General features: G+C 40.5%; 2 protein-coding genes across 4 annotated transcripts; one reads left to right on the top strand and one right to left on the bottom strand.

Annotated features, from left to right (window-relative positions):
- The first annotated feature begins 31,354 nt into the window (after positions 1-31,354).
- Positions 31,355-39,536, top strand: LECT2 (leukocyte cell derived chemotaxin 2). Its single transcript, XM_026508036.4, has 4 exons — positions 31,355-31,638; positions 33,113-33,209; positions 34,290-34,435; positions 39,252-39,536. Exons 1-4 carry the CDS (start codon positions 31,593-31,595, stop codon positions 39,416-39,418), a joined length of 456 nt encoding a protein of 151 aa, XP_026363821.2. The 5' UTR covers positions 31,355-31,592; the 3' UTR covers positions 39,419-39,536.
- Positions 39,537-42,231: 2,695 nt separating this feature from the next.
- Positions 42,232-53,709, bottom strand: LOC113261758 (F-box/LRR-repeat protein 21). 3 transcript variants are annotated; one of them, XM_044387423.3, is made up of 6 exons: positions 51,861-53,709; positions 49,444-49,810; positions 48,850-48,972; positions 45,659-45,830; positions 44,769-44,902; positions 42,232-42,736 (listed from the first exon to the last, which is right to left on the bottom strand). In XM_044387423.3, the coding sequence occupies exons 1-6, from the start codon at positions 51,932-51,934 to the stop codon at positions 42,683-42,685; spliced, it is 924 nt and encodes a 307-aa protein (XP_044243358.3). In that variant the 5' UTR covers positions 51,935-53,709; the 3' UTR covers positions 42,232-42,682. The 3 variants fall into 3 exon arrangements, with proteins under 3 accessions (XP_044243358.3, XP_044243357.1, XP_026363820.1); XM_044387422.3 differs by lacking the exon at positions 42,232-42,736 and having other exon boundaries at positions 43,931-44,902; XM_026508035.4 differs by lacking the exons at positions 42,232-42,736; positions 51,861-53,709 and having other exon boundaries at positions 43,931-44,902; positions 49,444-51,605.
- Positions 53,710-72,089: the final 18,380 nt, after the last annotated feature.

The following is a 72,089-nucleotide window of genomic DNA, read 5'->3' as shown; positions in this document are numbered from 1 at the left end:
TGGCCAGATTCTCTCTGTCTTATTTCCCTCCTCTTTACACCATAGCATAATACACCCTGGCAGGCTTTGGGGCCTTATTTCTTCTCATAGTAGCAACTGTATTCAGTCTTTGTGGGGGGAGGGTCCCTGCCTCTGTACCCCACGTGGCTCTCCACCTGTAGTCACCCATGATTTATGTTGTTTTGGGGATGAGTCCAGATCATCATATGTGATCCCTGTGTAACCACCCAACAGCCTTGAGTTTTCCCCCATCAGGCAGTTGTGCAGTAGGGACAACAGTCTTGAGAGCCAAGGAGTGGCTTGAAGGTAGTCCCGGTAGAGGGGTGTCCCCTGAAGCCCTAAAATATGGGAGAGCAGGAGAAGAAAGCCCAGGGCAGAGGGCTGCAGAAGCAGGTCTAGGAAGAAAAGGGAGAAATGGTCCCCAGAGGAAGGGGAGCACGCAGGAAGCATTTGAGGAGACGAATGCAATCTGAGAAGACATCAGAGAAGGCATAGAGTTTCAAAACATTCAGGAAGGAGAGACAGTTCAATGGCCTTTTGGAGGTGGTGGCAGGAAAGAGAGACTTAAGAGAGAGACATCATCAACATCAAAATCTGTAAAAACAAGAATCGTAAAGATGCCAGCATGATGCACAAACAATTCCCAGGCTCAGGGAAAGAAAGGAGCAAGGCTCTGCATAGACGGCATGGCAACTGAGCCTTTCAGAAAGGGATGACAAGTGAACTGCATCAAGTGTGTCCAAATCAGGTGAGGGTGCATCTGACTGGCAGCTTTCCCTGGATGTGCTGATTACACTTATTTGTTCTCAAACAAAAATAGCTAATTTGTCGTGAGGGCTGAGGTCCCAGAGTGTGAGAGAACACCCTCTCTCAGTGAGTTCTGTTTGAATGATGAAAAAACACGACTATGCAGTAATACAGTCACTTTTCATGCAGACTTTTGGGTTGGGTCCTACAGCTTTATCGCACAGAAATAAATGGATCAGGGGGCCTGGTTAAGATAAGTCCCAGAGAAAACAACTTAAATGTCCATTGACAGGTGAATGAATAAGGAAAATGTGGTAATATCCGGATACAATGGAATACTGCTCAGCCATAAAGAAGAAGGACATCCTGCCATTTGGAACAACATGGATGAACCCTGAGGGCACCACACGAAATGCAATGAGTCAGACAAAGACAAATACCATATGATTGCTCTGCCATGAGGAATCTTAAGAGAAACAAAAAACAAAACCAAGCTCATGGATACACAAAACAGACCGGTGGTTGCCAGAGGCGAGGCTGGGGGGGCGGTGGGCAAAATGGGTAAAGTGCACCAAAAGGTACAAACTCCCAGTTATAAAATAAATAAATCATGGGGATGTAATATACAGCATGGCGACTAGAGTTAATAACATCGCATTGCATATTTGAAAGGGGCTAAGAGAGTAGATCTTAAAAGTTCTCATCACAAGAAAAAAATTGGTAACCATGAACGGGGACAAATGTTAAGTAGACTCATTGTAGTCATAATTCTACAATATATGCAATTATTGAATTATTATGTTGTAATGAAACTAATATAATATTGCATATTAATTACACTTCAATTAAAAAAGAGAGAGGGCGGCAGCAAGATTAACAGTCACACTGTCCTTTGTATCAGCCAGGGACAGGCTAGGTTATGCTGCAGTAACAACCCCAACTCTCAGGGTCTTTAAACAACAAAGGTTTATTTTTCATTTAAGCCACAGTCCACTGTGGGTTGGCTGGCACTTTGCTCTGCATACCCTCACTTAGGGACCCAGGCCAATGGGGCGGCCACTATCCCAAATCATGTTAGTCCCTGTGGCAGAGGAAAAAAAGAGTGAGACAAAACACACACACTGGCCCTTACAGCTTCTGCTCAGAATGATATACATCACAGATGCTCACATTCTACTGGCCAATTTAATCACATGGCCAAGGTGACTCACAAAGGGGCTGGGAGGTAGAGTCCTTCCATGTGCTGCTCAGGAGAGGGAAAAGGAGTATGTGTGGACAGCCCTAACAACTCCACCAACCACCCATTCCACGACATACCCACAGTCAACCAGCTGTCCCTTCCCTCAGCATGCACCCCTCTCAACGACCATCAGCCATCTCTGCCCAGCAGGTCGCCATAATCTCTAAGTCACATTTTGGAGGCCATGAATGGTGACCGTGCTTCCACCTTGACTTCATCATCATGAAAAAAGGGAAAACTCAGAGCAGAACCTCTGAGAGGACCTAGCCCAGAACTCCTCTCTCTAGAAGTGGGGAAACAGGCAGTCAAAGAGAAACCAAACCATGTGTGGTAGGCAGAATTCTAAGACGGCTCCAAGATACACACACACCGGTGTACATCCTGCCTCATCTCCTCCCTTTGAACATAAGTGGGACCTATAAATATGAGATATCACTCCAATGATTATGTTAATTTATATGGCAAAAGGGATTCTGCAGATGTATGAAGTTCCCTGGAGTCAACTGAAAAGGAGGTTATCCTGGGTGGGCCTGACTTAACCCGGAGCGCCCTTCACAGAGATGAAGCAGGAGCAGGCTCTCTCCTGCTTGTCTGAAGAAAGCAAACAGCCATGTTGTCATGACCTATGGAGGGAGCCCCCATGACTAGAACCGGAGTGCAGTCTCTGGGTCAGCAAGGAAATGGGGACCTCGGTCCTACAAGTGCAGGATTTGAACGGTGCCAATACACTGAAGGAGCTTGGAAGAGGATCCTGAGCTCCAAATGAGGACTCAGCCTCAGCCACCACCTTGATTTCAGCCTGGTGAGACCGTGAGCTGACAACCCAACTAACCTATGTACCAACTCCGGATTCAAAGAAACTGTGAGATTTTTTTTTTTAAAAATGTGTTGTCTTAGCCACTGAATCTGAAGTCATTGTCATACAGCAACAGAAAACAAATCCACCATGACCGTGGAACGTTCTGCAACTTCCAGCCCCCATGCATCTCTGCTCCACTCTATCACCGGGCATGCTTCTGCAGCTGGGGAGGCCACCCTTGAAGCTGGCAAGAAAACAAGCTCAAATAAATACCTACTGTTTGTTATCTCTTTTCTTGCTTTCTTTGCTCTATTCAAGCCAACCTGCACACCAATGATGGGAATCTTGCACAACACTGGTTTTGCCCATGCCCTTCCCTGCTCAAACACTTGCAGCAACTTCACTGTTTTTTGTTTGGGACATCAATTCTGAGCTTCTAATCCCAGCATTGAAGGCCTTCCAGCCCGTTCTCACCCTCTCACTGAACACAAGTTCTCTATTCCAGGTCTGATGGTACCTGCATGGCCCTTCGCATCTGCCAGGATTACTCCCTTCTGTATTCCCCTCCAGGCTGCTCCCAGGGGCACCTCCCCCTGCCCCTTGGCCCCAGGTCCCCATTCATCAGACGGAGCTTTAACATGCCACCCCCCAAATCAAAGAACCCCCTCACAGCGACTCCCACCCACTCTACTCTGGCACTCTCTGACTGTTCCATCACCCCTGGCACAACTCTTAAGCATTTCTGCATTGATTACAACCAATAATAAACCACCACGAGTATCAGTTCACTCAAACCTCTTCTCCACAAGGTTCCAACCTCTCTCAGGGCAACAACCATGGTCACTCCAGGTGCTACATGCGGATCAGAAAAGGCATTTGTAGTCATAATACCCCCAAACTGGAAACGCAGATGTCTACCATCAGGTGAAGAGATGAGTACATTGTGGGATTTCCATACAGCGGAATGCTGCTCAGCTAAAACAAGGATAATTTACTAATGACATGCTACCGCACGGATGAACAACGACATTATGTCGAACCTAAGAGAGGAAAGTGTACACACTATGAGATTTATGTATATAAAAGTCGGCAAAAAGCAAAACTAATTTATGACAGAATGTAGATAAGTGGCTGCCGGGGCCTGGGGGCCAGGGGCATCACTGGCAAGGGGCACAGGGAACTATTTGGGGTGATGGAAACGTTCTGTATCTTGATTGTGGTGCTGGCTACATGGAAGTACACATCTGTCAAAACTCATCAAATTGTATATTTAAAACGGATGCATTTTACGATATGTAAATTATGCCTCGAGGTTGACTTAACATGAAAAAGCTCTTTGCATATTCTGAGTCAACTATGACTTTGTTGGAAATGTCATAGGCCCTTCTTTTCTGAAAGGGAGACGTGCACAGGATTTGTAAAGGGTGAGCCCAGGGGAATGCCTGCAGACTCCTGTTCAGGCAGCCAACCCCCAGAACGCCGGGAGAGCCATCTCCCCCAGACAGATGAGCTCCCAGGCTGGGACCAAAGACATGGCTTATAAGGCGAATCAACAGAAGCCCAGAGAAAGGAGCGAGAGGAATGTAAAGAGTGGCCCTGTATTCTGGAAGAGAGGTTCAAAGATGGTCTGGCCACTCACAAGCTCTTCCCGTGCTGTGCAGTGAGGTGGGGCTCCCGCAGAGGCCTCAGAAAGGCCCAGAGGAAGAGCTTTTGGGCCACCGCATGTTGCTCTGAACCCACACATCCCAGCCACCAGCCTGGTTATAGTCTGAACAGGGGGCATGTGGCTTCCCACCAACGAAAGGCATCCTCATCTGGATCAAGTGCCAGAGGGCCATGGCCCAGGTTGTGCTGTCTTGTGTGGCCTGTGGCTAGCCAACCATTATCCCACTTCCCAGGACACTGCCCAGGAGGGGAGGCTGAGACAAGGGCAGTGACTGGAAAGCAAGGAGAAAGCAGCAGGGTTCCAGGCATGGAAAGAGCCAGATAAGAAGAAAACATTCCCATCTTTGGAAGAAAGGCACTCATACCTAAGCAACTGGCACCCCTGACTGTAAAGAGGCAGCAACCAAATCCTGAGGTCGGAAAAGAAAGAGTATGCACATGGGCCAGGGCCTTGGGAGAAGCAGGGAGCCTTGGGAGCTTGGGAGCACTGCGGCAGGAAGAGGAAGGAGGAGGCCGGGCGCTGAGCTGTGGTTAGGAACAGCAGCAGAGACTGAAAGGGGAAGAGTGGGTGCTGATGAGGAAAGGCGAGTGGAGAGCAGCTCCGTGGTCTAGTGGGGACACAGGGCCTGTTTACACAAATGGCTGCCAGATGGCCCCTCCACCTAAGTCCCAAATGCTCCCTGCTCCTCTTCTCTCCCTGAACCCCTGAACACAATCAACAGCACCACCTTGCATTGGGGCCCCCAGCCCCACACTCATCAGTCTGGCTCTGACCCACCCGCCCCATAACGCGGCAGTCTGGGCCCTGCCCACCCCTCCCTGGGGAGACTGCTGGAATTAATCTCCGGCCACCCCACTTGCTGATCTGTGCTAACAGGTGCTCAGTAGCAGAGAGGGGAACCAACACATACGAAGTATTTATTATCCTAGACATTTTAATTACAATTCTCATAACAATCCTGTGAGGAAGGCAGTCCCATTTCCACTTTGCTGACAAAGAACCTGGGGCTCAGAGGGTTTGGTTAATTTGCCCAAATCTAAACAGCTGGTGAGGGCCCCCTGCCACAATTCAAACCTCTTCCCTCTCGTCTCTCCCGCTCTGAGGTAGACATAAATACAAATCTATTCAATTCATTTCCGATTGAAATCCTTTGGCGGTTCCCCATTGCCTACTGCACTTTTTCAGTATTTTCTGTGGTTACAGACTATTTTCTCCAAGAACTGTTTACACAGAACACTAATCTATCACATGGACGGGAACAGGTTGGGGGGGGTGGGGCCCAACCCCAGCCCACTTTCCCAGTGGCCTCTACGTGTGAAGCCTCAACCTCATGCCAGTCTGTTAAGCACTGAACTCCTGATCAGGCCCCTGGCCTCTCCCTGAACTTCCCATCTTAATGAATGGTCAGTCGAGCACCACCCTTCTCACCAACCTCTGGTTCCCTCATCTTTCATACGTAATCAGAAAGTCCACTTGATTGGCCTTCCACGTCACTCTAGAACTAGCCTCCTGCTCTTTGTTCCCAGGGCAAACACCCAAGCACCTGAGGCCAAGCCATTATGGTCTCTCACCTGGAGTAGCGGTACAGCCTCCCCACTTCTCCCCTTGCACCCCGCAAGCACAGTCCACTCCCCATCCAACAGCCAGAGGAAGCGAACACAAAATTCCCAAAGAAGGGGGTCACTCTGACACAGGAACTTGCTGACATTTGAGGGGCACTGTCATTCCCCTCCATCAAATATGGTCAGCTATTTCTTCTTACTTTTATTTAAAACACTTTTATAACCATGAGAGGAGACTATCAACCAAAAGGTAAGCGGAGAGTCAGAAGAATGGGGTGCTGGTTACTTGATGTGTTATGTGACCATCGAGTTTCACCAGCTGTAGAGCAGAGTTGATAAAATCTGCTGCTTCTCTGGACTGCAGCTGTCGTGGAAATAACTTATGTAAAATACTCAGAATTAATTACAAGGAACATCTACATCTACAGCCCTCTTATGTTTCCCTGACATGAAATGATAAATGTGGTTGACAATATGGTGTTCTAAGATTTAAAACAAATTTGATGATGTAATGAAGTACCTATCTTTCCACTTTTACTCATATTTGGAACAAGATCCCTCTCTATCTATATATGTGGAATTGGCCACATGGTCATATGAATCATGTGAAGATGTGGAGATGGGATTGGGTAGCTGGAATTCTGTTAGGACTGCATTTTAATGGAAAAATGACACATAGCAGACATCCTTCATGCTTCACCAATAGAGTAATATAGCTACTTGAAAGGAATATTTACATTCTAGATAGGCCGATTTGTAATCAACGAACGTGATTGCTTATTGTCTGCTCTTGGATGAGTCGGACAGCAGGGTGTGCAGGCATTTCTGGGCAGGAGGGGAATGGGCCACTGGGGAGAAGCCTTCCAGTATCTTCTCGGTCGGTGTGGTCTCCTGCCCTTTCTCCTCTTGCTGGCTGACAGAGTGCTCTCCCAGGGCATGTTCACGGCAACCCTCCATGGGCTTGCAGCTTGAGAGGGAAGTGGTAAATGGGAGCTAAAGCTGAACCCCACCAACGACAGAAAAGAGACCTTTGGCTATGTGCATTTTACAGATTTTGAAATCATCTGTTTTGTTGGTGTGGACTTCTTAGAGCCTGTTTCATCCGAAGTCTTTGTTTGGAATGGTTCTCTCGAAATGATTTTCTAGGGAGACAGAATGTCCTTCTGAAGGCCACTGTGCTTCTAAGACAAAGTAGGTGGCGTTATGTTTCATGTGGACTCTGGCTTTCTGTGTTTTTTCCCACCCTTTCAAGTTACCAAGTGGAGCATCACAGAGCCATAATCCAGATCATCATTATCTTCTTCTTCTTCTTCTTCTTTTCTCTCTCATAACAATGGAAGATGAAGAAGCTACAACATTCAACGTGGGAGGTCTGGTGGATAAATGGATTGGACAATGACTTAATCCAAACAATGACTCAGTTAGACCCTCTGAGACAGGATAAGGTTGCTTAACTCTGCTGATCTCACCTTAGGTTAGGTGTTCTGAATAACTTAACACACCATCATCAGCCGGGTGGTTATCTGTGACTTCAGGAGAGAGTTGGGGTGGGTGGGCAGAAGAAACAGGACTATACCAAGGGCTCCCTGAGTGCAAGCTGGGGTTGGAGGATGGGGGGATGCTGACAGGCTTTCCACCCCGCACTGAGCACCTGGGTGCAGACGCCCCACGGTCAGGGTTCTTCCACGGGTAGACTCTGGGGTTGGAAAGGCAGCCCCAGCACCTGGTTTGTGTCATGTCAGAGTAGCCTGGGTTCAGTCTGGCAGAGGGAATGACAGACAAAAAAAAATGACAAGAATGCCATGAATCCGAAAATCACTTTTCTGGCTGAGGTAATTACGAGGATCACCGAAAACAGAGTAGATGTTATCAACCTATTTTCTAGACAGACCTGTGCATGCCTATTAAATAAAACTCAGTACCAAAGCTAGACCACACTGCCCTCGTCATTTTATTGTTTCAAAAATGTACTGAATGCTTACTATGTACTAAGCCCTGTGCAAAGCTCAGTGATCACGTGACATCCCAACAAAACAGATTTCTGGGTTTTTATCAGCATAGGGTATTACTCATAATATATCGCTAGTCTTAAAAGTAGTTTGAATCACAAAAAAGACACACAGACTGTAAGAACATATGACAAAATATTAGCTACGGCTCTTAGGGTAATTGGATAACGGGCAATTTTTGGGGTTTATACAGCATTTTTAAAAATATATATACCACTACCTAGGAAATGTCTAGCTCAGGCTACCAGAGAAAAGTCCTCTCAACAGGGACTCATCCACCATTAGCAAGGGCAGCATGATATTTGTTGCTATAACTACACAAATTGTTCCCCACTGGTCACATGCTGTATTTGCCAGTGGAAGCTGGTTTAACCTAAGTTTCTACTCCTTAGAAAGCCCCCGAACTTAGATCCTCTCAGATTTTTGCATACCTTTGCAGTACATAGTCCCTTGGTGGACGAGTTCAATTTAAGTCCCAGAGAAACCCTATGTCAGTGCCTAATGTGTTTCGATGCATTTTATGTGCAAGAAAACAGAATTTATGTCAATTTCAAAGCCAACACAAAAACCAGACCTTCCATTTTCCTCCAGAAAACTGCATCATGCTACTGCTTTTCATATTTTTTCTTGGGCCAAGTTTAGAGAAGACATAAACTCTGGGCAATGTGGAATGCACCAAGGTATGTGAGACACCTGCTGGGGGGACATGGGGGACTTCAATGAGTAGCTGTGGGGACACATGCACTGGTGAGTGATGGCCAAGGACTTAACTCCTTATAAATACTGATTGCACTGAGTAAGCCTTTTTGGATTTCATGTGAATGTTTCTACCACAAAATACTTGGAGAATCTGTAAGAAAACAACAACAAAAATGAAATATCTGGTGGAACAGGAATGACCAAAGATCATCTTGCTGCAGGGAAAAGATGTGTGGACTTGCCTAAATGAAATTTAATGCTGTTGTGAGTCCTGGATACACCCCAAAGTCACATGACACTGATAATTATCCATGGTCAGAGAAAGTCTGCCTCACTATTGCTATAAAGTTCAAGGCATAAACTGTATGAAAATTATTTTTGCTTTATAGTCAACCAGTGGAAAATACCAGTTTTGAATCTGGACCTGCCAAAGCATACCTTTAAGTTATGCTTTGATTCTCTCAGCACAAATTCTCTTAGTATGTTTGCTAAACAGGGTAACATTGCCATGGATACTTTCCGCTGCCCTACAACTTCCCTAACATACTCTGGCACCTTCTCTCAAAGCCACCACATATGATACCAATTAAACCCATTAGCATGTCATTTGCTCTCCCCGTGGATGGGAAATCCAGAGAAAAAGCTGCGTAGAAATATGACGAAGAGAGAGGAAACATAAAATGGAATAGAATGAGCGGGGCGGAGATGGACAACTTGACTCAGCACATATATTGGGCTGACTTAACCCTTTCTGGGCTCGTGCAGCTGCCATGTTTAGGCTAATCAAAACCCACTCCCCTGTGAAGGAACGGAACAGATGGAGCTAGCTGACAACAGGGGACAGGGAGGAAGGGGTGCCGTAGCACACAGAGAAGATGGGAGAAAGCTTTCTCTCTCTACTGGCTGCGGTGGGAGCTAAGAACCAGCAACCCCCTGTTCCCTGCAGTGCCATGTGCAGAGGACCTATGCCTACCTTTCAGCTTCCCCTGAGCTGTGTCAGATGGAAATATCTTTGCTGTGGTCGCTCTGGAAGGCATGTGTGGGAAGTGACCCTTCTGAATGACGTGTTGGGCTAATCCAGGAGGCTGACAGCACTACGGATGTTCACCCGGATACCTTCTGCTGGGCAGTGACAGATATTGCAGTGAGTACAGCACGGCAGAGGAGTGTTTCTGTTATTTCACTGCCTCTATTCCCTCCTAAATGTCTCCAAACTGTCTGCTTCTCTCCACTTCCACTGCCAGCTAAGGCCCAGCCACTAATACTGCAATGTCCTCCCCAATGCCCTTTCTCTGTCCCTCTTTGTCATTCTCTGAGCCAGAGTCCTCTTCTCAAACACAAATTTGATCATGGCTCTTACTCTGCTTAAACATCTCTGGGGGTTCCCGTTTTATTTTGAGACAGAATCCAAAGTCTCTCATGTGGTTTACAAAGTCTATGGGGTGGGCGTCTGCACTCCTGCCCCCACCCCCCACCTGCGGGCTCCTCCAACACCACAGTCCCCTCTCATCCCCCTTCAGGACACACAGGTCATCTTCTGGCAGGGCACAGGCATGAGCTATGCCCTGTGCCTGGGTGCCCTCCTCTTCTCTGCCCCCTGACACTGCCCCAGAACCAGCTCCTCTCATCCCCCTGCCCTGCCCTTCCTGCAGATCTTGGCTCAGGCCATTACTTTCTCAGAGATGCTTTCCCTGAGCCTCCCTTGTTATTCAGTCTAAGAGAACCATGTTCTTGTCCTTCATGGTACTTCCTAAAGTTTGGAATGAGATATTAAGCAAGATGTTGCAAGAGAGGGAAGTGCACACATCCCAAAGGCTCCTTCTCTGTGGTTTTCCCTGACTTGGCTGCCTGAAGGGCTTGAGCCCAATGGAAAGATCATGGCCTTCTCTTTGGTTCCCCAGCTGGATCCCAGCATTTTTCATACTGTCTCGTGTTTGTCCATGTGTCTGTCTGTCTCTCCATCAGTCTGTGCTCCTGTAGGTTGAGAACCGTGTGCACATCTCACCTCTGACGGAGCCTATGTAGACTGCGTGCTCAGCAGTGACTGGCTAAGCCGAATAAATAAGTCAGCTCCAGACTTTGCTAAGGAGCTGAGATGACAGCATCCCCAAACAGCCTGTGTGCATTCAGTTTCTGTAACTGATGCATATTTACTGAGCATCTACTGTGTGACAGGTATTCTTTTAGATACCGAGGATATAGCAGTGAACAAGACAAATAAGATTCCTGCCCGCAAGGGGTTTAACTACAATGAGGAGACAGATAATAAACAACCAACAAAACAAATCAAATAGCAGCAGTTGTTAAAGGAATGAAAATAGGATGATGGAGAGTGCTAGTGGTCAGGGAAGACTTGTGTCCTTTAAAGTGAGATCTGAGGACAAAGATAAGTCAGGCAGAGGAAAGAGCATTCCAGAAGGAGACAGCTAGTGCAAAGGCCCTGAGGCAGAACTAAACTTTGCATATTAAAGAAACAGGAAGAAGTCCAGATGGCTGAAGAGCATAACATGGAAGTGGAGAGTGGGTGGCATGGGATTAAAGAAATGGGTGGGCTGGGGCCAGATGGCACAGATCAGTCTAAGTGCATTGGGAAGCCACTATCTCTGGAGGCATTTTGAGAAGACCTCATGATAAAACCTGTATCAAAACCATCCAGAGTTTGTGGGAAACACTCTGACTCAAAATCCTCTGGGGATGGGCCCCAGACATAAAGCATGTTCAACAACCTCACCAAGGATTATCATGTGCACTGACATTCAAGAACCACATAGCTGGACTTAATTTTCTGCCTTGAAAGGTCACATCTTTTCCAATTTTATTCTTCAACCTGAATTTGTCCCTTTTTAGGATAGGGAGAAAGATATATGTAGAATAAAGCCCATGGTTTTCTTCAATCTCCCATATGAAGTCACTGGTACTGGGCTGAGTGAGGGACTTCCACACTATGAAGACCTGAGAGAGAAGGAGTATATTGCTAACATTACAGGAATTATTTTGAATGAGAGAAAGGAATTCCTCTCAATGGCCCCTGGTTGAAGTGATGCAACCTACCATTTAGACATAGAGTCTAAACAAACTTTATGCAGCCAAGGGAATCAAACAGTGGAATCCAGGGCCTATCAACTAGAGGAGGATAGACGTCACCCCCCCCCCCCTTGCTTTGGGCCAAGACACTCATGAGCTGCACCCGAGGGAGTAGGAGGAAGAGGAGGAGGTAGGCCTTGGCAGGGACTATATAGTTCATTTCAATCTTGGAGTTCTTTTGAGCTGATTCTGGCTTCTTGGGATGCTTTGGGATCTAGCAAAAGCAAACATAATTCTTCTCTAGAATTATAACATCATCTCAGTCCTCTACTTCTACAAAAAAATTTTGTAAATACAATGTTTAACACAAGATGAAAAATAACCAGAGCCACTCCAAGATATGACAGCATGAGAGAAAAATAAGAAAAACAATAGAGAGAAGAAAACAAACCGACATGGGCTTCAGATGTTAGAGTTACAACACAGACTTTAAAGCAACTATGCTATTTACGTTCAAAGAGGTTAGAGATAAGTTTGAGAATTTTTTTCAGAGAACTGGAAGTTATAAAAAGGATCAAAGTAAGTTTTGGAAATTAAAAATACAACAGCTGAAACTAAGAACTCCAAAGATGCATTTAACAGTAGATTAGACACAACTGAAGAAGAACTGTAAGACAGACGAGAATATTACACTTAAAGTATGATTTATGGAGCAGCAGCATTGACACAACCTGGGAGTTTTTTTTAAAGTAGATTTTTAAACTTTAAAACAGTTTCGGATTTCAGAAAAGTTGCAAATGTAGCACAGGAAGTTCTCATATAACTCACACCCAATTTCTACAGTCAGTAAATACCTTACATTGATATGGTATATTTGTCACAATTAATGAAACAATACTCATATGTTGTTAATGAAACCCCAGACTTTCTTCATACCTCCTGAGTTTTTATTTAACGTTCTCTTTATGTCTGGGAGCGTTTTAGAAACGTAGTATCTTGGGCCCCAGTACAGGCCTAGTGAATCACAATCTATATTTTAATGAGATCCCTAGGTGATTTTAAAGACATTAAAATTTGAGAAATGTTGGTCAGAAGAAGGAAGATTTCTCAGAATGAAGCGAGGGGAAAAAATAATGAAAAACGCAGAAGGGAGCATAAGGGGCAGAGCGAAGACAATGAGAACCCGGTCTGGGGGAAGTCTAACTGCAATCTCCGAACAAGATTACAGAGAGACTGGATCCAAAGCAGTATTTTAAAAGACAGTGGCTGAGAGCTTTCCAAAACTGACACAAGATATCAAGCCACAGATTCTTAGACGCTCTAGGAACTCTACACAGGAAAAAAAAGGAGATCCATACTACGACCATCACAGCAAATCTGTTGAAAACCAGAGACAAAAATAAGTGAACAAAAACAATTGTAAAAGCAGCCCAAAGAAACACACAAAAACAGGTTCCCTGGAAAGGAGTAGCTATTAGACATAGAGCAGACTTCTAAACAGAAATAATGGGAGCCAAGAGGCATTGGAATATCTCCAAAGCACTGAAAAAATGTAAAAGCTAACTAGAATTCTATATCCACAAAAAAATTCTTCAGAGATGGTGACATGTTAAAATGCCGACAAATTAAAAATGAGAGAATTTTTCTCCAGTGGGCCTGCACTGAAGTAAATACTAAAAAGTATCTTTTGGGTAGAAGAAAAAATGGTCCCACATGGAAGTCTGGAGATACAGAAGGAAACAAAAGAACAATGGAAGTGGAAAACATGTGGGAAAATCTAAATGACGTTCAAATGGGTAAAATAATAATAATGTTGGGGCGCCTGGGTGGGACAGCGGTTAAGCGTCTGCCTTTGGCTCAGGGCGTGATCCCGGCGTTATGGGATCGAGCGCCACGTCAGGCTCCTCCACTATGAGCCTGCTTCTTCCTCTCCCACTCCATCTGCTTGTGTTCCCTCTCTCGCTGGCTGTCTCTATCTCTGTCAAATAAATAAATAAAATCTTTAAAAAAAATAATAATGTATTATAGGCTTAAAAGATATAAAAATTAAAACACAACCAATAGCAGAGAGTTAAAGCATTAAATAAAAATCACTGCATTGTCCAGAAAGAAATAGAAACACCAATTAATATTGGATTTTTTAAGTCATTATGCATGTTATAATCTCTTTTAATATTAAAAGAATGACTAATAATCTACAGATTCAATGCAATCTCTATCAAAATACCAACAGTATTTTTCATAGAAACTAGAACAAGTGATCCTAAAATTTGTACCATAAAAGACCCTGACCAACCAAAACAATCTTGAGACAGAAGAACAAAACTGGAGGTATAACAATCCCAGGTTTGAAGATATACCACAAAGCTGTAGTAATCAAAACAGAATGGTACTGGCACAAAAATGGACACATAGATCAACAGAACAGAGAACCCAAAAATAAACCCACAATTATATAGTCAATTAATCTTCAACAAAGGAGGCAACAATATGCAATGGCGAATAGTCTCTTCAACAACTGGTATTGGGAAAACTGGACAACTACATGGAAAAGAATGAAAATGGACCATTCTCTATCACATACAAAAATAAATTAAAAATGGATTAAAGACCTAAATGTAAGACCTGACACCATAAAACTCCTAAAAGAAAATATAGGCAGTAATTCCTTGAACATTGGCTTTACCAACATTTTTCTGGATATGTCTCCCGAGGCAAGGGAAATAAAAGCAAAAATAAACTATTGGAACTTCATCAAAATAAAAAAACTTCTGCACACTGAAGGAAATCATAAAAAAAAATGAAAAGACAAAATACTGAATAGGAGAAGATATTTAAAAATGATATCTCCATAAAGAGTTAATATCCAAAATATACAAAGAGCTCATACAATTCAACAGCAAAAAACCTCAAATAATCCAATTAAAAATGGGCAGAGGGGGGCGCCTGGGTGGTGCAGTTAAGCGTCTGACTCTTGGTTTTGGCTCAGGTTGTGATTTCAGGGTCATGCAACTGAGCCCCACGTCAGGCTCCACGCTTAAGATTCTCTCTCCCTCTCCCTGTGCTCCTCCCCATACCCAAGTAAATAAACAAATCTTTAAAAAAATTGGAAGAGGATCGAATAGACATTTTTCCTAAGAAGACATACAGTCAACAGACACATGAAAAGACGGTCAATAACACTAACCATTAGGGAAATGCAAATCAAAGCTACAATGAGATATCACCCCACTCCTGTCAAAATGGCTGAAATCAAAAACACAGGAAACAAGTGTTGGCACGGATGTGGAGAAAAAGGAACCGTTGGTGGGAATGCAAGCTGGTGCAGCCACTGTGGAAAACAGGATGGAGGTTCCTCAAAAAATTCAAAGTAGAAATACATACGATCCAGTAATTCCACTACTGGGTATTTACCCAAAGAAAACAAAAACACCAATTTGAAAAGATATATGTACCCGTATCTTTACTGCAGCATTATTTACAATAGCCAAGCTATGGAAGCAATCTGAGCGTCCCGCAATAGATGAATGAATAAAGAAGATGTGGTAACATATGCAATGGAATACTATTCAGCCGTTTTTAAAAAGGATGAAATCTTGCAATTAGTGACAACATGGATGGACCTAGGGGGTGCTATGCTTAGTGAAATAAGTCAGGCAAAGAAAGACAAATACCATGTGATTTCACTAACATGTGGAGGCTAAAACACAAAACAAATGAATAAACAGAAGCCGACTCATGAATACAGAGAACAAACTCGTGGTTGCCAGAGGGGAGACAGTTGGGGGGATGGGCAAAATATAGGAAGGGAATTAAGAGGTACAAACTTCCAGTTATAAAATATATAAGTCACAGAGATGAAAAGTATCACATAGGGAATATAGTCAATAATATTATAATAACATAAGGTGGCAGAGGGTAGCTACGCTTACTGTGGTAAGCCCTGCATAATGTCTAGAATTGTCAAATCACTGTGTTGTACATCACAAATATAAAATTGTATGTCACCTATACTTCAATAAAAAAGGACAAAAAAGAATGACTAAAAATCACATAAAATGCTCGAGTTAACAGAGGGATTAATGTAAATATAAAAATAGTCAAAAGGTTGGCAAGAGTGGAGAGAAAGGGTAATATAGAACTGGCAAGAAAAACAGAAAGCAACTGAGTAAGACAGTGGATTGAAAATGAAAGTATCAGTTTCTACATTCAATGCGTTGGTCTAGGTAATACTGAAAGTCCGCCTCCATTTTTGGATATTTCACTGCTTACAGTTCCTAAGCCACACCCTTCTGTCTGGCATTACCAGAGATAAACACTTTTTAAAAAATAAAGAGTTCAATTCAGAAGATGATATAACTATTCTAATATTGTAGGCATCTAATAAAATAGCATCAAAATATTAATGCCTGAGTAAAGTGTCAAACACAATCATGGTGGGAGACCGTTGCACGTGTGTTTGGATAACTGAGAGAGCAGGCAAACAGCCAGAAGAAACAGTGAATGTAAACATGATTAGCAAACTAATGCCATGGACACATCGTCTTCACGCCAAACCACAAGAGATACTTTGTTTTCTCAAGTCTATGTGGAATATTTACAAAAACTGACCAAGTGGTAGTTACATGGAGCTTTCTTTTTTGATGAATCACTGAACTGTAATTTTTATTTTATTCACATTACTGTTTTTATACTATTTTCCATAGTAATCTGGAAATTCTCTGTCTAGGATTATTAAGATCCTCCATGGTGTCAGAGACTGAGACTCTTTCTACTTTGTGCTTTCACTACATAAACCTCCCATTTTCAAGGCCACCCCTGCTTCAGAATGGCTGCGGAAATTCCAGCTGTTGGACTCACATTCCAAACACAGGATGAAGAAGATAAGAAAAGGGATTTTACAAGCTCATTTAAAAAATACTTTCTAGAATTTGCAAGCACTACTTCTGCTTATATCTCATTGCCCAGAACTTGTTACTTTCACATCTAGCTTCACAGAAGGCTGGGAGTGGAGGCTTTATTTTGGCTGGCCATGTAGCCAGAAAAAAAAAAAAAAAAAAAAAAGAGGGATTCATTGCTACACAGGGAAAACTAAAATGATATCCAGATACTGAAATGGAAAGAGAGAAACAAAAGATTTCCATTTTGATCTTATCTTGTTGAATGGACATTTTTTCCATTTTATCACCACCATCACTACCCCAAAAAAAGGGCAAACTTTGCTCCCTAGGGTCCTCTTTGCCTCTATTCCTTTGGTGTGGTATAAGGTGAGAATGGATGCACTAGGGAGGAACAGGCAAGCAAACAATTATAAAGTCCAATGAGCTTTGCATCCACACCCTAAACATAGTTGGTTTGACAAATAGCTATGGAGATCTTGCTTTTCAACCGAAAATGAGTGAACTGCATGGAAACTGAAGTCATTAATAAATACAGCCTCTATTTTATGTAGGATGTCCAAGGCTAAATCAAACGCAACTGCGGAAAGGCCAGATGTTATTCCCATTGCTACATTTCAGTGTTTTCCTGGAAGTGATCTCACCCTGATGGCAATGCTGTTGTCCAACCGTGCATACTATTTATATCTAGAACCCCGGCTTTCAGGTTTATAATGCAACTAACTAAACACAGCTATTGCTCTGAATGCTGAGCCTGTCAAGAGAATTCAAGCGGAATCCTCGTCTGGGATGCATTAATTCTGATGGCTGTCCAGAAGGCAGGAGCTTATGTAACCTGTAAACACGTGGGGATAGTGTTATGGGGCTCTAATGTACAGTTCAGACATCACCACCACATGAACCAGTGTAGGGAATCAAAGTCTCCACTGTCCTTCGCTGTGCCCTTCTGTGAAGAAAAAAGTGAACCACAATTTATTTCATAGCGATTAAAAAGTATAAAATCCCAAAGCCAAAAAGGACTTACAGTCAGAGCCATAACAGGGTGTCAATTCTTAAAAGAAATAAAGAGAGAGAGAGACTGTTAGGAAGAAGTGTGATGATGCCTTTGATGCAGAGTTTTTTCTTGTTTTTGTTTTGATCTCTTTAAATTTGAGGGTAAAGAGAGGTATCATGAGGAAATAAACTGGTTTTGAAGACTAGCACAGAGTCTTAAATTAATTAACTAATTAATTAGAGCATGCAAGCAGGGGGAGGGGCAGAAGGAGAGAGAGAGCAGAGTCCAAGCTGAGTGCAGAGCCTTAGCTGAGCACGGAGCCCAACTTGGGGCTGGATCTCACAATCCTGAGATCATGACCTGAGATGAAAGCAAGAGTCAGATGCTTACCTGACTGAGCCACACATGCGCCCCATCATAGATTTTTTTTCTTTTAGGATAATTATACCACTTTATTTATTCCTTCATTTCACAGTAACATTATTTGTAGATTGAAGGAGAAATAATACAGTTATTAACACACTGATAGCTATACACACTTTGAATACTTCATCTACATTATAAATGCGAAAGAGAACATAGATAGTTCTCGTATGGAGTATCAACATGAAGGACACTAATGACTAAGAATGATAGAAACAATAGCTAACATTTCGGGGGTGCCTCCCATGGGCCAGGTCCTGTGCTAAGTGGCTTGTATGCTTTATCTCACTGAATAGAAGGACGTTCTATTATTGTCCCCAGACTCAGCAGGGGAAAATGAGGCGCAGGGAGAGCATATCACTTGCTCCAACCCGCATGGCTCTCAGAAGTGGAGCTGGGACTTGAGCCCAGGTTGCAGGCTCCAGAGACCGTCCTTGTGAGCCCAGATTGCACAGCCTGGGATTAAATGAGACCTAATGCATTTTGGGAGTTTAGCCCAGCACTTTGCATACAATGAGCTGCCCATAAAGGCAAAATGAAGAAGGTCTATAAAAAAATAGACTAATGCAAGCTGCAACTCACACACCCTCCACATCACTGAAGCTGCCAGAAAGAGGAAGCATACAGTTGAGGGTCCCTTTTTGGTTCTACCTCTGCTTCACAATTATCCCCGGGTTCCAGCCCTGCCTCACTCCCTGAGGGGCTGGGTGGCTTTGGACCAATCACTTCTCCTCTCTGGACCTGACTTTCTACTGTAAAACAAGATTTGACGAGAAGGACTCCTAAGCTTTCCCTGTGCTCTGAACCTCTACAAGGTAAGTCATCTCTAAGATTTTGTCTGTGAAGTTTAGTCCAGGAGCCCAGGGAGGTTGATGCCTGCCTTCAATATGCAGAAAAAGATTTAACTGCCTATTAAGGGAAAGAGTCAGCATTTTCCACAGAGGATGGACGGTTTCGATGGCAACAGGCTGTGGTGGCAAAACTGCAAGCTTCCAGTGTGGGCATGACTCAAAACCAGAGGGCCAGGGAAGACCTTCAGAATAGCTGATGGAATCGAATTATGCCAATGACTTTCATAATCATGCGCCATTTCAGATCCAAATGCGTCAGTGAGGATGGGAAATGCTGCGGGCTGCTCTGGAGGGCAGAGGCTCTGAAGACTGCTCAATGGCGCCCACTAGTGGAAGACCACAATGTGGCCATGAAGACTAGCTGGCGGCAGGGGTTCCAAGAGCTCTATACTGCTTGAGCCAAAAGTCCACTCATGCATCTCATGGGTGGGGAAACTGAAGGAGAAGGAGAAAGTGCCTTGCCCAAGGTCACCAGTTAATTAGAGGTAGGACTGACCTGTTGGCAGCCATTCTGGACCATGCAGAAAACTCATCTTCTATACAATACACTAATTGATCTCCTTCATCACACCCTATCATTTAATATTTATTTTAAACTAGATACTAGTCACCACGTTAAAACAAAGTGCAAAGTCGCTCTCTACTTAATCCAAGGAAATATAAAATATCTGGAGAGAGTCTTCTTTTGATTCCATCATAATTTAATAACTGTGAAAATAAAGTGCTTGGGATTCCGCTCTCCCGTGCACATTTTATTGGAATCAAATGGTTCACAGAGATAAATAATACTGGAAATAAGAATTACTTGACAGATATTCTGAGCTTCTCATAAGTGATCAGGGCAGCATATTTCAAATTCTCAAATAGAAAAAATCTGACAAAATTCACTGGTCTCCAAATAAGTATATACTCGTAATGCCATTTACTGGATAATCAACCAATACTTCTTTTTTTATTAAGCACAGTTGTATTCAAATAGCATTTTATCATGTGAGAAAAATAAAAGCAGGGGCGCCTGGGTGGCACAGCGGTTAAGCGTCTGCCTTCGGCTCAGGGCGTGATCCCCGTGTTATGGGATCGAGCCCCACATCAGGCTCCTCCGCTATGAGCCTGCTTCTTCCTCTCCCACTCCCCCTGCTTGTGTTCCCTCTCTCGCTGGCTGTCTCTCTCTCTGTCGAATAAATAAATAAAATCTTTAAAAAAAAAAAAAAGAAAAGAAAAATAAAAGCAGCATATGACTCAGTTCTTACACCAGGTCAGTTGCAAATCTTCACAGAGAAATAAGATATAGACAATGGATAAAATATATGACTATAATTCTGAAGTAATTTAAATGTCCCAGAAAAAAGTTCTGAGGAAGTTTTGAGAAAGGGTGCTGAGAAATCTAGAAATAGCTAGGAAACCTTCATGGAGCAGGTAGACTTGACCTGAACCTTAAGGATGAGAAGGACATTCAAGTAGAAGAGAAGCAAGAAAAAGTGTTTGGGGAAGGCAAACTCACAAGGATTCATGGTGGCAGTTGATACAGGAAGGAGCTCCATGGACATAGAGTATTCAGACTAGTCCTGCCAGGGCCCATCTCATGACTTCAGCTCCTCAAACCTCTTCCACATTTCCAACCGGCCTCTTTCTTGTCTCTCTGTCTAGCCAAGAACTCATGACCAGCACTTCCACTCAGGCTTGTCAACCCTAGGCTTTAGCTACCTTTCAACCTCCCTCTGCTCATCACGTCCTCTGCTCCCACTCCTGGGTAGTTGACACACTACTGGAAAGTCCCAGTGCCTGGCTTCTCCGGCCCCAGCTGCTTGGCAATCCTTTTCTTCATGTCTCACTTCTCAGTTACAGTGGCCAGTTCCAACCATGCTTCATCTCAAGCTCATGGTTATTTCTTCACCATCTTCATATTGTCTACTTACCCCCGCTCAGAAGACCGTGAAGCTATTCAACAGAAAGTTTCCAACATACCCTGTCACCACTGTAAAATGTTTCTTTATTGTCATGTATTCTCTATCCTTGTTCCAGACCACCCCCTTCCCACATCACCACTCAATGACCACCTCAGGTAACACATGATAATTAGGCCCCCCCTTACAATTTCCGCCTCCTGCAGAAGAAAGCATTGTCTTTGCTTTTGGGTATTTTGTGCTTTAGGTGAATGTGAGACCTACAAGGGCAAATCTCTATCCTGCATATTCAGACCTTGAGCTCCCATGGTTCTAAGAGACCAGGAATTAACTGTCATCCCAGAGAGACCATTCATAGAGGACAATGGATGCAGAAGAGAGCTTCCCAGGAGTCAAGGTCAGACAGTCATCACATAACTCATCTGAGCCTCAGTTTTGGCACAAACCAGGAGCAGGAACAAAAGAGGTAGTAAACACGAAACAAAACAAGTACTACGTTCTTTTTAGAAGAAACATACCAAGGAATGAAGTCCTCTAAATTGTTAAATGGAGGATTTCTACATAACCCTTCTAATTTTGGCAAAGCAACATTTTTTTTTCTCTTTTCTTACAACAAGGTTTGGGGAAAAAGGGGACAAACTGTAACTTCTGATGATGAAAAGATGTTTCAAAATATTTAATAATGATCAACAAATGCACTAAGTCATGCAGTAGGTGATTGTTTCAAAAACCCTGGCCAGAAACCCCCCTTCCAACTAACATCACTCTTCAATGGTGAGTTGGAACAGCCTGTGCTGTTTGCTCTTGAAAATGTGGGGGCCTCAGGCTAACCTGAATGCATACTCCCTCATGGGATTCTCCGTTTGCTCCAGCACACCACCCACTCTCTGCTCTTCCCCGTTAGCCCTTCTGTTTCTGTATGGCTTGGCACTGGTAAAACACAAAGGGATGTGCAGAGTGCTCACAAAATGCAAAACATGCTAATGAAATGTGGGAATTAAGAAGGTTTCCCTGGCTCAATCGTTTTCATTATGTCTTATTTCTCCTCTAACTCCTCATCAAAAGTCTGAAATTGGACAGACCATAAGGAAAGTTTTCAGTGACAATGTAATTAGGGACATAAAGCTTCCATAAATGAAAGCAACAAAATGAAATTTCCTGAAGTCCCATGAAGACTCCCACAGCTGCAGGCTCTCACAGCATGCCAAGTTTTGCCTCTGTTCTAGCTCAACTCTTGAAGTCAAAGTACAGAGTTAAATTCTTATTTCTAAAGCAAAGGTGCTGGGATGGTTAATTTTATGGATCAACTCGGCAAGGCCGTGATATCCAGACATTTGGTCAAACACCAGTTTAAATTCTCTGTGAAAGCATTTTTTTAAATTAATATTTAAATCAGTAGACTTTGAGTAAAAGTGAATTACTCTCCACAATGTGGGTGAGCCTCATTCAATCAGGTGAAATCTTAAGGGAAAAAAAGATGGAGGTCACCCAAGGAAGAGGGGATTCTGCCTCCAGACTGCCTTTGCACTCAGAGTTCCAACATCAACTCTTCTCTGGGTCTTCCTCCTGCCTGTCTGCCTGTCGATTTTGGACCTGCCAGCCTCTACAATTACATGAACCAATTTCTTAAAATAACTCCTCTTGCATTTCTCTCTCTCTCTCTCTCTCTCTCTTTAGTATATAGAGGGTTAACTTTGTATATATAGAATATAAATATATATATATTCTATATATACAAAAACAATAGCGTTATTTTGTATACACACACACACACACACACACACACACACATGCGCGCGCGCGATTGGTTCTGTTTCTGGGGAGAACCCTGATTAATACAAATGGATACTCTTTTGCTAAGTGCAAAAAGAAAACATCTCTAGCAGAAAGAAATTACAGTTGACCCTGGAACAACATGAGGGTTAGGGGCACTGATGCCCTGGGAAGTCCTGTATAATTTTTGATTCCCCCAAGACTTAACTGTGAACAGCCTGTTGATCAGAAGCCTCACTAATAGCGTAAACGGTCAAATGACACCTATTTTGTACCTTTACATATGTTGCATTCTTTAATAAAGTAAGCTAGATAAAAAGAAAATGTTATTAAGAAAGTCAAGGAAGAGAAAAAATATTTATAGTACTGTACCATATTGATAAAAAAAAAAAAAACAGATCTGCATATAAGTGGACCTGTAGAGTTCAGATCCCTATTGTTTAAGGGACAACCGTATCTGAATTTGAAATTATGAAAGATACTTCCAGCTGAGAACTATTATATTTTCCCCGAAAACTTCTGTTTACCCTGCTGGCTGGCTAAGGTTCAGTTTAGGTTGGGTGATCTACTCTGAAGGTCACATTCTGTCTTTTATGTCCAAAAGGTCCAACCACGTTTCTTTTCTTGATAGTTCTAGTTAGCCACCACGAAAAAATTGTTTTATATCTCTGGCATAACTTCTCATAGAACAATTTAAAAATAAACTTTGAAGACAGAGAGAAACACAAATGTACCTTATCCTTGCACAAATGTATTTACATATCCAAAAATTACTTCCCTATCCTCTTTCATAGCATCCAACACAAATATTCCTGAAGCAGGTCCAGATCTCCCTAGAGTCAAATGAATTCAAAAATTCCATCTCTACTGTTAGAAACAAGCAAACAATGGGATTAGGCTTGATTTATAAGGCCCTCTGCAATCCTTCATAGGCTCAGGCAGCCACGGGATAATCAACACTCCTTTTACCTGTTTCACTCAACCTGGCCCATTCTCACCCTCATTTCCATGTCCAGGGTTGGCCCCTCCCAGGTTCTCAGTCTTTCCGGGCTTGCTTGCTTCCAGCCTCATCTTCCATTCTCACAGTGCTGCAGCTGGTGCCCTGCACACAATGCCCACCAAATGTGGGATGGGTTGTGTCATAGAACAGTCAAGTAATATTGTGACTTTGAAAGTCGTTCATACAGACAGTTTCTTTTTTAGGGGGTATAAGTACCTAGAGAGACATTTTAATCCCTGAACAGAAGAGTATTATTTCTTCCATTGTTATAATTAATTTATCATTCAGCTTAAGATGTTCAGCTGTTCTGAGTCAATCAGAACAATGGTGCCAAGAATGTGTGTGTTGTAACCTCTGGCAATGCTCTGATCATGTCTGTGTGTGGTGCAATTTCAGGGTTCAAAGCTCACTGGGCCAATTACATCTGTTTACCATGATTTGAGGTAATCTAAGTCTGTGTTTCCCTAGGTGGCCCTGCGCTGTTTGCTCTCTTGGTCAAAGTACTAGCAGATGGTGAAAGTGGGTGATGAAATATGCCTACTGTGGGTCTGCAAGTATTTGATAGAGTGAGGGTTGTCTATTGACTGGGGCTTAGCACATTCTGGAATCTTATAATCAAATGGTCAGTTGTAAAACAAAATTCGCAGGCAGGATTTTAAAACCAAGAGACGCTCATTTGGAAAAAAAAAAAAGGTGGATTTAAATAAAGAGTGGGTGTAGAGTCTTTCTTGATTGTATATTTGTACCCAGTGGGATAAAGAAAACTTTTATTGGGAAAAGTTCAGGTACAATTTAAATCTCATAGGCTAGAGTGATCTTATTTTTATGTAGATGGCTACCAATGTTTTTTAGCTATAAAGGTTTGTCAGAAATGGAGAGTCAGTCAGTTCCATGAGATCCTGAGAGCAACCTCAGGTAAAATATTAGTGGCTATAAGCTGTGAAAGCAGACAATGTACTCTGACGAGTTGTAAGGAGTAACCTCCTCATTTTTGGACCTCTGTCCTTAGCACACAGTTGAAAGAAAGAGAGAGGACATTTACATTCTCTATAGGTACAAGCACTTCCCATGGGGTCATGGCTCAGATGGCTAGAAAAAGCCACACAACTTTATGTGAGCACTGGGCACAGAGAGCAGCCAATAGATGCTATCTTTAGGAAAAACAGATGTTGCACAGGCTAGACAAAGATTATAAATCAACTACTTTAAATATGTCCAAAGAACTAAAAGAAATCATGTGTAAAGGACTGAAGGAAAGTATGAAAACAAAGTCTCACCAAATAGAGAATTTCAATAGAGATAAAAATTATATATACACAATATACATAAACCAAGTAAGAATTTTAGAGTTGGGAAACACAATAACTGAAATAAAAAAAACAATTCTATACAGAGGCTCAACATCAGATTTGAGCAGAGAGAAGAAAGAATCAGCAAACTTGAAGATATGTTAAGATTATCCAGTCTCAGGAACAGAAAAAAAACCAACAAAGAAAAATGAACTCAGCTCAGAGATCTGTGGGGCACCCTCAAGAACACCAATATGTGCATAACAGAGTCCTAGAAGGACAGAAAAGAGAGAAAAAGGCAGAAAGAATATTTAAAGAGGGGTGCCTCAGTGGCTGGGACAGTTAAGCATCCGCCTCTTGATTTCGGCTCAGGTCATGATCTCAGGGTCATGAGATCGAGCCCCATGTCAGGCTCCAGACTGGGCATGGAGTCTGCTTTAGATTTTCTCTCTCCCTTTCACTCTGCCCCTCCCTGCCCCACTTGTGCTGTCTCTAAATACATATATATACGTATATAGAAAACGTCTCAAATTTGATGAAAAACATTAATCTACACAACTAAGAAGCTCAACAAAATCCAGATAAACGCAAAAACTCAAAGACTAGATACATCATAACCAAACTACCAAAAGACAAATGCAAAAAAAATCTTGAAAGCAACCAGAGAAATATTCATACACACAAGGAATTCTCAGTGAGGTTAACAGTTGATTTATCGTCAGAAATTGCAGAGGCCAAAAGGCAGTGGGATGACATAGTACAAACAAAACAAAACAAAACAAAACTGAAAGTAGTGAAAGACAAACACCTGCCAAATAAGAATTCTACATCTGGCAAAATCACCCTTTAAAAATGAAGAAGTTAAGCTATTCCCAGATAATCAAAAGCTGAGAGACTATGTTGCTAACACAATATGCTCTATAGGAAATGCTAAGGAAGCCCTTTAGGCTGAAATGAAAGGACACTAGATAATGACCTGAACCCATACAAAAAAAAAAAAAGAAAAAAAAGAAAAGAAAAAGCATCAGTAAAGGTAACTACATAAGAAAATAAAGCAATAATTATAAACCTAGGTGTTGATAAGCACACAATACATACTGGTATAATTTGTATGACAAAAAGCACAGAAGAGAAGTGAGAGAATGGAGCTATATAGGGGGAAACTTTTTGTATACTGTGGCAATGAAGTTTCTATTAAACTGAACTAGATTGTTATAAGTTCAGTTATAACCAGCCTAACCATTAAGAAAATAACTGAAAAATATATAGTAAAAGAAATGACTAGGAAATAAAAGGTACATTAGAAAATATCTACTGAACCCAAAAGAAGGCAGTAATAGAGGAAGAGAGGAATAAAAAAGCCTATTTGCAGGTGATATGAGTGTGTATATAAAAATTCTAAGGAATCCATCAAAAAATGAAAACTCTTTGAGCAAATAAATAGATTTGGCAAGACTGTAGGATATAAGATATATATACAAAAAGCAGTTATATTTCTATACACCAGGAAAGAATATGAAAATGCAATTAAGAAAGCAATTCCATTTATAACCACATCAAAAACAATAAAATACTTAGTAACACATTTAACAAATGAAGTGCAAGATGTGTACCTTGAAAACTACCAAACTTACTGAAATAAATTAAAGAGGACCTAAATCATGTTCAAAAACTTGGGGAGTTAACATCATTAAAACGGCAATACTCCCCAGATGGATCTGAAGATTCAATCCAATCCCTATCAGAATTGCAGCTGCCTTTCAGTTTTTCCAGAAACTGACAAGCTGATTCTAAAATTCATATGAAAGTACAAAGAATCGAGAATAACCCAAACAATTTTGAAAAAGAAGAAAAAGTTGGAAGACTCACACTTCCTGATTTCGAAATTTACTAGGAAGCTATAGGAATCAAGTCTGTGTGGTAGTGACATGGGACAGACATATAAATCAATGACACATAATTGACAGTACAGAATTCCAATAAAGGTGTCAAAAAAATTAAATGAGGGAAATGATAACTCTTTTTGAGAAACGGAATATCTATGTATAAAAAAGATAAATTTGGAGCCCCTGCTTCACACCATATACAACAATTAACTCAAAATGGATGAAAGTCCTAAATGCAAAATTCTAACACTCTTAAAATAAAATGAAGGCATAAATCTTCATGACCTTGGATCAAAGATTTTTCAGATATGGCACCTAAAACACAGGCAGCCAAAGGGAGAAAATACGGTAAACTTCATTAAAATTAAAAACTTCTGCGCTTCAAAGAACACCATCAAGAAAATGAAAAGACAATACACATGAGGGGACAAAATATTTGCAAATCATGTATCTGACAAAGACTAGTATCTAGAATAAGAAAAGAACTCTCACAACTCAACAATAAAAGGATAAATAACTCAATTGAAAATTGGACAAAACACTTAGACATTTCTCCAAGGAAGATATACAAATGGGCAATAAGCACATGCAAAGATGTTCAGCCTCATTGTTTACGAGAGAAATTCAAATCAAAACCACAATGAGATACCACTTCACATCCCCTCGGATAGTTATAATTCAAAAGAAGAATAACAAGTGTTGGTAAGGATGTGGAGAAAATGGAATTTCCATGCATTGTGGTGCAAATGTCAACTGATGTAGCTGCTTTGGAAAACAGTTTAACAGTTCCTCAAGAAAGTTAAACACACAGCAATTCCACTCCCAGAGACAGACCCAAGGGAACTGAACATACATGGCCACACAAAACCTTGTAGCTGAATGTGCAAAACAGCCATATTCATAATAGCCAAAAGTGAAGACCATCCAAATGTCCACCAACCTCAAAATGTTGCATATTCATGCAATGGACTATTTATTATCCGATCGTAAAAAGGAATAAAGTAGTGATACGTTACAACACGGATGAACCTTGAAAACATTATGCTAAGTGAAAGAAACCAGACAGAAAAGGCCACCTACCGTATGATTTCGTTTATATGAAATGTCCAGAATAGGCAAATCCATAGAGGAAGAGTAGATTAATAGGTGCTAGGTGCTGGAGATAGTGGGAATGGGGAGTGATTACTAACGTGTAAGGTTTTTCATTTTGCAGTGATAAAAGTATTCTGGAATTAGATAGTGGTAATGAGTATATGATTTTGTAAATATACTAAAACCACTGAACTACTTTAAAAGGGTAAATTTTATAATCTGTGAATTAAGAAGATTTAATATGTTCGCAGATATAAAAAAATACACATTTACTACATACAGCAGTCATTCCTCTTCCTCTTGTCCCATTCCCAAATCCTGAAAAAATATTGATATCAAATGTCACCACTTCTATGTTACCTGGCCTACCTCTAGGTACTCCCAGCTGAAAAACATGGGCCTTGGCTGCCAGAAAGGGAATCAATGAGACAGAGGTTCATGGGCCCATTTGGTGTCATGCAAGAGGGAAACATTTTCTAATCCATTTTATCAAGAGAAAAAAAAAAAGACTCCACATGGTTGAAAATCCCTTAAAATTCTTTATCTCTTATTGCTTTCGTTCTATATTCATCAAACCACTTCCCCAAAGCTTCTAACATCAAGAAGGGAGCACATCCTGTCAGTAGAGAGGAATCACCTCCCCTGAAAGTCATACCGACTTACCTACCTACCTACCTACCTACCTATCTACCTACCTACCTACCTTTGTGCTCATTTACTTAACCTCCAGTAACTTGATGAATCTGAATCACTTGCCTTGCATCAGAGTCTGGGATACTGAATAAAAACTAAGAGCCAGACTCTGGATGAAGGTAAATTCACCTCAATCAAGAATGACAAGTAGATTTTAATCCAGATGCTAATTTCAATATATTAACAGTTGGGAAAGATTCCGCAATACACAAGATCATGAGGACATGTCTGAGTAGTTTGACAGACGATCACGCTTAATACATAGTGTCTGCCTTGAACACAGGCAGGAAAGTCATGCTAATTATACCATGAAGCTGCCACTCTGACACAGACAATGTTCCCTCAGAGGCCTCTAACCAGAATACCTCCTGGCCACATCCCTCTAACCTTGAAGGGCTGTGTCTACATTCCACAAAGAGAGCTTTCTGCTTTCAGTAGTACAGAACTTAATTTAAAGCACAGAAAATTGAATGCTTCATTGTAAGGACCACAACCTATCCCTTCCATTATTCCATCAATGAAAAAGTAAAGGGCTTATTAGAAAATGCTTTTTTAAGTTCCCGTTTTCCAGGATAAGTCAACCACCCTATGCATTAGAAAACTTAGGAACAATTCCCCATGTTAAAATTATTTTTGTAATCAAGTCCCACCCCCTTGCTAATTTCACCTCCCAAAGCTGTGGTGACTAATGTCTCATACTTAAAATTGTTACTGTTCTCTGTCTACACAGAGGATTTGTGAGGGATGGCAGGAAAGGGGGGATGGGGTTTGAAGAAGGTAGAACAGATTTAAATGTTCACTCAGCATTCCTGAATCAGAGATGGAAGATGCCTAATGCAGCCTCATCATGAGGCTAAAAGGCTTCTACTCGCCAAAACACGTATTTAACGCCTTCTTCATTCTAATCATGACTAGGGCTGACGTTAGTAGTTCTTTCAGGTTTCTGAATGCATTTGTTTAATAAATCAGTAGCTTAACACAGCATGCTGTTTCTAGATAGGTTTGTTCCAGTGAAACACAGGAGGAGAGAGTCTATGTGTTTGGTCAGGTCACCCAGGCCAACAACCCTTTGCAAAGCACACTGGCCTCCTCCCTTTCACAAAGGCCTCCAACCTACAGATCAAATCAAAGATCAAAGCCACTGAGAAACTGTATCTTTGCCCTCCCACCCACTATTCCCACAGCTAAGGAAAACCAAAAAAGGTTGCATGTAATTTTTCCCAAGTGGAAGCACTCAGACATACCCAAAACGTCAACTCTTCCATTATTTAGTGTTCTATTAAAATCCATAGTCTTCTCTGGCATTTCAGTGCAAGCTCGCTACCTACCTCGGAGGAAGCAGGAGACAGATTTACACAGAAGCAGGGACAAGACAGAAGGAAACAATCGAGCCTTGCAAGTGCGTGAGCTCTCAAGTTATTTTATCTCAAACCTTTCTAACAGGAGAGTAGAATGATGTGGTGAAAGAGGCAAGTAACTTCTAGTTAGTCTCCATACAGGAAGTAGTTTTTAATACCACTGCCCTCCAACTGGAATTATGGCCAGTTTGAATTTCTTCTCTTCCTTCTGAACCCTCTACCTTTGGTGAAAGTGCTAATAAAAATAAAATGGTCCAGGCATGACGCATGGGGGAGACATGAAAGGTCAACTTAATGCTGACAGTTGACCTTATCTTGCAAACACTGAACACCCTTTGGTAACTGTAGCCCAACAAGTAACCGGACATCCACATACATTTCCTCGTGAGGAAGTACAGCTCAGAGAAGATAAAGGTCTCATTCAAAGTTGTCTATTAACAGGTCAGAGTTTCTCATCAAAAGATCTCTAACATGTGGCCATCACCTCAACATTCCTAAAGTCCCTGAAAATACCAAGAAACAGTGTGAGCGCCTTCAGGCCCTGGGATTCCACTTCAAAATGGACATGAGTCAGCCTCTTTCAGAACACAGGTTCGGTTAGCTAGCTTCTATTTGCTTTAACTCCCGTAATATTTCCTTACACACATGGAGTTTATTGTGCTCAGTAATTCTGAGAGCTGATGGTTTTCTAATGTAAATGAAGGGGTGTGCCAGGCTCCAGTTGGGGTGGCTTGGCTAGGGGGGTAAGTTTCTTGTGACTTTCACTCTCTTCCAGCGGCCAGCAGGTTAGTCTGGGAAGGCTGTTTGCACAGTGAAGGCAGAACACAAGAAGGTGAAAGACACAGTTCCCTGCAGAGCTCAGGCTCTACTCCTGAACTATCACTCGAGCCTCATTTAATTGGTCAAAGCGGGTCGTAGAACTGAAACACACAGCAAAGGTTGGGAAAGCACCTCAGCCTCCAAAGAGACATATAGGAATTGTGTGGATGCACGGAGGGAAAACTGGGGCCACAATCTCAGTCTCCCACAGCCACCGACAAATTATTTACATGGGATGTTTCCACAGGAAATCCCAGGGCCTCATACAATATCAAGCATAACAAGAAGAAGGTGTTAATGCATGTTTGAAATATACAGAAAATCACATATATTAATATAACCAATAGCCAAGTATCTATCTCTGATAATTAACAAATTAATACTTTTACCCATTTGCTTCTCATGCTTTTTACAAAGTATTTCAGAGTTTAAGCACTCTGTATACCCCCCATAATTCTACTCCCTCCCTCCTCAGAGGTACTTATCATCCTAGTTAATCTGTGCATATTTTCTGTATTTTTTCTATATACACAGCCATTCATGAAGCCAGCCACAGCCCAGAAGACAGTCACCTAGCCTTATCATTGTCTGTTAATATTTAGTCAGCATTTCCAATAAAATTACTTTCTTCTTCAGATCAAACACTTTCACTTAGGCCCTACATGTGAACCAAATAGCTATCTAGGGAATATTCAACTTTGACTCACTTCATTCTCGTATTTTTTGTGTGTGTCTCATACTAAATTAAAGAAAGGAGAGATGCAACACTGTGAGGCTAAATAATTCAAACTTGGCTCTTCTACAAAGAGCGTGCGGGCAATTCAAATTATCAGAGGAAGAAACATCAAAAGGAAAGCAAAAGCCAAATGTTGTCCACAGGAGTCCTCCTTTTTGCTGTCTTGATTTCAACTGGTAAGTAAAAAAACAATTTTAGAATCTTGACTAATTTAAAAATTTTTTTTCAATAAAACATTTAAAAGTCAATAATATCAAAATCACAACAGAAACTTACATAGTTGATTACTGAAAATGGACTAGGAAGAGTATGTGGTCGGGAGTGGAGGGGACCCTCGATGATTTCCACCTGAATGTTATGATTCTTTAACGAAGGAAACAGAAAAGTGGAATGGAGGACTTAAAGAAAAGTCTGTTACTCTTGGTCGAGGATTTAACTGGAACATCATTACAAAATAAAAAGTCTGTGTAAGAATTTGATTTGGAGAATTCCTGATCATAGCAACTGGTATGCATTAGGACAAGGGAAATGCTCCCTTAAGAGTCAGGAGAGAAAAATGAGTTAGTTAATAAACTGTTTAATATCTGCCTCAATTCACAGGGATAAATATTTGTTGCCAAAGTGATAGTATTATATCTCGATCAAGATGTTGACTTGAGCTTGGCTCAAAGGTATAAGACATCTGAAACCCATCTTCTAAGAAGTATATGAAAGAATATACTTAAATGGCCATATTCTGTAGCTCCTCTCATAGCACGTATATTAATGAATAGTAAAATATCTTTAAATAAAATCAACAAATTAGCTGGTTCTTGCTTTTGCTTCTATTTTGTTAGTTTATTTCAAAATAAAAGGATGAGTTTGCTAACTGCATCTCTCTGTGAATGTTAACATTGGAAATCCAGGAAACATAATTCAATTGAGTATTTACCTACTGCTTACCAGACTAAAGAGAAGCTGTACCTAAAACAAGTGTGTACAAAATACACTGAGAGAGCCAGCCCCTCCTCCATGCTTTACTGCTATACAATTTTTCATATAATTATTTCTACTCCCTTCTTTCCCTTGTCTTCTCCCTCCACTCTAGGCTAAATTGGTCTGACAATCTCCCTCTTCCATGTTTCCAGATATGAAAGAGATTTATTTAGTGCTAAATAAACTTTGTTCAGGGTCTGTTTCTTCTTTAATTCAAACATTTTCTTAGATTTGATTATTAGGACTGGCAATAAAGGAACATTTCAAAGTTACTTTAGAGTTTCTAGAATTACTTCCTTGATCCATGCTGTTCATTTTTGCTTAACCTAAACATAATGGTCCCAAGTAATAAGCAAAGAAAATTTGGAAAGCACAGTCTATGCCACTCATTAGTCAATAATCTGAAACAAACTGTAATGATGGAGATTAATGCTTATAAATAAACAGTTACAAATACTCTGTACATAATAAAACAGAATTTTATGGCCAGGGAAAAAACTAATTTTCCATCTGAATCAGGAGTTAAAAGGAAGACCTGCCCATAACCTACAGAAAGTTAGAGAAAAACTATAGTGAAAACAGAACTTTTGAATCTAGGAGACATCATATAAGATAAACAGAGACTGGAAATGTGTGAAGTCAGAAAAATCTGCTTCTCGTGTTTCTCTTTTTTAGCTTTGGCTGGACCATGGGCTAACATCTGTGCTGGCAAGTCTTCCAATGAGATCAGGACATGTGACAGTCACGGCTGTGGTCAGTACACTGCTCAAAGGTACTCTTACAGTTCTTAACCAATCTTTGCTTAGTGTCCTTGCCTCAAGCGCTCACAGTCATCTCCCTCTGACAGCAGGATTCGGAGACAAAAGGAGCTGTACTAGTGTCTTTAGAGCAGTTTCCAAGACCTCTGCTTCAAGTATGGGCTCTGAGTGGGGGACATAGCATGTAATAAAGAAAGAGAGAGGGGAACAGACAAATAACAATGTCATGAACCTGATTTTTCAGGCTCTAACCTGTTAGGAAGGAGAAGAAGCTGGTAAGAGTGAGCATACAAACAGTGAGGGTTGTCAGAGACAACTTGAAGAAATCTCACAAGCTGGGATCATTTTGTGTGTGTGCTCCACTTCAATAAACTCAGGAGTTAACACTTACTGTATTAAAATATCATATACAGTAAATGATTTTTTAAAAAGATTTATTTGAGAGAGAGAGAGAGAGAGAGAGCGTGCACACAGGGGGAGGGGCAGAGGGAGAGGAAGAGAAAGAATCCCAAGCAGACTCCACACTGAGAGGAGAGCCCAACTCCGGGCTCCATCCCATGACCCCGAGATCATGACCTGAGCCGAAACCAAGAGTTGGACATGTAACCAACTGAGCCACCCAGATGCCCCAACAGTAAATGATGTTGGTAATAACTTCTGGATTACTCAGACAAAAATAAGTTCAGGGTAATGTGATTCTTTTATGATAGGTTCTCATAAAAAGACAACTCTTTTATAAGTGGTCTTGAAGGGGGTCAAGCAAGATTCATACACCTATAAATCTACTTATACAGACTATCTCATTTCCCCCAAAATGCCATATAATAATAATAGTTAATAAATTCTTAAAAGTTCTCTATATACCAAATACTATCTTATATGCTTTAATCTTTACAATATGGTTATTACTACCTGCAGTGAGGGAGGTTAAAATTGAGATAAAGAAGAGTAAGGAAACCCGGGACATTCCAACATGTTCTCCAATTTCAGGGTTTGATATCCTACTCTGGGGAACAGTGAGCTAACACCACGTTTCTGGGCAATAAAGTTCCCAGGGCAGTTCCTCAGTCTGTTCATTCTTATTGGCATTCTAGAAATCACAGGCCTCACCAGGGTGTGGATGTCTTGTGCTCTGATGGAGCTACCGTGTATGCACCTTTCACCGGAATGATTGTGGGCCAGGAGAAGCCTTATAAAAACAAAAATGCCATTAATAATGGTGTTCGGATATCTGGAAGAGGTAAGAGGTGTTGTATACACCTGGGACACGTACTAGAAATGTTTGATGCTTATTTATGTAGTGTATTTGCCATACACCAAAGTTTCCTACTTCCTTCAAAATGATGATATCTAGAATAGGAAAGACATAGGATACCAAACAAAACCAGCTCTTCCCCTGAAATCATCTTCTTCATGCACATGCTCTAACCCCAGAGCTGACTGAAGGACTTTCTTCTTGTGGCCCATGTCATTTTGCCTAACAGTCTATAAACAAAATCACTTTCAAGAGTATTTACGATAATAAATAGATACTTTCATTTACCAAAATCCTACACTTCAAAGATGTTTGCATTTCTGCAAAAGTTGACTAGGAAATATTTTCAAAGGCCTTTATGCCCTGGGTAAAATTGGATTACCTAGTACTCCACGTATTGGGCCTATTCTTTATTTTTTTTAATCCACTGAGGTATAACATTCACACAGAAAAGTGCACAAAGCATAAGCGCATAGCTCCTGAACTTTCACAAAGTGAATACACCTCTGTAACCAGTACCCAAATCAAGGAAAAAAAAAAAAATCAGCAGCCTCCTAGAGACCCCCCTGTGCTACCTATTCTCGTGCTTCCCAGCAAGGATAATCACTATGCCACCATACACTAGTTTTGCCTGTCCTGGGAAATGATATAAACAGAATTAAACAGTATGCAGTCTTCTTTGTGGGGCTTCTTTTATTCCACATCATGTTTGCAAAATTTGCTTTGCATGCGGTTTCATTCTCGATGATGTAGACTGTTCCGTTATATGCATACATCTTCACCTATGTAATTATCCTTCTCTAGATAGACATTTCGGTAGCATCCAGTTTTAGGTGACTATGAAAATGCTATGAGCCTCCCTGCATGTGTCTTGTAATGAACATAATTGTACATTCCTGTTGGGAGTGGGCCCGGAGGACATTCCCCTCACACCGGCCATGAGAAAGAAACCCTTTGTGAGGGACCTCAGGTCCTCGAGGAGCTCTATGGTGGCCGTTCTCTGTAGACCCGAAATGACAAGAGAAACTGCTGCCACTGGACAGGGTCCACTTAGTAGGTAAGGCCAAGGTTGGCATGGTTACCCAACAGGCAACAGAACTGAAGCAGTAATCAGATTCATCTGAAGCACAGTCTGTGGCATTAGTGTCTAGTTAATCACGGTGACCCGAGAGCTGAACAAATGGGCAGCCTACTACAGACTTATTTATTTATATAAATGGGAACACTCTGATGAACAAAACTGTGACTTCAACCATCCCAAGAGTGGGTCACAAAATCTCCCCCTAACCCCCACCAACTCCCAGACTTGAGCCAGTTCACAACCCCAGAGCCCCTTGGAAGAAACCGGGGCTGAGTCCTTCTGAGGAAGGGCTCTGTCACATGGCCAAAAATTTATACCATAAACCTTACTTCGAGCTATCCTCAAAGGGACCTGCAGCCATTTAGCGGGATGGCTGTACATTGGGGAAGAAAGAATTGGGCTTCTCAGAGAATACTGGACACTCACTCTAAGATGACACTAATCCTGGACGTACAAAAGGCTGCCATGGTCAGCCAGTCAGACTAGAGGCTTCCTGGGTCAGGAGATCAACGTCGTTTTTCATCACAGTCCATCTGACAGTGGTTCCAGGACATCCACAAATGCGCTCTGGGGCCATCTCCCCAGTTCCAGTGTGCACAGTTGGAACTGACACTCCGTGAGGGCAGAATGCTATAGGAGCGGGCGTGCTGGGTCACTTGGCCTATGTTCTCCTTCGGCGTTAGCAGCCACTGCCACAGTGTCCCAGAGCAGCACGTCCCTTTTACACGCTGACCAGGAGTGGATAAGTCCCAGCTGCTCCATGCACAGTACTTGGTGCTATCTACCTACCTCTTTCATTTCAGCCATTCTGATGAGCACATAGTGGTATCTCGTCGCTGTGATGTGCATTTCCCCGATGGCGAATGCAACTGAGCACCTTTTCATATTTATTGATAACATGGATATTATCTTTTGCAAGGTGCCTATTCAAGTATTTTGCCCTGTATTTTCTGCCTTTTTCTTTATTTGTAGGTAGGAGTTTTTTTGTATATTGCAGATACGAGTCCTCTGTCAGATCTGTGTGTTATAAATATCTTCTCCCACTTCATAAGTTACCTTTCACTTCACTTTTTTTTTTCAAGATTGTATTTATTTATTTGACAGAGGGGGGGATCACAAGTAGGCAGAGGGGCAGGCAGAGGGAGAGCTCCCTGCTGAGCAAGAAGCCGATGCGTGGGCTTGATCCCAGGACCCTGAGGTCATGACCTAAGCCGAAAGGCAGACATTTAGCTGACTGAGCCACCCGGGTGCCCCTACCTTTCACTTTCTTTATGCTGTCTTTTAATAAACAAAATTATTATTTTTAGTGCAGTCCAATTTAGTATTTTCCTTTATTGTTAACACAGTTTTTACCTCTTTAAGACCCATTTCTCCCCCTAAAGTCATAAAAATACTGTTTTCATCTGTAAACTCTGTTGTTTCATCTTTCATATTTCAATTTACAATCCATTTGGGATTGGGTTTTGTGAAAGGAATGAGATCGGGATCATTTTTCTCATACCGCTATCTGACTCAGTACCATTAACTTGACAAGTCCGTTTCCTCCCCAACTGTGTTACAGTGTAGTTATCTTTTGTCATAAATCACGGTCTGAATATACACAGGTCTGTTTCTGGTCTTTCTGTTGTGTTTCATTGGTCAGTGTGTCAATCTTGCACAAATACCACACTGTCTTAATTACTGAAACTTTAAAATACACCTTGATATCGGATAGGATAAATCTTTCAACTTTTGTCCTTCTTTCAGATTGCCTTGACAATTCTTAGTCACTTGCATTTCCAGATACGCTGTAGACTCAGTTTATCAATTGCCACCAAAAATTCTGTTGGGACTTTGATTGGGTTTGCACTGATTATATAGATCAAATCAAGAAGAATTGATAATCTTAAAATTAATGAGTCTTCCAATGAATAAACATGTTATATCCTCCATTTATTTAGGTCTTCCTGCACTGTTATGCTAGTTGTCATATTGGTTTTCAGTGTTGAGGCTGTGCACGTATTGTTTAACATGTACCTAAGACATACTGTATTGATTTTGTTTAGATTGTCGATAGCAGTACTGTCTAACAGAAGTCAATATAATTCAAAATTTTCTAGTAGTTACATTAAGAAAGTTAAAAAACAGGGAAAATTAATTTTAATAATATATTTAGCTCCATATCTTTAAAATACTACCATTTCAAAATGCAACATAAAAATTACTAATATTTTATCTTTTTTGTACTGTCTTTCAAAATCCAGCACGCACCTTATACTTAAAGTACATCTAACTCAGATCAGCTACATTTCAAGCGCAGACTAGCCATGTGTGGCTAGTGGCCACCATGTGCCGTCCATGGTGGACGGCACAATTCTAAGGTGTTTCTTATGTTTCTGTCCACTTGCCCTGTTTTCACTGACATGTGTGTTAAAATCTTCTGTTACTAGTGGGTTCCTATTTCTCTCTATATTTCAGATAGTCTCTGCTTTCTATACATGGTTTCTGTGTTATCTGATGCATGGACAGTTGCAACTGCTGTATCTTCATTATATTTCGCAGTATAAATTGTCCTCCTTTGTCTTGTTTCTGTGATTTTCAGCTTGAGTTCTAGTCTCTGATAACAGAATCATAACCCTTACTTGCCTTATTATTTCCATTTGCTTGACAAATCTTGATCCAGCCCTTAATTTTTTGCCTTTTTCTTTTTTTATTTAAAGATTCTATTTATTTATTTATTTATTTATTTGAGAGAGTAACCAAGAGACAGAGAGAGCACAAGCGGGTGGGCAGGGAGGAGGAAGAGAGAGAAGCAGATTTCCCGCTGAGCAGGGAGCCCATTGAATGTGGGGCTCGATCCCAGGATCCCGGGATCATGACCTGAGCCTAAGGCAAATGCTTAACCCACTGAGCCACCCAGGTGCCCCTTGCATTGTGTTTTATTGGATACAGCATAGAACTGGGTTTTGCTTTTCAAGGTAAGAAATTTTTTTTAACAGACGAGTTAACATTTATAGATATACCTCATGTATGTGGGGGCGCCTGGGTGGCACAGCGGTTAAGCGTCTGCCTTCGGCTCAGGGCGTGATCCCGGCGTTGTGGGATCGAGCCCCACATCAGGCTCCTCCGCTATGAGCCTGCTTCTTCTTCTCCCACTCCCCCTGCTTGTGTTCCCTCTCTCGCTGGCTGTCTCTATCTCTGTCAAATAAATAAAATCTTAAAAAAAAAAAAAAACCACCTCATGTATGTGGTCCCAACATTGTTGTACTGCATTATAATTATAGTATTAAATTAATTCTACTTCTCTATTTGGTGGGTCTTTGTTTTTAAATTTTTCTTTTAGTGTTTAGTAAGATTTGCATTCTTGTGCCAGTTATGTCCATTTTTCTTTGTCTTTAAAGTCTAATCATTTTATTAGAATAGATCTTAGAGTTGAAATTATTCTGGGTGAGAACACGAAAACATGTTAAAAGTCTTGATTTTTCTCAGTGGCCTAGTGTTTTTCTGCTATTCCTCAATGCCTTCATTAAACCTTCATTTGAATCTACTCTCCCTTGGGCATCTTGCAGGTTTAGTCTTCATTTCTGATACGATTTTGTCATCTTCCTCTGCTCCCTCCCTGGGTTCAATCAAGTCTCATTTCTTTTTGTCTTCTCTTTCATTTCTGTTCTTATTTTTTGAATTTCTGATTCAAGGCTGCTGAAACCCGGATAACAACTAATTTAACTTCTTTTCTTTTAGGTTTATGTATTAAAATGTTCTACATTAAGCCAATTAAATATAAAGGTTCTATCAAGAAGGGAGAAAAACTGGGAACTCTACTACCCTTGCAGAAAGTCTATCCAGGCATACAATCCCACATACATATTGAAAACTGTGACTTGAGTGATCCTACTGTGTACCTCTAAGTAGAAGACAAATGACCAGATCTTCTAAAGACAATCATCTTCTTAAAAATCTGGATGCATATACTACTTTTCAAGAAATTTGTGTCCAAATAAAAACATGATGAATGCAAGAAAGAAAGTAGCACTTTTATTTCAACTCACTGCCACTTGAATGTTTGATTGTCAACTAATTTCTGAGAGTTCTCTGATTTTTCGGTCACTTATGGGATCTGAGGGGTTTTACTTGTTTGTTTTTAAAAGTTCCTCAGTCCTGAATACACAGGATAAATAAACAAACAAATTCCAGCCTCTCCAGACTGCATTTTTGACACTCTAAGACTAGCTACCTTTCTGTCTAAAAATAAGAAAAAGCCTGAAGCTCTTTTCCTGGTACAAGAATAGAGTGTTGCACAATACTAGACACACATACATACTTCATACATATTAAGTGAACGAACTAGAGTTAAACTTTGAGTAAAGGTAGGGAAGAGTTTCAGCAACAGCCTCAGGTCTATCAAACTGGGCAATGGGTGAGCTGCTTGCATGGATAAGACAGAATTTGCTCCTCTTCACATCCACACTTCCCTACACTCTATGAGCAGAACATTTTCTAAATCATAAATGATGGCAGTCCAAGAAAAGACATCAGTATTCTCGATTTCAGAAAGACTGCACTACAGAAGCTACTAGGATGAGAAAGAGGTCTATTTTAACCTGAAGTATCTCGTAAAACCAAGTATCTCATGGAAACTCAGCTTCATCTAGCCAAATGCATACCACAGCCACTTACATCTATGCACCATTTTTAATCTAGATTATTCTTTCTTAGTTATGTTGACAACAGGTAGTAAGGGGAACTAAGACCATAAATTGTTCGAAGGACCAGAAATAAGGGGCTCCCTAGATTTTAGTTACTGAGAAATGAGTAAGTTGAATTTATCATTCTGGAAACTTTTCATGAATTTTTACCTATATCCTTTTGGAATGTAGAAAACTAAAGCAGAAATATTCCCTTCTTAGCACAGATGTACTAGAGGAAAATATAACTAACTGACCTTTATTACTGGAGAAGTAGCTGCGTTTGTATGCTAGGATATAGGTATAAGAACGTTCATGATATCGCTATTTGTCACGGCAAACCCTGGAACCACTTAAATGCATATCTACAGTTGGTATGAACAAATGAACTGTGATTTAATCACAGAATGGAATAGTATAGAGTGGTCACAATAAATGAGCTTCAGCTAAACATAACAAAATGGATGAATCATAGCAATATAATTTTGAGTTTTTAAAAAAAGGGCTAAAGATTATATACAGCAGGATACTCTTTTTATAAAGTCAAAACAATGAAAACCGAAACTTAACTTTTAGGAACATATATATGCGATAAAAGTATATGAAAAGGAAATCAATCAAATAATGAACACTAGTTACCTCAGGAGTAAGTAAGGGAAGCCACACAGAAAAATTTAAGTTATTGTCATGTCAATGTTGTCATTTTACAGCTGGGAGGTGATTTCATGAGTATGTTTTATGATAGTAGGTTATAGTAGTAACAAGACTTGCTGGTGGGTGGTCAGGGAGAACAAAGAGTTAATGGTGACTCTCAGTTCAGAGTCTCTACAACACAACTGGTACAGTCTCATATCCAATTACATATTATTCTCTACCATATCACAACATCTCATGTACGGCTAGCAAATTAAGAATTTAATTTTTAGTTGTTTTTTTTTTTTTTTTAAACTATAACCCACACTGTCTGGTTTGATCATCTACCTTATTAATCTCCTTGGTGCCAAATCACTTTCAGTTGTTTCCAGAAATTAAATTTTCTTTCAAAGGACAAAGGCTATGCTCCCATTCAGAACACAAAATAGGAATTAGCACAGAGACTTTGAAAACAATTTATAGAAGGAGCTCTAAAATGTTTGAACAACAAGTAATCAACCTTCTTAAGCGATTGTTTTAAAAACCAGACTCGTTACCTGGAACGGAGAGCTTCCCCAAGGTAGAGCAAGATCGGTGCCTTCTGCCTAGCACTCCATAAGCACTCTCATATCTGTTGAATGGAAATGCACACTTTAGACTCAAGGACTGCTCTTAGGAAGAACCAGAACACAGCGCCCTCTGGTGTGTTTCATCAGAGGGTTTTGGGGGGGTTTTTTGTTTTTAATTTCCTTTTCTTTTTAGATTCGAATGTCAAAAGTTCAGTTTAAAGTACTGTTAAGGTTCAAATGACATAGAAGTGATAGCACTAAACCGCATATTTTTCCTTAGTGCAAATGACTATATACTTTAAAAACTGTGACAGATACTAGGTTTGATGCCTGTAAGTTAATAATGCAAACAAAATTAATTTTTACTTATAAAATGTTTTGAGTTTTCTGCAGGAGAGTAATTTAATGGGAGAATAAGGTAAGTGGCCATTTTAATCTAGAATCTTCTAATCTTATGTAAACAGTACTTTTGTTAGACTTCCAAAGTAAATGGAGACATTTTCATTAGATAAAGCACCAAAAATACTCTCTATTTTCTTGTCTTTTGTTTAAGCTAAAAATGTTTGCTATTCAAGTTAGACTTTTGCTACCCAAGTTAGCCAGTAAGTTAGACTAACCAGGGTCACGTAATTGAGCTGATCAATTTTACTGCATTTTTAAGAGCTATTATAGTGCTTAGTTCACTAGGTCTGACTACTAAAGACCACTACTGAAGACCACCTAAAGACCACCATTTAGAGTGGCAACTTCTCTTTCAATGCACAAGAGGCCACGGGGACTCATTATTGCTCTGTGCTAGCAGGCAACAGGGAGAAACTCCACCTTGATCTCCCTTCCTTAGGCCCTCTCTATTTTGCTCTTTAGTGAAACCTCCACTGGCATCCCACCACCTTACCGCTCAGGTATACATACTTCCACCCTACTCCTCCATCACACATCACGCTACCCAGTGAGACTGGAGTTCACCTCTTCAGTATTTCCACCATTACTCTGACCTCCAACCAGCCTGACCCTCCATCTCAGTTATGCCATGTCCTTTATGTGTGTCCTGTTATCCTAACCAGACCTTGAGTGCCCTATGATATGCTGCTTCTGTTCTCTCCTGAAATCTTAAGGTATAACTAACATGATCTGCAATAGTAACAAATGTCTTTGAGAATCTGATTTTTTTAACTGGTATTTTAGCTCCACTCACATTTATTGAGGGTATACTAATGTGCCACACAGCAGTCTGAGAGTCTCTATCACAAAAGTGAAGGAGGGAAGATGCCCGTTCTTACAGAGCTCACCGTGAAAAAGGATGTGGTACAGTGTGGAGAATGCTTGCACAAGTAACTCTCTAAAAAAAAGAGATATAAAATACGCTCTTTTAAAAAAATTACCACTTACAAATCACAAAGTATCTTAATTCTAATTTCATTAACAGTTGATAATACTTAAAATTTTTTCCTACTTGAAAAACGTTTAAAACTGGAAAATAATGAACTTTTTTTTAAAGTTCAATTGCTTTCTTAGAAAGGAAATGAAGATATTGGGGGAAGACATAAGGGAACAACTCTGGAAATGAACGTACCTAAGTAAAATTTACTGGGTATGTCTACTATTTGCTAAATATTATGCTAGATGCTGCGGATTCAACAGTGAGCAACACCTGACTGTGATCTTGCACTGATAAAGCTCAGCGTACAGTGGAATTAGCAGAGAATAATCATACAAGTAAATAGCAAATTACAGTGGGGCTAAGTGCCACAGGTGGAGGTCAGAGAGCGCAGAGAGTCAGAGCCTTCCCTGAGGAAATGACATCTTAAGGAAAGATCTGAGGGAGCAAAGAGAGTGATGTAAGCAGAAAGAGACTATATCCTCATGCACTCTGACTACAGGGCGCACGGCAGTCTTAAGGATGCAAGGATGCAAGAGAACGGAGCAGAGGGGCAAAGGGAAGGTCCGTGAGCAATGAGGGCAAAGAAGCAGGGAGATGCCAGACCATGTAGGGTCTTGTAGCTCATTTTAAGGATATATCTTCACCCTAAAGGCAATCCATAACTACTAAGGAGTTTTAGCTGTATTACTAATTAAATTATGAGATCACTTCTGCAAAGGATCTCTAGCACGGTTCCAGACACAAACTAGTAGGTCAGTACATGCAGATTCCCTCCCAAAGACACTCTGCAAAATGTACTTTTTTCACTTGATCTTAGCCCAAAGGCCAAGAAGCGATCTCAGTAGCATAGTCAACTAACAATCGCAGTATCTTTATAAAATGATCAGCTTTAATTTTAATCTAACGCCCCCTTTCTCCCAAGTTAATGTAATAAAGTAGAATTCAAAGTGTGTTAGAAGAAATTGTTTATTGAGTTATATTATGATCTTATATAGTGCTAAAAATTAAGTACAATTAAGTCAGCCTCTGTGTCTATACTTTCATTTTACTCTTAGATTTTAATACTACATATCTTGTAAAATATATTAATACTAAGATGAAAGAGAAGCAATTAAAGAAGTATAAAGTTATACATGCCATAATTTAGGGATCCAAAGCTCAATATTATAAATTTATTTAGCAAGCTAAAATGTGCCTTCAACAAAGGCTGAGGAACTCATCTACAAACCATGTGTGCTTTTTAGCCTACCAACTACCCAATCCACAATAGTGTCTATGTCCTATCTATGGAAATTTCTGGCTTTTTGCCTTTCTCATATTTTTTCAAATGTTTCTGTTGCAATCCACTAAGACAGTTTGCAAATGATAAGATATTTTACCTAAAATAGCTCAGCAATATATCTTAAAATTTATATTTGCATAGAAAGAAAGAAGCTAATCTTAATGATTTTTTAAAAAATTAAGAATCTTTGGTAGCCAATTACCAGACCGGCAGGACATCAGGGAACCACATTCTTCCCAGGTGTTCGGAGACTTCAGTATGAACTTTATCTAGGCTACACTCATCATCGGGGATCAAAACGTCTTCCATTACAGAGAGCTGGGTTAGTCTTTTCCCACACAGTCTTACAAATTCAATGAATGCTCTGCAGCTAACTTCACATTCACTAAGGCCCAAGGCTGTTAAGCTTTTACAGTGTTCAGCAATACAAATAAGTTCAGTATCAAGAGTCTGAAGACCATTAGCACATACCACTAACTCAACTAGTCGTGGACAGTTAAGACCTATCCGTCCTAGAACTGCTTTGCTTACTGAGCGACCAAAATAAAGGTGAGTAACAGGGGTTTCTTCTTTGAAGAATGCCTCAAATTCTTCTTCATATAAGAAGAAATACATAACAACATTCACTCCAGGGGAGTGTTTAATAAGTGCATCCCAACTTTGTTTTTTAATAGAATGAAATTCAATTTGTCCAGGATTTTCACTCACAACATCAATTCGAAGATGCTCTAGGTTAACATGAGTTTCACTTGAAAGTGCTAGGAGAAGTTCATCACTTAGAATGTAATAATTCAATGCCAATTCTCTAAGGCCTTGACAGCGGTCAGCTACACAAAGGATTCCTGCAGGAAATGGGGAAAAATTCTTAAGAACAAAGAATCACCCTGATACTAACAAAACATTTTATAAACTTAAATTTGATATCAGTTATTCATTAATTACTAAAATAGACATCAAATGGGGTGCCTGGGTGGCTTGGTTGGTTAAGGGGCCGAGTCTTGATTTCAGCTCAGGTCATGATCTCAGGGTCCTGGGATTGGGCCCTGCATTGGGCTCTGTGCTCAGCAGGGAGTCTGCTTGAGGATTCTCTCTCCCTCTCCTTCTGCCCTTCCCCCCTGCTCACTAGCTCTCTCTCCAGCTCTCTCTCTCTTATGATGTCAAGATTTATATATAATTATATATATATATAATTATACATAATAATAAAAAACACAAGCATAATAAAACATACATGTGACTAAAATACTTTCAGAAGCAATTTAAACTATGTCTACCTTATGGATTAAGACTTCTTTTCAAAAAAAGATTACTTTTTTCAACTATGTTTTTTCATAAGCATGTAGTTTTCAATATGAAATTGCATGGTCACATAAAGTATAATACATACAGTATAATATATAATATATGCCATATATTATATATAGTAGACATACATATATACTATATATATTATATACAGTATAATATACATACATATATACTATATACTATTATACTATATATTATATACTACACTAACAGTATATATAATATTATAAGATATATTATACTAATACTATATAAAAAACATCATGCAAGCTTAAAAAGACATAACCTACCATCGGAGGAAACATGAGGACAGCTACTCATTTTTAGGAGTCTTAGAGTGTCACTATTGTTGGCCACGAGAATTTTCAATGAAGGATCATCCACTGGTGTGTCTTCAATTTTGATGGATGATAATGATTTTGAGTTGACAAAGACAACAGTGAGTGCCGACACAAAATGAGACTTGCATGGCAATAAGAAAAAAATTATGAAAATGTTATTTAAAAATCTACATCATCAATCAAATAGTTCATTGAAACCATATCAACATATACTAACAATAACATAGTAAAAGCAATCAACATATTAGCATTTTTCATGACACCATTAGCCCGTCAAAGACATTTCTCAAAGATTTCATACACACACCTTCCAATAATTTTCAATCCTAAGGATCTGATTTTCAATATTAAAAGGATATAATTATATTTATTTCATAGAATAGGGGTTGGCAAATTATGATCTGCTGATCAAATCCAGCCTAGTCTTGGCTCTGGAATTCAGAATGGTTTTTATATTTTTATTTGAAAAAATTTTGTCCAGAACAATATTTTGTGACATGTGAAAATTACGAGAAACTTCCAGTGTCCACGATTAAAGTTTGACTGGCACGCAGCCGTGCTCCTTTATTTACGTACTATGTCTGCTTTCACACTACGATGCTGGAGTGGAGGAGTTCAGAACTACAGCCTGGGAAGCTCATAATACTTACTATCTGACCCTTTTCAGCCCCTGCCATAAAATAAGCTGAATTTTCATGTTTTGTTCACTCCTATGTTTCTAGCATCTAAAATAATATCTGGCACATAGTAAGAGATCAATAAATATTTGTTGATGAATACATAAATGATCTTATTCTTCAGTGATACGCTTTTTGCTAGAAAGTTATCTAAATAAAGATATGTTTTAATTTTTTTAAGATTTTTTTTTTTTTTGTTTACTCATTTGAGAGAGAGCATGAACAGCAGGGAGAGGCAAAGGGAGAGGGAGAAGAAGACTTCCCGCTAAGCAGGGAGCCCCACCTGGGGCTTGATCCCAGGACCCTAAGATCATGACCTAAGACGATGGCAGATGTTTAACTGACTGAGCCATCCAGGCATCCCAATAAAGATACGTTTTAAAAACTTTCTATGTTTTGAAGATTGACAAACAAAAGCTTATTTACAGATTGACTCCAAAATGGGTACAATTTCACAAGTTTTGAGATCCAGTATTTTTTGACACAGATAGAAAATCTGAAACCAAATCCAGGCATGATCATTTTTCCTTTTCAAAGTCAGTCTGGATTGTACCAAAGGTTCAATTACTCCTATGACAATGACCGAATTGCATGTAACTCTCAGTGCATTTATTAAAAAACATACTGGTTTATACTAATTGTAAACTGATTAATATAAATTTTTAAATGGTGGATGGCTAGATCTCTTTATTAAATTTTATTGTGCCAAAAATTATTAGAGAAATGCATCACTTTTTCCTTACGAAATAGAACATATATTTTCCCTTAAATCAACTCTCATTGGGCTCTTAGTCCTGAAGGATATACGTCAGCATCAGAGGACATACCTCATGATGGTATCCATATATTCCTTTAGCACTCTTAACGCCTAGCCAAATACTGTACTTTTATCCTATCTTTCTCAGTTTCCAAGTGAAACAACTGACACTCAGAGAGATGCACGACTTTGCCAAGAGCCACTCACCTCATCTTACTGTAGAGACAGAGCTTGCAAGGAAGTCTGCTAATCACTGGTACCTCACCCTGGTGACTACATCAGCTAACCCAGAACTAGAGCTGGTGTGTGACATTTGAGACAGCTGAGACTCTTAAGAATTTTGGGCTAAACTGACTCCATCACTCACACACAAGGAAATAACTATTGAGAAGTAGTAAGTTTTCATCTGATTGCTTATATTACTCTAATCCCCAAATGACCCATTTTCCCTATCTCTTAAAAAGATAAACAGGCTAGTGGAAATGCTCAAGAGCCATGACCCAGTTTATGGGAGAGAAGATGCCACTATTCCCCTATTCTCTTCCATAGCCAGTTTTACCGGCAATCATAACTTAGAGTTTATTATACATCAGGCACTACTCTAACTCTGAGTCAGTGATGGTAATAAACGATACAGAATTCCTGCCTTCAAAGAGTGTATGTTTTGTTCTTGGGGAGGAGAATAAACATGTTAAATAATTAAGGTAATATCAAGTACGCATGAGTGACATAAAGAAAATACTGTAACATAGCAGAGTGTAACTGGAGGAAGGGGCACTGGTTTAGCAAAACTGGTCAAGGAAGGCCTGTCTGAGGAGATGGGATCCAAGATGAAGCCTGAATGAAGACAGTTATTAGTTTATGTGGCAGAGACTGCTGGTGGCTTCCTAACACCCATTCATCCTTTCTTTCTTTGGTAATCAGGTCTCAATTTTGAGCTGGGCACATTACCAGGCAGCTTAAAAATGTTCCTCATCTCCCAGAAACCTGGTGTGACCACACACTTAAGTGCTGGCCAGTGAGAGATCAACAGAAGCATTATGTGGTACTCATGGCTAGGGTCCTTGAAAAGCAGGAGGCATACCTTCTTTCCCCATTTCCTCCACCCTCCTGCCTAGAATAGGAGTGACTGCTGGAGCTCAGAAAGCCATCTGAAATGCCTATAAGAACACGGAATGCCTGGAAGGAGCTCAGGGTTCTAACAACTTCATACCAGCTATGCTCACGCATGGATTTCTTTAATGCAAGAGAAAGAAACTTCAGCTGCATTAAGCTACAATTGTTTTGGAGTTTCTATTACACAGAATCCAACATCATCCTAACTGGTATAGTTCATTTGGTGTTATTATGTTGTTCTACCCTCAATGGAGAGGCTACAGAATTACAAGAAAAACACCCACTACTGGCCATACACACTCTATATTCAAAGAAACTAACCGACACTTCAAAATTCTAAGTATAATATCTATACTTTACATTAATGATAGCTACTGTAGAAACGATTAAAATTACAAAATATATCTAAAGGATGAAACGATGCATAAGCCATTTCAGCAACAGCAAGGGTTAGTCAACAGAAAACTGCTTTAAGTCATTCTTTGAACATAAGGAGGATGTGGTCTGTTTTTAGGAGAAGAATCCTTTTTGCCTAGATTGAAATATTTGAGACTTTTTCTCTCCCTCACAAAAAAGCCCGGCATCTTTACCTTTGATACATTCATAAAACTTGGCTTCGCCGTTGAAATCAAGCCCAAGGTCTGGATAGAACAGTTTACCAGCTGAGAAAGTATATCGCAGGCAGCTTCTGCTGACTCAGTACTACTATCAACCTGCAAAGACAGTTTTAAATCTTTATTTCCTGAAGGTGAGTTATCAGAAACTTACTGGCAATATAACTATGTAACAGAATTCAACTGCAAAACTGTATTTATCCCATCAAGCTATAAAACAAATTAGTATTTCTTCTTTTATACAAAAGGTCTCAGACAAAAAGTGAGAAAGAGACCTGATGACAAAGTAACTTTCTAAGTGCTCCATACTTTGAAATTGTTTGCAATGACCAGAATTTTAGTAGTACCATCTGGGTGATGGAAAGTGAGGTTTAAGTTACGGCTCAAGTTCTACGCCTCAATCTATGCAAACAATTACAGAAAAACAGGACACAGCTCGGAGTAAAAATTCTGCAAAACTCACTGACTGCTGCAGCATGAGGACCTAGATACATAAAAATGACAATAACAAAACGTAATGCTTAAATGTAATATAACATCACATTTCTATTTAATGCTTATTTTTCTTACCTTAAAGCTGACGTACTGGAGATGGGTAGCATGCTTTTTAATGATCTGCTGAATGAGATCAGGATGGGTAGACTTAAAATATGAAGTCGCTGATTGGTTCAGTTCAAATTCAAACTTTCTCCAAAGTCCAGGAATATGAAAAACTTCATTCCATTTCCTACATACTGAAGACGCCCGGGCCCGATCTATTAAAGGAAGATACTGAAAAATGCGTAATACTACACAGTGAGGCAAACTCCCCCAGTCTAGAAGGACAGTGTGCATATGGGTGTGGTTGAGAGAAGAGTAGAACCCAACTTTTGGTTGTTTCATTGCTGGTGAAGACCGGACAATTTTATTCACGACAGATAAATTGTTCCTCTTCATTCTGTAAACATTAAGAGATTTTGTGATAGTATTTTCCACATATCCATCAGACATCTGTACTCTAATTGCACAGAGTAACATTAGAAAATGAAAGACAGTTAAACAAATTCTAGTAGTAATCTTCCACTGTCATGCATTGATAGGGACTGCCACGTGCTAGGGATACAGAGGTAAGAGGGAACTTGCTCTCCCAGAGCCATGGTCAAACGGTAAAATACCAAGATAAATGCCATCCCTGACACTGGGACAAGTTGGACTGGAAGAATAAAGCAATGACATGTGATTGAGTTTGTGTATGGGAGGGAATGGATGGGGAGGCTGCCAAAAGGGAATGTCCATGGAAGCAGTGTGTCTCACAGGTTTATTCCTGGTCAATTACTGTATTCTTACTATCTCCTACAGAGAAGAAAGCATCACAATGCAATTGTGCTAACAACTCCTGGGGTCCTGAAAGACAGTAAAACATTATCGAAAGCAGAGGCCTGGAAAAGCCCCAGCTCAGCCATTTACTAACCATGCGATCTTGTCTGAATAAATTTAAGCCTCGGCCTCCTCATCTGAAAACCGGGGAAAACAGCAGTACCTAATCTCGTAAGGGAGCTGTGAGGACTAAAGTACATAAGTACCAGAGTATAGTAAAGGCTTAATAAATGCTGCAGTCATTCTTGTTGTATTAAATTGTCCAATACATTTTTTCTTAACTAATTTCATTACTTAATTGGAAGCAAAATTTTCAGGTGACACCCAGAACACAGCAGCCCTAGAGAAGCTGGATGTAGCAACTAGCAAAGGGATGAGCATTCTTCCCCAACAAAAAGGCATGCTGAATCTCCAGGTAGCAGCCAGCTTGAGACGCAACTATGTTACAATAAATTTCAGGTCCAGATATACCCAAGTATATAGGGTTATCTTGTACACATTTTCTACATATGAATTCAAAGTGTTTTAAGTATACAATTATTTGAGAGACAAGATAATGGTAAGAGTGTTCTCAACCTTATTTAACTTTGGTTGACTCTTAACCCTCTTTTCATCCCTGAATATTAGAAGTGTATATTATCTCTGCCTGACGTGAAACACTTCTTAGCCATAATAGAGAGTTGGATCCCAAAGCAGGGCTGACCTATAAAGTTGCTGAACAAAATGAAAGGTCATCTTTAGGGTTTGGAAAACTAAAATGGAAAACAAAAATAGGTGCAAAGCTGTATCTAAAGCACCAGGCTAAAGAGCTACCACACCCACTTAGCATGACTCAACCAGTTACAGGCATAACTGAGGACTGGCCCAGATACAGAACATATCAAACTGCTGACACCAATAATTCAAAACGTATTTTAAATATGCTTATTTTGTTTTTTTTCCCCCCAAATATGCTTATTTTGAAAGGGCTGCCCTACTCTTTAATTCCCTAAAATGAAATATGTTGGCCCAGGTAAAGTAAAATAATGAACAATGGATCCTAAATTCTGATATGAAGCACATCTATGGACATTTTGCTTGTTCATGTTTTATCTGGTAACCTTACAGAATGGATTGTTAAAATTTCACTAAATGATCACAAAAAGAGTTATCCCTAATATAATCCCTCACTGGAAAAGCAGCACAGCCAAAAGTAAAATAAGATTTCTACCAAATGTCAGGTTAGCAAACTACCTTGCAGTTGTAAATGAATGTGCTGTACATTAAAGTGACTATGTAACATGGACAGATTGTTTTAATTGCTTATTCAGTAAAATATTAAATTGCCAGTTCACTGACAGAATCACCACAAACAACAGACATTAATTAAAGGAATACCAGTCATCCTATGAAAAATAACATTTTAATTTTTTCTTTGTGTACATTCATTTTCAGAGTCTAAGACTTATCCACAAATCATAAATTTTATATATAAGTCAACAGCAATGAGCATCAGTTAAATATATTTCAGAATGCAAGGCAAATTGATCTTTATTAGTTTAAAACCTTTATATAAAAATTCCAACCTAAACATACACGATCATTTAAAAAAAAACCTGAAGATTGCTTTTTCAAACTGCCAACTTTCTTACCTAAAGAAGGCTTCCAAGTTATAGTTCACTCTGAGCGGACACACTGCTGCCAGGGGGTACTCACCAACATCCATTGGATCTCACTTCCTAGCTTGGCAAAATACCACAAGAACACATTCATCAGAATGGATAAGTAAAAATCCCAATAACTTTTATGCTTAGGATATTTACCTGTCATCCCATTATGTTGAAGGATTTTGTTAGGAAATTACTGATTCCCAGACAATTGTTTTCTACTCGGGAGGAAACTGGTCCATAAAAACAACTAGCCTGGTTAGTGGGAATATGGTCACCCTGGCCAGGAACCAGGCTAGAAGAGCTACTAAGAAAGGTGTGGCTCAAACAGTCAAAGGGCTCTGAAAATTTCTATTTTAATGAACATGTATGGAGAGATATTACAAAAAGTCTGTGTAGTCTAAGACTGTATTTATCTGTAGGCTGTGTCAATCATTCCATTCCAGGTTTTAGGAGCACATAATGCCACTACAGTTATAATTAAATAAGACATATAAATTTTATTGAATATTGTTTCACTAATCTATTAACTAGATTTTTTGTGATTTTTTAAGTTTTTCACTTATGCTGATATAATCGATTCATTCATAATCAACTCATTCATACTGTCTTTGAGGCCTGACCAATTTTAGGCAAAGTAACTTGCCAGAGTTGGGAGCAGTCTATGGACATAGAAGAAAATAGTAACGGGTCCATGCAAGGATAAAACTCACTGCTTTGGCATCACCAATAAAATGTTGTAAAGTCAAAGTAAATAAATAAATGCATTCTACTACCTTCATAAGCCAAATTCAGCAGTACAGGGGAGGTGGAGGAGATAACCCATTAAGCCACTAAAAACTTCTCTTAACTGATGTCTACTACCAGCCAGCTCTCCACTTCTCTCTGAATCCTACTCCTAACATAGAGCTTTGGAGGTCACAGAGGGAGAATGTATTTGAGTTCAACATCCACAATTTAATTTCCTCCTCCACTACCTGATGTTCCACTCTTATCCAAACCACTATTTACAAGGTAATGTCAAGGTTGGTTCTCCTACTTTATATTCTACTCCAGAAGTAGGTAGAAAGGCACATTTTCAAAGGACCATCACAAATAAGGGAAGGAACAAGTCAAATGACTTGTATTCCCCTCATCCAATGTCACACACAATTTTACTTACTGCAGAAACTTTTCTACTGAGTTATCGAGACAGCTAACTCTGTATTTGCAGGCCATACTGTATGCTGGAGAATATAGTGGTAATCTAGTAAGGGTACATAAACAGTGAATCACTAGACCCCTAGGAAGATGATAAGCAAGTACCTATCTCAGATCAACTCATTGGAGTCCTCAGAGTCAGAGGAACTACTTCCCTGGGTACTGAAGGAACTTGATTGCTGTTTCAGAGTCACTATCTGGAATTCTGAGTGACAGGAGAACATAAAACCAGGATATAGGACCCCATCAAGTGATAAGCCAAACTTAGAAAAAAGGAGAGTCTGACACTGATTTTCAGTGCAATTCTAGAGCTTGAAAAAGGTTTATTAGCATTTGGGAACAAAGTCCACTTAGTGGCTTCACTAACCATCCCAACTCGATTCTCTTTTTTGTTATGTTTACTAATTTGGTGGAACAGGTGACCATGTGAATTGGATCCTCTGCGTATCTAAGAAACTTCCAACAGTATTCTTGAGAACATTTTCAAAGACAGATTAAATGAAAGCCAATCTGGTGGCAGCAGTGGAAACAACCATCTTTTGCAGCATCATCAGATTCTTAGATTGGTTAAATGAAGACAAAGGAAGTACTCTGAAAAGTTTCAAGTTTTCAATCCTCACAATGCTAGAAATGACGTCTAAATATTACAGATAACAGAATAAAGATTCAAAGCTACCTAAATGGCTACACAAATTTGTTGGGAGCACCAAGATGAAAATGAACAGAAATAATTACCAAATGTCCTTTATTTACGTTGCTTTTTAAAGCAGCACACTAGAAATCTTATTGCTATTACCACAAATCAGAAAGTGTGGCCTGGACAGGAGAGCTGAAGATCTGCTTCAAAATACAGCTTTCAAGCACACAGCTTTCTAATAAAAGAGCCAATTATGCTAAGGGCCAACACCTCCTCCCAATAAACACCACCCAAGCACAGAACAAAAGATACTTTTTTAGAGGTGTTGTAAAAAAACATTTACATTCTTTGCAGCCCGCATGACCTTAGTTGCCTTGTAAATCTATAAAAACTGCAATTTTTTAAAAATACAAAAGCAAATGACAGTACCACCAAGGGTTCAACAAGACAAACAGAATAAGTATTATGTCAAATTAATCTTTCCTAAAGCACTGATTTCCAGCGTTTTGGTGTTCTCATATTTCACCACTGATGTAGTAATTTTCTATACTATCTCCTAAGTGTCTCTGTGGTATTAAGACATAACTTATTTAAAAAAAAAAAGAAAGAAAGAAAACTTTAAATTTTAAAAGAGGCATATTTCCTTTTAAATGACTCATAGGAAAACTGAAGTTTTCAAAATATATATAGATTCAAAACACCTTTTGAGATGCAAGGAGAGGGTTAGGAGAACCTGAACCAGGCAAGCTGTTAGAATCCCTCAACTGGGGAGGAGAGGCTGTTAGCAGCTTTTCCATCGCTTGATCCCCCTCCAACCTCGCCAGCCAGTCTCTGAAAAACAATAAAGGCCCTCTACAGGGAAGCCTTGGGAACTGGGGAGGGTCCCATCCTAGCGTTGGGCACATTAAGGAATCTAACAATTAATACAAGGGATTCAAGAAAGCATTCTGCAACGTTTTTCTGAGAACATAATCAATTCGTTCAACTTCACATTTTGGGAAAAGTCTCTGGGCACGGGTGCCAAGGCAAAACCAGCCCGCCTTTGAGCGCACTCTCCCAAGCCACGGGAAAGGCTGGAGTCTACCTCTCTCTCGGCCATTTCTTTGTGGCAGGCGTAAACTCTCGCCCGCTACCCTCCTGCTACCTAAAACCCTTCCAGCTGTCCTGCAAAAGCGGCCACGTCTACCAGTGGCCACTGCTCATTTTCCGCAACTACCCGTATTCAAAATACCCCCGAGGGCGCGTTTGAGGGCCGCCGTAGGGCGAAGACAATCCTCTCAAAGCTTACCTCCAAGACGAAGAAAACGACTGAATTCGGGGTCGCGGGTCCCGCGCAGACCCCTGTGGAAAAACACACACGGTGAGACGCGAACCGCGCGAGGCTGTAACACCTGCCAGACGACACCCTCCCCGCCCCCCTCAAATCAAATGCCGGCATTGCCAGGCGGCCGGGCCGGGAGTCTGGGGTGGGGTCGCTCCTCAGGGCTTCCCTCACCCCCAGCCTCGAGCGGCGCCGGGGTCGGCAGCGGCCCGGGGGGGCGGCCACGTCCTCGTGCCCGGAGCAGGCGGCGGACCGCCGGCGCCTCTCGTCCCCACATCGCCAGCCGCCTGAGCCAGGACCCGGCTCCGGCCCGCGGCTCCCTCAAAGTCTGCGGAGGTGCACCCCTCGAAGACCACCGCGACCCACCCCAAGGAACTGCTACTTTCTCGCCTGTAAGCGCGGGGGGTTCCGCGCGCGTCCCTGCGTCCGCGGCCGGAGCTGCTCGGCAGCGGCCGCCCACCCCGACGGCGCTCCACGGGCTGCCGCGAAGCTGGAGGCGCGACCCTGAGGCGGCCAGCGTCCCTCGCCCGGCCTCGCCTTGGCCCCGCCCCGCCTCGCATGCGCCCAGCTCCCCCTCCCGCGGGAGGTCCACGCGCGCGGGTGCGCACCTGCTCCCAGGTCCCGGGGCAGCCTCCTTAGGTGCTGGGTGGGCGGTCTTCCGCCTGCTGGTCTTCAGCTACACCTCTGTGACCACCTGTGCCATAAAACTGATGGCCGACCAACTGACGGTGAACTTACAGTTCCAGTTTCTAGAAATAAGCCTCCCCGGGGAAAGGGCACCCCCTTTATTAATATATAAATAGTTGAAACTTAAAATATCAAAAGTGGTAACAGGTCAGTGTGAAATACATTTATATTACCTCTCTGTCCTGTGCCACATCTCATTCCCTGGGGCTAACCACTGCAATAGTTTATTGTGTAAACTGCCAGACCTTCAATATGTACACGCAAAAGAAGTACACAGAGGTAAGGGTTCTATTACTTTTTAATCATTAGTTCTTTTAAAACCTGAGGTCAGATACGTAATGTTTTGGAACTTCTGTTTTTGCTTACCATGGACATAGTTCCAGATCGACCCACATAGTTTCCCCCAGACATTTTTTTTTCAAATGCTTTTTTGAGGTAAAATGAACAAACTGCACACACTTAAAGCAGAATTTGGTAATTTTTGACACCCTTCAAACAATCACTACAATCAAGATAATGAATATATGCACATCTTCCAAAAGTTTTACGTCCTTCTGGAATCCCTCCTTCAACTCCTCCTCCCACATCAGCTTTCTGACACTGGTATACATTAGTTGGCATTTTCTCAAATTTTATGTAAATTGAATCAATTGAATCACAGAGTAGTACTTTTTTAATCTGGCTATTTGCACTCAACATAATTGTACTGAGATCCATCCAGATTACTGGATGGATCATAGCTCATTTCTTTTCATTGCTGCGTAGTATTCCATTGTATGGATACACTGCAGTTTGTGTATCCATTCACCTGAAGATGGACACTAAGGTTATTTCTAATTGTTTGTTGCCAGTACGTAGAAATACAATTGATTTTTCTATACTGATCTTGTATATTGCAACCTTGCTAAAATCACTTATTAGTTCTAGCAGCTTCCATTGGAATATAGTACATTTCATTGGATTTTCGACATAGACAATCATGTTGTCTGTGAATAAAAAGTTTAACCTTCTCCTTTCCAATATAAATGCCTTTTATTTCTTTTCCTTGCCTGATGGCACTGTACTTGCAGTACAGTGTTGAATAATAGTGGTGAAAGCAGACATCCTTGGCTTGTTCCTGATCTTAGGGGAATGCATTCACTCTTTAACCAGTAAGAATGTGGTTACCTATAGGCTTTTCATAGATGCCCTTCATCAGGTTGAGGAGATTCCCTTCTATTCCTACTTTGCTGAGAGCTTTTTTTGGTTAATGAATAGTGGATGTTAGATTTTTGTCAGATGCTTTTTCTGTAACTATTGAGATGTTATGATTTTATTTTTTCATTTGTTAAAATGGAGTGTTACATTGATTGCTTTCAAATGTTAATCAAATCTTGCATTCCTGGGATAAACCTCATTCAGTCATAATTCATTATCTTTTTACCAATTGTTAAATTCAGTTTGCTAAAATTTTGTTTAGAATTTCTGCATCTATGTTCATGGTGGGGGGGTATTGGTTTGTAATTTCCTTTTCTTGTAATATCCTTGGCAGAGTTTGATATCAAGTAATGCTGGTTCCATAGAACAAGTTGGGAAGTACTTCCTCCTCCTCAGTATTCTGGAACAGCATGTAAAAATGGTATTATGTACTCATTAAATGCTTGGAAGAATTAGCTAACAAAGCCATCTAGGACTGGAGTTTTTTTTGCAGAACAGTTTTTATCTACAAATTCAGTTATCTACTTTAGTAGATTTACTTAGGTTATCTATTCCTTCTTGAATGAGCTTTAGAAGTTTGTGTCTTTTAAGAAATTTCTCTACTTCATCTAAGTGGTTAAATTGATTGGCATAACATTGTTCATAATATTATCCTATTTACCCCTTTGTGTCTATAGTATCTGTGAGGATGTCACCTCTCTCATTCCTGATATTGGTACACTCTTCTTTACTCATCAGTCTGGCTAAAGGATCATCAATTTTATTGATCTTCTCCAGGAACCAGTTTTGGTTCACTGATTTCTGGAATTGTTTTTTCTCTTTTATATTTCACTGATTTCAGTTCTGACCTTTATTTCTTCTCTTTTGTTCACTTTGGATTTAATATGATATTCTCTTTCTAGTTTCTTAAGGTAGAAGCAAAGTACATTGATTTAAGACACTTTCTTCTATTCTAAATGGGCTTTAGTGCTCTAAGTATTCCCCGAAATACTCCCTTAGTGGCCTATCACTGATACCTAAATTCAGGGAGTCTACAAAACTGAGTCTGGGTTCCTTCTCTCTTCTTAGATAGCAGCCTACAACTCTCTCAAGACAGTAAAACGGGGGTACTTGTCAGGCTTCAGATCTCTTGTGCCTTGAAAGCTCCTATTTCACATATTGTGTACTTTGGTATTTTCACAGAGGGTAAATCTAGTCCCTGTTTCTCTATCTTGGTTGGAATGAGAGGTTGCCTCATACTTGGTAATGTTTGAATGAGAAGTTCCCTTTATATGGAAACATCACAAGTCCTGTAACTATTGCTGGACATTTAGTTTTTGCTATTATTAAGTATGCTGTGAAGATGGTATATCTTGCATTTCTATGAATATTACTGAAGAACATTTATAGAAATGGAATTGCTGGTTAGAATATTTTAGATTTTGATAGATATGGCAATATCTAAAATAGTATTGGTCCAATAATTGTGATATACTTACTTTCAAACTAAGGAGCACAGAATTATGCCAGTAATAATTTTTAAAAAACAGCATCTCTGTATAGTCATTTTGTCATGCTTTGAACAAACAGTGATTCTGGTTGTTTGAATGAGGTTAGTCTAAGTTATGCTGTAGGAACAAACAACTGCAAATCACAGTGATTTAATACAACAAAGTTTATTTCTCAGTCATACTACATTTCTCTCCAAATTCAGCTGAAAGCTCTGGTCCCTATTGTCTTCATTCCGGGACCAAGGATGATGGAGCAGTTACTAGCTAGAAAGTTGTCAATTTGTCAGAGAGGGAAAGAGAGAGTGGGATGAATACACTGCAGCTTCTGCTTCTAACCACATGTTAGAACCAAAAGCTAGTCAAAATGGCCACATCTACCTTTAAGTGGGTGAGAAAATGCAATCCTACCACATGCCTGAAAGGAGAAACCTGGAATGTTTGAGAACACCCATAATGACTGTCACATTAGTAAAAGTGTGCAACCAAAATTTCACATTAGTAAAAGTGTACAACCAAAATGCCACATTTGCCTAAAAATAAAAAAATATTCTCAAGCATACAACGATATCTCATTTCGGGGGGGGGTTATATAAAGTTTGGGGAGGGGCAGTCCCTCAGAATGCAGTCACCCCTGACACCAACAGCAGATAGCAGGGGTCTCCAAGACCCCCCTCAGATTGATAATTCACTGTAAGAATTCACAGAACTCATTGAAAGCTGTTATACTCACGGTTATGATTTATTACAGTGAAAGGATACAAATTAAAGTCAGTGAAGGAAAGAGATGCACGGGGCAGAGACCAAGAGAGTTTCAGATGCGAGCTACCAGTTGTCATCTCTCAGTGGAGTCACAGACAGTGCTAAATTCTCCTGGCAACAATCTATGACAGTATGTGTGGAGTATTGCCAAGCAGGGAAATTCACCCGAGCCTTGGTGTCCAGAGTTTTTACAGGGGCTTGGCCACACAGACATGGTTGACTGTGTGGCTGACTTTCATTCTCCAGGCTCCAGAGGTTAAGATGAGACCTCCTGGCCCAAAGCCCTCAACATAAATCATACTGTTTGACTATTTGGTGTGACCCAAAGCCCCACATAAACAGATACTCTTACTAGGCAGAACATTCCAAGGACTTAGATCATAACACAGGAGCTGAGGGTAAAGATCAGACCTCTCTTTGGGTAAGGATCATTCCTGACCACACAGTGTTAAATCATATTTGATTCAACATGATTTCATGATTTCAACTCTACAATGAAATTGCCTCTGTATCATATTGGAAAGACACATGCCTTTGAATTGCATCAGTAATATTTGCTATCTAATATAAAGTCTTTATTTTTGACAGTGTGGCAGAAAAAAAAATGCCACATTTGCCTTAATATATAAACTGTCCACTTACCTGGCAGAGAAAAATTCAGGTACATTTCCCACTTTTTTCCTCTTGCATATTGCCAAACAGAATACCTACATAAATAGATACTCTAAGAAATGCTTTGTTACAGTTTGTCCCAGTTGACTCTACAATACATTTAAATATGCTCTGAAGATCTATCCTGCCTTTCTTTAAAGAATTTGGTTTTCAATATTTAAAAAGATATATAGCTTATTTTCTAAATATTCTCAGTATTTTCTGAAGATTCAGCTTTTACTTCATATTCTTTTAGAATAAGTTTCCCCAAAGGAAAGAAGGGGGCATTTAACTTTACAGAAACCTTAAGGCAATTCATTTAAATCACGAATGCCAGCTCGTGTGTCTCTAAATGTGGATGAACTTGCTGCTGTTTGCACTGTATTCAAACACAGTAGGAAGTGCCTGTAAATAGGGGGAATTATGAAATAAGCATCTCTAAATGGGTCAGGGTTAGTCATCACTGACAACATTGATTCTAAGCCATCACCCTGTTTTGAAGAATGAATAAAATCAAGAGGTTTGCGTGGATCCCAAGATTTCATTAACATCACGTTCTAGCCGGTGTGAAGTAGCTTTGTCTTGTACCCTTTCATGGGTCTGAACTTTTCATTTCTTAAAACAAAGAAGAAAAACTGTTTTTAACCTGTTGCTTTTCACTAATGCTTTTCTAATCAAGTCTTCACAATGCAGTCTTTAAAATGAAATGTAACATTGAATTGTTTTCCAACTTTGTAGATTACTTAGTTTTACAAGCTATAACTCAAGTAAAAAAATTCTGCAAATACATATTGTTTTGTGTTTTTTTTTTTTTAAAAAAAAAAAAGAGCAAATGGGGGTACCTGGGTGGTACCCAGTCAGTTAAGCATCAGTCCCTTGATCTCAGTTCAGGTCTTGATCTTAGAATCATGAATTCAAGCCCAGCACTGGAGTCCACACTGGGCATGGAGACTAATTAAAAAAAAAAAAAAAAAAAAAGCAAATGCATTTATTTTCTTATTAAACTAAACATTTCATGTAAATACTCTATCAATCTAGAGATAATTTTGTTGCAGTTGTTTTATTTCTGAAAGGCAAAACCTGTTTCATTAATTTGATTGTCAGCACAAATCTGGGATCACTGAGAGAAACAGGGACAGTCATTCCAGGTCATTTAATTAAAGTAGGTTAGTAGGTCATGTTTTACAGCTATTGTGGTGACCAGCCATTTCTGAGGGCATTTCAAAAAGGAGTCATTAACAAAAATGAAAATTCCTTAGTTTTTTTAACTAAAGGAACATTTTAACACTGAGCTACTTTTCTTATCAAAAGCAGTAAACTCGAATTTCAAGTTACAAATTTAAATTTCCTTGTTTATGGCAAGTTTTCCTGTGTTACTTCAAAATCTTTTAAAAACGACATATCAGGGGCACCTGGGTGGCTCAGATGGTTAAGCATCTGCCTTTAGCTCAGGTCATGATCTCAGGGTCCTGGGATTGAGTCCTGCATGGGGCTCCCTGCTCAGTGGGGAGTCTGCTTCTCTCCCTCCTTCTACTGCTTCCCCTGCTTGTGTTCTCTTGCTCTCTCTGTCAAATAAATAGATAAAATCTGAAAGAAAGAAAGAAAGAAAGAAAGAAAGAAAGAAAGAAAGAAAGAAAGAAAGAAAGACGACGTATCTTAAAATTGGAAATTAAGTACATAGCTATTTAATTTAACTTATTGGTTTTAGAGAGAAAATGCTCCAGTGTTTTTTAACGATTATTCATTAACAGAAGGAATATACTGTATTGCCAGTCAATTACAATGAGATCATAAAATAGAACTGTCAGAGGAAATAGAAAACAATACTATGATATTTCATAGAAGTAATATTTAAAATGCCACAGGATAGCAATAAACTGCCTGCAAACACACTAATCAAGTACCCAAACAGAAATAGGGCAGCTCTTTGTTACTCAGTTATTAAGGAGACTCTGAAAAACAGGCTCACAACCATGAACAAGGTTTGCCAATCAACAAAGATGGTAACCAATCCAGGACAGAGAACAGTGCAAAAGAACATACGTGAGTCACAGTCATCCGTGCAACACAGCCAGGTGCTTAACAACCATAGAGGAAACTCACATGGCCGCTGAACACACACACCCACCCCTACCATGAGGCTGCTTGACAGTGGTGGTAATTACAGTTATTGCAATAGTAGAAATTAAAACAGAGCACAGCAAGTCTCATTTTTCCATTTCCCTGTATAGACTCTCTATACTGAGTTAAAGTATAAAGCTCAACATTCACAGGGAGAGTTATATCTTCAAATCTTTCATATGAGTATTCTTATTTGAGCCTTCCCAAAATAGGATGAAGTATGCAAAACATGTACCAATAACAATCTAAGTAAAACCACTTTCTTGACCACATGTCTTTCTAGTACTTAGGGTGGTGTGGGATCTAAGATGGGCTTTGGGAAAAGCCCAGTGTTTTGAGAATGCACAACGTTCTAGGTTTGGGAATGACTTTCCTCCCGAAGGAGGGAGCACATCTCATGTGTGAGAGTTGGAGCTATTTTCTTCCTGCCGTGATGATTCACAGGATATATATCCCTTTGGGTTGAATCATAGTTAAGAGTGTATTTAGATTCCAAAATCCTTATTAATAAGCATCTTTGTCCTTGTGTTTCATAAAAGAGGTTTTCTCTTGAGAGAAAATTTAGTTAACTCATTTTCCTTTATCAACATCAATCACACCTTCTTACCTTTAGGGAACTTATCAAATCTTTGAGAGGAAATCACGACACCGTCCACTACTGAATGAAGTGTGTTTCATTAAGAGCAAATTGCTGTTGAGTCATATCCTGAAAGCGAGTCGTCACTTTTAGCAGGATAGTTATACAGGTGCTTCAGGAGAGAATCCAGTCAAACTCTTATTAGATTGATGTATTTCCCTTGGGGATGGAGTTTTCATTTTTAATCCAGAAAAATCCACAAAAAATTACACTTGTAGAATGACATATATAGGTCGATTTTCACAAGTGGTGGTGCTGATGTGCAACTACTTCACTGACTCCTCGATTTAATTTCACTGCATTTCCTTAAATTAACTACAGAAATGCCTTGGAGATAGTACAGGTTCAGTTCTGGACCACACTGATAAAACAAATATCACAATAAATGGACTCGAATCACTGTTTTGGTTTCCCAGAAGTTATTGAGGAGGACACTGAAAAAATGGGACCCACAAATCTGAACATAAAGGTTTGCCGTCAGTGACGATGGTCCCCAAACCAGGTCGGAAAAGAGTACAAAAGAACTGCGAGCCACGCAAGCATCTGGGCCACACAGCAAGGTGCTCGCAACAATAACGTTCACTACTGCTCACATTGTTGAGAAGTTATGTTTACACTACGCTGTAGTCTATTTTAAAGTGTGCAGCAGCCTTATGTATAAAAAAATGTACATGCCTTAATTTAAAAAATACTTTCTTGCTAAAAAATGCTAACCATCACCTGAGCTTGCTGTGAGTTGTCATCTTTTTGTTGCTGGAGGGTCTCGCCTCCGTGCTGGATGGCTGCTGACTGATCAGGGCAGTGGATGCTGAAGGTCACAGGGGGCTGTGACAATGTCTTAAAATAAGATGACAGTGATGTTTGCCACACTGATGGACTCTTCTTTCCACGAACGATTTGTAGTATTCCATGCTGTATTTCTTTTCACTCATTTGAGCTTTATCATCATATTGCAACAGTTCAGTACTATCTTCAGGCTCCACTTCCACTCCTCTTCTCTTGTTGTTCCTGCCACATCTGCTGTGGCTTCCTCCATGGAAGTCGGGAAACCCTCAAAGTCATCCATAAGGGCCGGAAACACCTTCTTCAAAACTCCTGTGCATGTCGATAAGTTTTAACCTCCTCCCATGAATCACCAGTGTTCTTAATGGAATCTAGAATAGTGAATACTTTCAAGGTTTTCAATTTGCTTTGCCCAGATCCATCAGAAGAATCACTATCTACGGCAGCGATAGCCTTATGAAATGTATTTCTTTTTTTTTTTTAAGATTTTATTTATTTATTTGATGGAGAGAGAGAAGCACACAAGTTGGGTGGAGGGGCAGAGGGAGAGAGATTAGCAGACTCCCCGAGGAGGGAGCCCGATGCAGGGCTCGATCCCAGGACCCCAGGATCACGACCTGAGCCAAAGGCAGACGCTTAACTGACTGAGCTACCCAAGCATCCCACAAAATGTATTTCTTTCTTTCTTTCTTTTTTTTAAAGATTTTATTTACTTATTTGACAGAGATAGACAGCCAGCAAGAGAGGAAACACAAGCAGGGGGAGTGGGAGAGGAAGAAGCAGGCTCCCAGCAGAGGAGTCTGATGTGGGGCTCGATTCCAGAATGCCGGGATCACACCCTGAGCCAAAGGCAGACGCTCAACGACTGAGCCACCCAGGCGCCCCCCCACAAAATGTATTTCTTAAAGAATAAGACTTGAAAGTCAAAATGACTCCTTGATCCATGGGCTGCAGAATGGATGTTGTGTTAGCAGGCATGAAAACAATATTAATCTCGTTGTACATCTCCTTCAGAGCTCTGGTGTGCCCGGGTGCACTGTCAATGAATGGTAATATTTTGAAAGGAATCTTTCTTTTCTGAGCAGTACATCTCAACAGGGGTTTAAAATATTCAGTGAACCGTGTGATAAACAGACATGCTATCATCGAGGCTTTGTTGTTCCATTTAGAGATCACAGGCAGAGTACCTTTAGTATCTTGAGGGCCCGAGGATTTTTTGGAGTGGTAAACGAGCATTAGCTTCAACTTAGTCACCCGCTGCATTAGCCCCTAACAAGATAATCAGCCTGTCCTTTGAAGCCAGGCATTGACTTCTCCTCTCTAGCTATGGAAGTCCTAGATGGCATCTTCCTCCAACAGAAGGCTGTTTTGTCTACATTGCAAACCCATTGTTCGGTGTACCACCTTCATGAATTATCTGAGCTGGATCTTCTGGAGAACTTGCTGCAGCTTCTCCATCAGCATTTGCTGCTTCACCTTGCACTTTGATGTTCTGGAGACAGCTTCTTTCCTTAAGCCTCACGAACCAAGCTTTGCCAGCTCCAAACTCGTTTTCTGCAGCTCCCTCACCTACTTCAGCCTCCACAGAATTGAAGAGAATGAGGGCCTTGCTCTGGCAGAGGCTTTGACTTCAGGGAGTGCTCTGGCTGGTTTGATTCTCTACCCAGGCCAGTAAAGCTGACCCCTACCAGCAGCAGACTGTTTTGCTTTCATATCATTCGTTTCTGCGGTGGAGGAGCACTTTTAATTTCCTTCAGGAACTTTTCCTTTACATTCATAATTTGGCTAACTGATGCAAGAGGCGTAGTTTGGGGCCTCTCTGAGCTTTCAATATGCATTTGTCACTAAGCTTAATCATTTCTAGCATTTGATTTAAAGTAAGAGATGCATGACTCTTTTCACTTGCACACTTCCAGGCCATTGTAGGGTTATTCATCGGCCTGATTTCAGTATCGCTGTGCCTTAGGGAATACGAAGGCTCAAGGACAGGGAGACAGGGAAGCGGTTAGCTCATAGAGCAGTCAGAATACACACATTGATCAAGTAAGTCTTCCATTTTATATCAGCACTGTTCATGGCACCCCGAAACAATTACAATAGTAACATCAAAGATCAACGATCATAGATCCCATAACAAATATAATAATAATGAAAAGGTTTGAAATATTTCAAAAATTACCAAAAATTAAGAGACATGAAGCAAGCAAATGCTGTTGGGAAAATGGCGCCCATAGACGTGGTAGATACAGGTTTGCCACAAACCTTCAATTTATAAAAAAATAAAAAACAAAACAAAAACCCCCCACAATATCTGCAAATGTGCTCCAATACAGTGAAGCACAATAAAATGAGGTATGCCTGTAACTAGAAACTGTGCTAAAACCATTAATAAATCTCAGAATTTCTTATCCAACATTAATAGCTTCTCTAGCCTTTTCCTAATTGTTCTCGGTATAGAACTAGAACATGATCCAACCATAAAAGGTAATGAATTTGACCACGAGGTCAATGGATTTGACCAAAAGTCCTTTTCACAAACTCAGGTTCCCCTATATTCTGGAAGTTACATAAAACCTACTTTCAAATAGCCTAAATTTACTTTTTTTTTGCTGTTATTCCACAGAAATATGTTGAGAATGGTAATGACTTCTCCTGAATTATGCAGGAAAATATACCCAAATAGTTTTTAAGTAAAATGCTTCAACTTTTAAACTTCAGGGTGCTATAAAGTAGGAAACATAATGGGAAGGCATCCCCAGGTAGATTTCCCTGAGCTGATGACATCATATTATCCTATTCTTGTAGCTTTAGCTTGTCTGACTCCCAGCCCAAATCCGACATTTTTCTAGAAAGAGGACAATAATGTAAAATGAGCTTTTGAGCGCACTGTTTAATTATGTCCTGCCCCATGGTGAAGGGCTGTGGACACAATCTCCCGTCTTTCCCCAGCTGCTCTGGCCACTCCGCTCCTCTGCTGGTGCCCCATCTTCTCAACCTCTCAGCATGAGAGTGCCCCCAGCTCAGTTCAGGAGCGCTTCTCTCTGCCTGTGCTGATTCTCTGGCTGATGTCATCCCTTCCGGTGGCTTTAAGCTCAAACTCCATGTCACTGACTCCCAAATGTGTATCTCCAGTCCTGACCTCTCTCTTGAACTCCAGACTTTTATATCCAATTCTCTATTTGACTTCCCTTGGAGCTCCAAAGGCCATCTCATACTTATATCCAAAGCAACTTCCAGCTCTTCTCCTTCAAAACCTGCCTCTTTTGTGGTTTTCCTACTTCAGGAAATAGCAATGCCATGATTTCTGTTGCTAAGGCACACTTTGCAATCATCTTTGACTCCCATATTTTCTTTCATATCTTCTGTACGATCTGTCAGCAAATCCTCTCAGTTCGACCTTCAAAATGTGTCCAGAATGTGAATATTTCTCACTGCCCCTACTACCACCATCCTGGTCCAACCCACTCTCCTCTCTCACCTGGAGGGCCCAGTGGCCTCCTACCTGGCCTCCTTGATTCCTCTCTCACTACTACAATATAATCTTAAGGCACTAGCCAGAGTCATCCTGTTCAAATGTTAGGTCATGTCACTCCTTTACTCAAAAACATCCAGTGGCATCCTTGCCCTCAAAGTAAAAGGCAATCCTTACAGCACCTATGAAAGCTCCCCTTAATCTGTTTTGCCCACCGCACCTCTTTGACTTCATCTTCTCCCACCTCCTCCTTCCCTCCTTCCTTCTACTCCAGTCACAAGGGCCTCCTCCTTGTCCCCCAAGCCCTCCAGGTGTTCTCCTGTCTTGGGGCCCTCATACTCACTTTTCCCTCTATCTGGAATGCTCTTTCTAAAGGTACTGCCAAGACTCACTCCCTCTTCTCTTTCAGGGCTTTACTCAAATGTTGGCTGTTTTATTTTCTCACTAACCACTATACGAGACACTACATGTTTTGCTTCTGTGTCACTCACATTAAAATGTAAGCTCCAAGCAGGCAGAAATCTTTGCCTGTTTTGTTTTCTGGTGCATCTGCACGACCTAGATGGTGCCGTGGCACACAGCGGGTACTTAATGTAAATGTCTTGTTACCGTACATTAAATTTTGTTCCAGTAGACAGAAGATGGATGGGTGTGGATGGGTGGATAGGTAAAATGAGCCTGTAGATAGGCTGGTATGACCTGTCACTGCCATGCCCCAGTCCCTTTCCAGGAAAGGCAGCACAAGCACCAATAGAGAATTCCAGATAGAAATCTCCCATTTTAGCCTAAGGACAGCATATAATCATTATACATTTTATATTTCTCAGAAATTAAGTATTAAATAACACCTTTCACTGGACACCTTAAAATGTGTCCCCCCAAAAAAGCAGCATAATTACACGTACTTCTACATCTCTATTATACATCAGGTGGCAGCAGAAGGCTTCGCAGCTTCAAGATCTCTCAGCTTCTGACACCCTTGTGTTGGAACAGAAAATGCAGATGTGCCCAAGAAGGAGCCTGACATTTACAGTACGTCACTTGAGCTTTAGAAAGTCTATTATTGCCTGGCTTATTAGCATAAGAAAAAAGTGAAATGACTTGTAGACTGTCAACAGAGCAACATGGTGACCCTGGGCAGGTCATTTACCTCAGCTAACCTCACTTGGTTCTTCTAGTCTACGTGGGCATGTCACGGTTGAATACATTAGTCAGGGAAGGCTCTGAGAAGGAAGTAGGGCTGACTCTTGGCGGTTAACCAAGAGTGTTTTCCTGAGGTCAAAGTGTGAGTGCCACAGTACTTGGTGTTGACCACACGTACAATGAAAAGAGAAGTGCTCTTTAGGAGACCGAGCCCCTGCAAACTTGCCAGCTGTTCAGACGGTGGCTTTGGAACCCTGGCCTCCTAAGGGCCCACTCCTTGCACTTTCAATCCCCTCCTCAGAAGCCCAGGACCTTCACTCTTCTTCCTTTCAAAGCTGGCATCCAAGAAGCCGCTGATCACAGATGAAACAAGCTGCCTCTTGCTAGGTTGTGATAATGTCCTTTTGGAGAGAGGAAAGCCAGAGGCAAAGTGAATGAAGGGCCAGCAGTGAAGTATCAGGAATCAACAGGCCAGGTCCAGCCTCTGCTTTAGGGGACAGGACTTTGCCAGTGCCCTGGAGATAAAGCCAAGGAGGACAGACATTCACAGCCCCTGCACCCCGCGCACGTACCTGGTCTACTTACTATAATTACTAACATTAAAATTAAAATTAATTAAAATTATTATCTCTGCCTACGGGCCTAAAGTCTGAAGGAAATTCAACAGGCCTTCAAGCATGTACTCACAGACTTTGGGAGGGCCTTAGAAGTCACTTTGTCTAACCTTCTCATTGTACAGTTAAGGAAATTAAGGTTCCAAAGAGTTAACTGCTGGTCTGCGATCTCCTCGGTGCACATTCCATATCTTGATTTTGTGTGTGCTTGGAAATGACTGGCCTGCATTTCTTGTAAAAGGCCCTGTGATTCAGCATAGTCATTCTGCACATCCTCTGAATCTGAAACAGTAATATTTGACTGGGCCTGTCGACCAGGATGCTCTAAAAATGCCCATGTTCTAGGAATACAGATTGTATAATAAAAAGTTTTCAAGTAGACCCAGGAGGAACTAATCTGTCATCCAACCCTAAACTACATTAGCCCCATGGCCACAGGCATAGATGGTAAATCAGTATTATCTGATTGATCGACCAAAGAAAATGCCTGGTGGTATGAAGAGGACGTTGGATGGGAGAAGGCAGATGTGAGTTTCAGCCCAGACTTCATCATAAGCTAGCCACTTCATTTTGGGCAAGCATTTCATATCTTTGGGACTTAGAAACCCTCCTAGTAAGTATCCAAATTTACTGTCACCTGTTAGGACAGGGCAGATGGATGAGCAAAGCAAATGGACATAGTTTTGCTTTAAAGGTAAAATGGCTCACTGGTTCAGTATCTCCTAATGTAGCAGAGACTTGGAGAAACAGATTATCTCGAAAGGCTAAGAACACCCTTGTGCTATCCCAAGACTTTCTAGTTCCTTTCTTTGCCCAGAGATGGAACAAGGGCAGGAACCAAGAAGATCCCTCCCCCAACCTGATTTCAGTGATAGACACATGATCCATATTTGGCCAGTGATGGTACCTACTCCCTAGCAATGGAAATAGGTCCAAAGGATAGATAGAGGACCAAAGCAAACCCAATCTAAGTTCTTCCCTCAGACTAGTATCTAGATCTTGGGAAATAAAATTCCTTTTCTCTGGAGCTAATAAGCTAGGGTGATACAAGCCTGAAGTTACAGTGGCTCCTTCCCTTGGGCCCATGGCAGAAGACCATCTATCGGAGGGGAAATAAGGCCAACAAAGAGATAAACAGAGCTGAGAGAAAGATAGTGTTCCTTTTATACTGTCTGATACCTGGATCTAGCCATGCCTGAAGATACCTGAGTCAAAAAAAACTCTCTTTTTTGCCTGAACTAGTTTTGGCTAGGTTTCTGTCACTTTTGATTAAAAGAATCCTCTAATTTTTCAAATGAGGAAAGTGAGGTTCATATGAAGGGAATGACTGACAAAAGGTCACAAAGCACACCAGGGACAAAATTTGGACTTGAAATCAGGTCTAAGAGTTTCCATTCTAATGCATTTCCTATTACACTGTGCTTTATATATACTGTCTTGTGAATTATCCAGCATTTTCTGAGTGATAGTACAGGTCTTCTTTCATGCCATACTGCATCATGGCAAAATCCATTCATTCATGTAAACAAAAGATGGCGAATCATTTACTAAGGCTTCCATGACACAAGAAGAGGGCTTAGACTAATTGACTTGTGTCTAGGTTAAGTTCAAATAAAAGATTCAATTGTGTCAGGATCAAAGGTAGAAATCATATACTCGATTCTACTCTCCCCCCGCCCCCGGCCCCAGAACAGTCTGCTTTGTTCTAGGCATGACAATAGGCTCTTCCATGAATGTGTCCATGTGTAGTTACCTCACAGTGGCTTCATGCATAGGCGAAATTTAATAGGTACTGGAGGAGAGAAGGAAGGAAGGGAGACAAGAAGGAAGAGAAAGAGGAAAGACGAAGAAAAGTAGAGTGCATTTCAAGTAAAAATTAACTGTTATTTTCTCTTGTTGAACAGAGCTTATATTTTACCATGTCTTGTAGCAGTCTTACAATATGTCTGTGAAACCCCGTCTACTATGCAACCACTGCTTTTTCTCAACTGAACAGAAGAAACCTCAAGCTAGAGCCACAGATCATGAGCCCGTCTTAGTAGCACTGACTATTCGGAGCAAATGAATTAACTCACAGCGGTGACCCTTGATAAATACCCTGATTGTAGCACTTCTGTGAACTGGTTACAACAGGCTTAATCACGATCATTAACACTCATTTACGAGGGCTACACATTAGAGTAAACTGTGTGAAAGTCGCCAGTTCCTGAATTTAGTAACACGATGAATAATGTTTTAGGAAACTTGAACACTTGATGATGAATAGATGTGAAGATTATTCTATTTGAATTATTGTTTAGTGGATGTTATATCATTTTTTGTGATCAGAATTTTTAAACCACAAACAGGATACAGAGAAATGGTGAAAAAAAAAAAGTTTCAGAGTCAGAAAATAAGATGATCATCAAAAGAATGTGTTTCTCATGGCCTTGTAAAGGTACTCCACCGCTTTAAAACTTGATCTTTCCTGGTTTTAGATTGAGTAATGGAAGGCCAAGGTCCGACAGCATCATAACCAGGCAGCTAAGAGGCTTCTTTTACATCATGCTATCTTCAGCTGAAATTTAAACACTATAAAAATGAAAGGGGGAGATATTTCACTAACACCCTGACTGAATTAGCAAAATAGTATATATTGTACATATTATTTATTAAAATTAGGTTTTCTTTAGGTCAGAAATCTTCAGCCTAACTTATATGGTAATCTAGAAGATCTCATCTCACTTATAAGTGGGTTTTATTGATCTTTCTGTCAATAGTTTTATTTTCTATGCAGAGTAAGTTATAGAAACTGTTTTTGAACTTTTGAAAGATTTGTAAAAATTAAGTATGAATTTTGTTTAGGGTCACTGATGGCAGTGACATCAACTTTTGATGTCATGTATTCTTGAAACACTTAATAGTGTGAGTGCTTAATCGCCATGCAGCAAATTGCTGGCGTGCGTGTGTCGGTAGGGCCACAATGCTGGCTCTTGGAGAAATACTAAAATCTTAGCTTTGCTGGTCAGCAACATGCAGTCCTTTTAAGATGCCTACAATAGCACCACATGCAGTCTTCACCACTGATTCTTTAATTCAAGGGTTTATTCAACAAATATGTGCCATTCACTGTTCCAGACTCTGAAAGCCGAGTTGTACCCTACAGAAATGGTTCCTGCTTTGGGAACTTTTATTCTTGCATGAGAATGGAGAGACAAGGAACAAATGAATGAAAACATGAAAAAGAAGATTTGCGGGTTCATATTTGCTATCAAGAAAGCAACACAGGTAATATGGTCAAGGGTATGGGAGGATGGTAATATGAATAGGGTCACGTGGGAAAATCCTTACTGAGGGGGTGCCAACTGAGCCCAAACCTGGAAGAAGGAAAGGAGCCAGCCTGCATTTACCAGTCTGAGAATAGCAAGAGCCCAAAGGATGGACTGGCATTGTAGAGAGGAAAAGAAAAAATGGCTATGAGCAAGTGCGACAAGGCTAGAGATGGAAGCAGGGGTCCCAGCAT

This window comes from Ursus arctos, unplaced genomic scaffold (genome assembly GCF_023065955.2).
Source record: "Ursus arctos isolate Adak ecotype North America unplaced genomic scaffold, UrsArc2.0 scaffold_5, whole genome shotgun sequence".
NCBI lineage: Eukaryota > Metazoa > Chordata > Mammalia > Carnivora > Ursidae > Ursus > Ursus arctos.
Note: the sequence above shows the minus strand (reverse complement) of the source record. Positions and strands in the feature narration are given on the sequence as shown.

Bases quoted from the DNA above. Each gene is read 5' to 3' on its own strand.
- LECT2 (XM_026508036.4), top strand. From the start codon at position 31,593: ATGTTGTCCACAGGAGTCCTCCTTTTTGCTGTCTTGATTTCAACTG. The intron at 31,639-33,112 runs GTAAGTAAAAAA...TCTCTTTTTTAG, and splicing joins TGCTGTCTTGATTTCAACTG to CTTTGGCTGGACCATGGGCT. The intron at 33,210-34,289 runs GTACTCTTACAG...TTGGCATTCTAG, and splicing joins GGTCAGTACACTGCTCAAAG to AAATCACAGGCCTCACCAGG.
- LOC113261758 (XM_026508035.4), bottom strand. From the start codon at position 49,890: ATGTTACTCTGTGCAATTAGAGTACAGATGTCTGATGGATATGTGGAA. The intron at 48,973-49,443 runs GTAAGAAAAATA...CTGTCTTTGCAG, and splicing joins TCCAGTACGTCAGCTTTAAG to GTTGATAGTAGTACTGAGTC. The intron at 44,903-45,658 runs GTAGGTTATGTC...CATTTCCTGCAG, and splicing joins TCCTCATGTTTCCTCCGATG to GAATCCTTTGTGTAGCTGAC.